General features: G+C 37.1%; 4 protein-coding genes and 1 long non-coding RNA gene across 8 annotated transcripts; 4 read left to right on the top strand and 1 right to left on the bottom strand.

Annotated features, from left to right (window-relative positions):
* The first annotated feature begins 19,167 nt into the window (after positions 1–19,167).
* Positions 19,168–31,119, top strand: LOC104231636 (GBF-interacting protein 1-like). Of its 3 annotated transcripts, none has more exons than XM_009784666.2 (11): positions 19,168–19,547; positions 20,321–20,364; positions 20,820–20,928; positions 21,442–21,547; positions 21,792–22,201; positions 22,421–22,576; positions 25,177–25,576; positions 27,048–27,336; positions 27,711–27,851; positions 28,537–29,028; positions 30,304–31,119. In XM_009784666.2, the coding sequence occupies exons 1-11, from the start codon at positions 19,352–19,354 to the stop codon at positions 30,592–30,594; spliced, it is 2,634 nt and encodes an 877-aa protein (XP_009782968.1). In that variant the 5' UTR covers positions 19,168–19,351; the 3' UTR covers positions 30,595–31,119. The 3 variants fall into 3 exon arrangements, with proteins under 3 accessions (XP_009782968.1, XP_009782966.1, XP_009782965.1); XM_009784664.2 differs by having other exon boundaries at positions 22,397–22,576; positions 25,180–25,576; XM_009784663.2 differs by having other exon boundaries at positions 22,397–22,576.
* A 4,041-nt stretch (positions 31,120–35,160) lies between these two features.
* LOC104231635 (U-box domain-containing protein 3) lies at positions 35,161–38,785 on the top strand. The gene is made up of 2 exons (XM_009784662.2): positions 35,161–35,814; positions 37,609–38,785. Exons 1-2 carry the CDS (start codon positions 35,498–35,500, stop codon positions 38,432–38,434), a joined length of 1,143 nt encoding a protein of 380 aa, XP_009782964.1. The 5' UTR covers positions 35,161–35,497; the 3' UTR covers positions 38,435–38,785.
* Positions 38,786–40,492: 1,707 nt separating this feature from the next.
* On the top strand, positions 40,493–42,896 carry LOC104231634 (uncharacterized). The gene is made up of 2 exons (XM_009784661.2): positions 40,493–40,648; positions 40,830–42,896. The coding sequence occupies exon 2, from the start codon at positions 40,892–40,894 to the stop codon at positions 42,638–42,640; it is 1,749 nt and encodes a 582-aa protein (XP_009782963.1). The 5' UTR covers positions 40,493–40,648; positions 40,830–40,891; the 3' UTR covers positions 42,641–42,896.
* Positions 42,897–44,699: 1,803 nt separating this feature from the next.
* On the top strand, positions 44,700–46,402 carry LOC138872536 (uncharacterized). The gene is made up of 2 exons (XR_011400922.1): positions 44,700–44,850; positions 46,025–46,402. It is a non-coding gene; the product is annotated as an uncharacterized lncRNA (long non-coding RNA).
* A 649-nt stretch (positions 46,403–47,051) lies between these two features.
* Positions 47,052–49,424, bottom strand: LOC104231633 (probable E3 ubiquitin-protein ligase XERICO). Of its 2 annotated transcripts, none has more exons than XM_009784659.2 (3): positions 49,106–49,424; positions 48,400–48,464; positions 47,052–47,772 (listed from the first exon to the last, which is right to left on the bottom strand). In XM_009784659.2, exon 3 carries the CDS (start codon positions 47,750–47,752, stop codon positions 47,291–47,293), a length of 462 nt encoding a protein of 153 aa, XP_009782961.1. In that variant the 5' UTR covers positions 47,753–47,772; positions 48,400–48,464; positions 49,106–49,424; the 3' UTR covers positions 47,052–47,290. The 2 variants fall into 2 exon arrangements, with proteins under 2 accessions (XP_009782961.1, XP_009782960.1); XM_009784658.2 differs by having other exon boundaries at positions 49,257–49,419.
* Between the last annotated feature and the right edge of the window lie 22,665 nt (positions 49,425–72,089).

Below are 72,089 nucleotides of genomic sequence, written 5' to 3'. Positions count from 1 at the left end.
TTTACGTACTTATGCTACACTTGTTGTACTTATTGTGCATATATATATATATATATATATATGTCTGATGGTCTTTTGGGCGCAAGGGCGTGGCTGTTGCGGGGACTTTACGGTGAACTGCATTCCATATTACGATCTGCAGCATACAGTGTCTCCATCAGACTTATTTATATTCTTTTGTCCAACTTGTAATCCAGACAAATGTTGTTTTATTATTGTACTCCTTAGTAGATGCTCATTCACTTGTGAAACTGGATTTTGGGGGTTCCTACTAGATGTTCATTATTGTTGTCCATGTAATTATTATTATTTCACCTTGTAATTTATATTTTATACGAAAGTTGGAAAATAAAATTACGGGTTTTCTATGAGTACCAGATTTTACACTACTTATTTAATAGAATTCATGAATTCGAAAATAATAAAATGAGAAACTAAATTGATTAATCACCGTTGGCTTGCCTGATGGCGGCGTTAGGTGTCATCACATCCTATAGTGGATTTTGGATTGTAACAGCTTGGTATCAGAGCGTTAGGTTTGCTTAGGTCTCACGAGTCATGAGCAAGTCTAGTAGAGTCTTGCAGATCGATACAGAGACATCTGTACTTATTTTCGAGAGGCTATAGGGCTGTTAGGACCACTTCCCTTCTTGATTCCTCATCGTATGATTTGATTCATTTGAGGCTTATGCCTTCATTTCCTTCCTACTCGACTTGTGCGATGTGGAGCTTTTGTTATCAATTAGGCATCGAGGAGTTGTAAGTGGCATTGTAGATGTGGTGCAGCATGTTTCTCCCTATGTATTCGGACAGGCTATTATCGTTACCTTACGGAAGGGTGTTCAATTATTTCAGTCCAGTATCTGTATTTCCTATGGTTTCGAGGCTATGTACAGACTATTATGATGTCCATGCGTTGTTATCACACAGTGTTGGTGTAATAGTAGGGTACTTATTTATGTGTTGAGGTAGTGAATGATTCGAAAGGAGGATTTCTCAATGCACCGTTTAGAGGTTCAGCATTTAATTCAAGCGGAGGAAAGGTAATCAGACTATGGATGTTCAGGCTTTGGTTGATGGAGAAACGCGACTTGATATTTTCGAGCGTGGTGGAATTCTCATTTGTAATGTGGTGTCGTCGTACTTGTTTGAACACATTAAGGTTAACCGGTATTATGGTCTTCTTGGATTTTCCTTCGGGGCAGGGTGTTGTGAAATGGTGCTTGTGAAACGGTTGTGTCACGAACCAAACTAAAGGGCCATGACTAGCACCCGACCACACTTTCCGAGCACCAACGTACATTTCATCTAACCTTCATTATTATCTTTTAGGGCTGACGAGATCAATATAAATGGTAGACCTAGATCATGGACAACCAGCAATAAAATATGACGGCATGAACATACATAGCAGGGGATGACCAGACAATCAAGAAACTACATATAAGGTATGAGCTACCACGCTACTATGAAAGACTATACAACAAAAACTAGCCGACAAGGCATACCAAACTATACATGAGCCGACACCTGTCTATGAGCCTCTAAAAGAACATAAGTGTTGCAACATAGCCGGAACAGGGCCCCGACATACCCATAATGTCTATAACAAAAATTGCATACCAAGACCAAGGCAAGTCCGGAGAAGGGATCTCGCCAATCACCGCTGAACTGGACAGTCTACTGTGGTGGGGGAGCTGCACCTGCCTGTCTATCAGGACCTGCAGCACGACATGCAGCGTCCACAAATAAAAGGACGTCAGTACGAATAAAGTACTGAGTATGTAAGGCAAGGAACCATAAATATGATCAGTAATGTAAGCAAGGATAGAGAATATACAACCTGTAACATCTTAGTACCTCTGAGGGCTACTTACATGAAATGCATGATACATATGTATAAATACATAAACCTTTAAAGCATTCACCTCTGTGGGCATCATCATCATCATCATATCGTACCCGGCCATAATAGGCTCGGTAGAATCGTACCCGGCCACGTGGAGCTCGGTAAAACCCAACTGATCAGTGGTTGCACAATAGGTGCCGTACCCGGCCAACTATAGCGTGGCTCGGTAGAGTAAAATAGATACATATATATAATGCATGCTCGACTCATGGAATCACATTCTAAACCTTTCGGAGTGACGTAAGGTCGGTATCCTCTGTACGCGTTATTAGGACTAACTCTTCACTATGAACCTTATAAGATTTAGGAAGTACGAACAACATTGATAACATAAGAATAAGAGAAGCAACATTAACATCAATCGTTCCATAAGAGGGAAAACAATGTAAGTACTGCTAGCTTCTAAGAGTAGAGTATCTTGGAAGCTCGTTCATTACATTATGTACAATTGGAGTCGTGCAAAAGAAGGAAAGGGATAGTCTCACATACCTTGTATATACTGCCCCAATCTCAAGCTATGCAATTGTCAAAACTCCTTAGTCTACAATAAGAGAAACGATACTATCGTTATCATTTAAGCGTCATAACTATTATGTATCGACCACAACCTATTTTACGATGAAACAGACAGCACCTACCCTATATATATGACCTCACACCATTCAAAACAATCACCAAATAGCCCAAACAACATCAATAATAAACATATTGAGCCTCCCAAAATAGTCCACACACAGCCTAATCACTCCATACATACGACGACCACCGTAGTCGTGTCAAATAACATGGAAATATTATGAATAACTATCAGCCCATAAACCTACATATATATGGTGTTTCTCCACACCCTTCCTCCTCCAAAACTCCACAATATAGTAGTAAAATACGCAGCCCAACAACAACGCAAAACAGTCCACAAAACAATAACATTACTACCAAGCCTTTCGATATATATCTCACAAGTTCTAGCTTCAATGGCTTAGCCGAAACTTGGATAATCTTAAATACATATAAAGTAAGAGGTTCCTTACCTTTATACAGAAATAACAACTCCAATTTGACCTTAAATTTCCATGAAATATCCCTCCAATGCTGCCACAACAACAACAAAGCGAAACTAGCGATCAATTAGTGTTTTTCGGCACTAGAATCGCTTTAGAAGGCTTGAAATCACCTAGGATTGATATTAAGAACATGAGGGAGTATTTACAGAACATTCACCCTTTAAAACCACCTCCCACACGAGCTGGAACGACACAAAAATAAGCAACAACAAGAAGAACAATAGACTTACTAGCGCCACAGAATTCCCGACACTTGATTTGTGTTGTTTGCCCTTTCTTTGGGTCTTGAATCTTGAGAGAACCTTGAGAGGATGTTCCTAGGGTTCTAATATCTGAAAATAGTGAAAAGAAATGACTTAAAACGGGTTGGAGTCATCCTATATAGGTCCAAATATCTTAAACCGCCTTAGTGGTCCCCATAGAGAGGTGCTTGGCGCAGTCTCGCAAAAACGTGAATATCTCTCTACTCCAAGATCGTATCGATGAACGGTTTAATGCGTTAGAAACTAGACTCATAGATCTTTAATTTAGTTGGTAGATCACCCCGTAATTCCTTGTAAATTATGAGAAAATATTAGAAACATTTGACCTAATGTTTAAGTAAAATTATGAACCTAAGTTGCGACAACTTTTGTCGACTTTTGTTTCATAACTCGTTTGACTTCAAAACTTATGATACGGATATTATATGATTAAAATACCTTAATAAATTACCTCTTGAGTGTATTAAGCACCGCTAGATTACCTGAAAATACGAGTTACAACATCCTTGATTCGTTTAACTTCTAATACTGGTTAATCACTCTTATACACTCTTGTATCACTTAAGACCAATAGGATTGACTTCTTATCATCTCAAAGATAATTCCTGTTTGGATTTATGTTAACTAATATATGGCATGAACTAACACATGTGGATATGGGTTGTAACACCCTCCCCCTTAGGAACATTCGTCCTCGAATGTAAGGGTTTATGGGGAGTTTAAATCATCATGGATTCCAATGGAAATTTCCGATCAATTTTCCCCTATAAAATGGTCACTAGCAAAACTTGCAAGTAATTAAGCCCAACATATGGCTTCACAAGGCTACACAAAGCATTATGCGTATTTACATTATCTACATATCACCATTTTGTATTAAGGAGGAGTATTCTCAAATTATTGCTTACCTCATAGAGCCGTTTCACCTTCCAATGTATCCTGTCTTCCACCAACATCCTTGTTATCTTCATTCTGGAATAAGTAAGGGTATTTAGACTTCATCTCCTCTTCTGCTTCCCATGTCATTTCTTCCATATTTTTGTTCCTCCACAATACTTTGACGGAAGCTACATCTTTTGTTCTCAGCTTGCGGACTTGCCGATCTAATATCGCCACTGGCACTTCTTCATATGATAGGTCCTCTGTAACTTGTACATCTTTGATAGGGACGACTCGAGAAGGGTCTCCAATACATTTTCTCAACATAGATACATGGAATACCGGGTGGACAAATTCCAATTCGGATGGCAATTCTAACTCATAAGCAACCTGTCCAATCCGTCGAAGAATTTTATACGGCCCGATATACCTTGGACTCAGCTTACCTTTCTTCCCAAAACGCATAATACCCTTCATTGGTGAGATCCTCAGGAAAACCCAATCACCAACCTCAAACTCTAGATCACGACGTCGGACATCAGAATAAGATTTTTGCCTGCTTTGTGCCGTCCTCAATCGCTCCTGTATCACTTTCACCTTCTCAATAGCTTGGTGAATCAAATCTGGCCCATATAATTCTGTTTCACCGACTTCGAACCATCCAACTGGTGATCTACATCTCCTCCCGTATAGTGCCTCGTATGGGGCCATTTTAATACTGGAATGGTAGCTATTGTTATAGGCGAATTCTATGAGTGGAAGATGATCATCCCAATTCCCCTTAAAATCTAGAACACATGCTCGTAGCATATCTTCCAGTGTCTGAATGGTACGTTCAGCCTGTCCGTCAGTCTGCGGATGAAATGCAGTGCTGAGATTTACTTGTGTGCCTAAACCCTTCTGGAAAGACCTCCAAAAGTTAGCCGTAAATTGAGCTCCTCGGTCTGATATAATAGATATGGGCACACCATGAAGCCTAACAATCTCCTTGATATACAACTTCGCATAATCTTCAGCCGTGTAAGTTGTCTTCACTGGCAGAAAATGGGCACATTTTGTAAGTCGATCAATTATCACCCAGATGGAGTCAAACTTATGATAAGAGCGAGGTAATCCAATAATGAAGTCCATATTAATCACCTCCCACTTCCAGGTCGGAATCTCTATATTTTGAAGCAATCCACCGGGTTTCTGATGTTCTATCTTTACTTGTTGACAATTGGGACACTGGGCCACAAATTCTGCAATAGACTTCTTCATATTATTCCCACCAATACTGCTCCTTGACATCATGATACATCTTTGTTGAGCCGGGATGGATGGAATATCGGGATTGATGAATCTCATTCATAATCTTCTCTCGCAACCCTGCCACATTAGGCACACACAATCGGCTCTGGTATCTCAGTGCCCCATCTTTTCCGATCCCAAAAGCCATACTTTTACACTGTTGAATGCTTTCTCTTAATCGTACTAAGATAGGATCTTCATATTGTCGTGCTTTTACCTCGGCTACCAAAGATGATTCTGATGTATTCTGTACAGTAACACCTCCGTCATCAGAGTCTAACAATCTGATTCTCATATTGGCTAGCTGATGAAGCTCTTTAATCAACCCCCATCTACCTGCCTCAATATGTACTAAGCTTCCCATTGATTTACGGCTGAGAGCGTCTGCCACAACATTGGCTTTACCGGGATGATACAATATCTCGACGTCGTAGTCTTTCAATAATTCAAGCCACCTACGCTGCCTCAAATTCAACTCTTTCTGCTTGAAGATGTATTGTAAACTCTTGTGATCTGTGTAGATGTCAACATGGACGCCGTATAAGTAGTGCCGCCATATCTTCAAAGCATATATTACTGCAGCCAATTCCAAATCATGGGTTGGATAATTCTTTTCATGCTTCTTCAATTGTCTTGATGCATAAGCAATCACATTCCCACGCTGCATCAATACGCACCCCAAACCTATACCTGAGGCATCACAATATACCACATAATCTTCTGTTCCTTCAGGAAGAGTGAGCACTGGTGCAGATGTCAATCGATTCTTCAGCTCCTGAAAACTACGTTCACAAGTGTCAGACCACTGGAATTTGGTAGCTTTTTGTGTTAACTTAGTCAATGGTGATGATATAGAGGAAAATCCTTCTACAAACCGCCTATAATATCCTGCTAGTCCTAGGAAGCTGCGGACTTCTGATGGTGTTGTAGGTCTCGGCCAATTCTTTACTGCATCGATCTTCTGAGTGTCGACACTAATACCCTCATCAGATATCACATGGCCAAGGAATGCTACTGAGTTCAGCCAGAATTCACATTTGGAGAGCTTAGCATATAACTTACGATCCTGAAGCGTCTGTAATACTATCCGCAAGTGGCCCGCATGTTCCGCCTCCGAACGAGAATACACTAGAATGTCATCAATGAATACAATCACGAACACATCAAGATAGGGCCTGAATATAGTATTCATGAGATCCATAAAAGCTGCTGGGGCATTTGTTAGCCCGAACGACATCACCAAGAACTCAAAGTGCCCATATCTTGTCCGGAAGGCCGTCTTTGGAATATCCTTCTCCCTAACCCTCACCTGATGATACCCTGAACGTAAATCAATCTTAGAGAAATACTTGGCACCCTGGAGTTGGTCAAACAGGTCATCAATTCTTGGAAGTGGATACTTGTTCTTTATAGTAGACTTATTCAACTGTCGATAGTCGATACACATCCGTAACGACCCGTCTTTCTTCCGCACGAATAGGACTGGTGCACCCCAAGGTGAAGTGCTAGGCCTAATAAAGCCCTTATCCAGCAAGTCCTTCAACTGCACCTTCAACTCTCGCAACTCTGCCGGGGCCATTCTGTATGGAGGAATAGAGATCGGTTGAGTGTCAGGCAACACATCAATGCTAAACTCAATCTCCCTTTCAGGAGGAAGGCCTGGGAGTTCATCTGGGAAAACATCTGGGAATTCGTTGACCACAGGGATTGATTGTAAAGTAGGCGGTTTCGCCTCCGCATCCCTAACGCGAACGAGATGATAAATGTAACCTTTTGAGATCATTTTCCTTGCCTTAAGATAGGAAATAAACCTACCTTTCGGTGTAGCAATGTTCCCTTTCCATTCAATGACGGGTTCACCCGGAAATTGGAACCTAACCATCTTCGTACGACAGTCAACATTTGCATAGCATGAGGCCAACCAGTCCATTCCCATTATCACATCAAAATCAACCATTTCTAACTCAAATAAATTTGCCGAGGTTTGACGACTACAAATCATCACAGTGCAACCTCTATATACCCTTCTAGCAATCACAGAATCTCCTATCGGAGTAGATACCGCGAGGGGTTTACTTATCAATTCAGGTTCAATGCCAAACTTATTAGCCACAAAGGGTGTAACATATGATAATGTAGATCCCGGATCAATCAACGCATATACATCATAAGAAAACACAGATATAATACCTGTAACAACATCTGGAGACGACTCGAGATCCTGTCGACCTACTAGAGCATAGGTTCGATTTTGAGCACCACTCGAACTCGGCACTGCACCTCTACCCCTACCACGACCTGTCGACTGCTGAAAACCCCGTGCTGGAGGTCGAACTGATGAGGAAGAACCAGACACAGATCCAGTCGGCTGAGCCATACCATCACCTCCTCTATTAGGACAATCCCGCATCATATGGCCAGGCTGGCCGCACGAATAGCATGCATCAGAACCTTGACGACACAGTCCAAAGTGGGCCTTGCCTCACTGATCACAATATGGTGTTGGGGGTCTCATCTGACTAGTATCCCTGTGATGTTGCGAGCCAGATGCCCGCAAACTCTGACTTGGACCAGAATAGGATCGATCATATCGAGGCCTCTGAAACTGTGGAGGAGCACTAGCTACAAGTGGCGCCGAACTCCTCGAAAACTGTGGCCTGATGCGGCCTCTGAAGTCATCAGAATACCCTGCAAATCTCGCCCTCTTATGCTGGCCTCTATCCTGCTCCCTAACTGCCCTCTACTGGCGCTTACGATCCTCTAGGGTCTGGGCATAAGCTTGAATACGGGAAATATCCATGCCCTCCACCAAGGAGGCTGTCGTACACTCATTTATTAGATGTGGTCCCAACCCATTCACGAACATATGCACCCTATCACTCATCTCGGCCACCATATGGGGAGCATACCTTGCCAAAGAATCAAACTGCATACTGTACTCTCGCACACTCATATTACCTTGTCTAAGGTTCAAGAACTTATCAGCTCTAGCTCGTCGTATCTCAACTGGCAAGTAGTGACGAAGAAAGGCCTCAGAAAATTCCTTCCACACAGCTGGAGGAGGGTTCGGACCCCTGGATCTCTCCCAACTATCATACCAGAGAACCGCTAAATCCCGTAGCCGATAAGAAGCCAACTCTACTGCCTCTGTATCACTAACATGCATAACCCGAAGTGTACGATGAACCTGGTCAATAAAAGTCTGTGGGTCCTCCTTGGGGTCTGATCCGGTAAACACTGGAGGGTCTAAATTAATAAAATCACGAACTCTTGTACTAACTGGTTTCTCAGCAGCACCTGTATTCTGCCTCTGAGCCTGAGCAGCTACCAAGCTAGTCAATAACTGCAAAGCACTCCGCATATCCTGGTCTGGAGTGCCAGACGGAGGAACTGGAGGCGCTGGGTGCCTTCTAATATCCTCTGGAGGAGATGGAGTAGATGAGGTATGAGAGGGCATCTCACTTTGAGCCTCACTTTGTCCTGCTCTGACTTGGGGCACCTGACTGGTACCCTCTCCCGCTGTTGTATCAAGCCGTCTACTAATCGTTTGCTTCCTAGTCGAAGGCATCACTGAAAAAAACAAGGTGAATATTAGAGACGAACACTTACGACTCAACTCTACGCACGATCTAGATTCAGGAAGAAGGTAACAACCCTAGATGTCATGTAGCCTCCTGATTATAAATGTGGCGCGCTACACATCCATAATCAAGACTCTACTAGACACGGCTCATAGACAACCCCTAGGATAGACTTGCTCTGATACCAAGTTTGTCACGACCCAAACTGAAGGGCCATGACTAGCACCCGACCACACTTGCCGAGCACCAACGTACATTTCATCTAACCTTCATTATTATCTTTTAGGGCTGACGAGATCAATATAAATGGTAGACCTAGATCATGGACAACCAGCAATAAAATATGACGGCATGAACATACATAGCAGGGGATGACCAGACAATCAAGAAACTACATATAAGGTATGAGCTACCACGCTACTATGAAAGACTATACAACAAAAACTAGCCGACAAGGCATACCAAACTATACATGAGCCGACACCTGTCTATGAGCCTCTAAAAGAACATAAGTGTTGCAACATAGCCGGAACAGGGCCCCGACATACCCATAATGTCTATAACAAAAATTGCATACCAAGACCAAGGCAAGTCCGGAGAAGGGATCTCGCCAATCACCGCTGAACTGGACAGTCTACTGTGGTGGGGGAGCTGCACCTGCCTGTCTATCAGGACCTGCAGCACGACATGCAGCGTCCACAAATAAAAGGACGTCAGTACGAATAAAGTACTGAGTATGTAAGGCAAGGAACCATAAATACGATCAGTAATGTAAGTAAGGATAGAGAATATACAACCTGTAACATCTTAGTACCTCTGAGGGCTACTTACATGAAATGCATGATACATATGTATAAATACATAAACCTTTAAAGCATTCGCCTCTGTGGGCATCATCATCATCATATCGTACCCGGCCATAATAGGCTCGGTAGAATCGTACCCGGCCACGTGGAGCTCGGTAAAACCCAACTGATCAGTGGTTGCACAATAGGTGTCGTACCCGGCCAACTATAGCGTGGCTCGGTAGAGTAAAATAGATACATATATATAATGCATGCTCGACTCATGGAATCACATTCTAAACCTTTCGGAGTGACGTAAGGTCGGTATCCTCTGTACACGTTATTAGGACTAACTCTTCACTATGAACCTTATAAGAATCAGGAAGTACCAATAACATTGATAACATAAGAATAAGAGAAGCAACATTAACATCAATCGTTCCATAAGAGGGAAAACAATGTAAGTACTGCTAGCTTCTAAGAGTAGAGTATCTTTGGAAGCTCGTTCATTACATTATGTACAATTGGAGTCGTGCAAAAGAAGGAAAGGGATAGTCTCACATACCTTGTATATACTGCCCCAATCTCAAGCTATGCAATTGTCAAAACTCCTTAGTCTACAATAAGAGAAACGATACTATCGTTATCATTTAAGCGTCATAACTATTATGTATCGACCACAACCTATTTTACGATGAAACGGACAGCACCTCCCCTATATATATGACCTCACACCATTCAAAACAATCACCAAACAGCCCAAACAACATCAATAATAAACATATTGAGCCTCCCAAAATAGTCCACACACAGCCTAATCACTCCATACATACGACGACCATCGTAGTCGTGTCAAACAACCTGGAAATATTACGAATAACTATCAGCCCATAAACCTACATATATATGGTGTTTCTCCACACCCTTCCTCCTCCAAAACTCCACAAGATAGTAGTAAAATACGCAGCCCAACAACAACGCAAAACAGTCCACAAAACAATAACATTACTACCAAGCCTTTCGATATATATCTCACAAGTTCTAGCTTCAATGGCTTAGCCGCAACTTGGATAATCTTAAATACATATAGAGTAAGAGGTTCCTTACCTTTATACAGAAAGAACAACTCCAATTTGACCTTAAATTTCCATGAAATATCCCTCCAATGCTGCCACAACAACAAAAAAGCGAAACTAGCGATCAATTAGTGTTTTTCGGCACTAGAATCACTTTAGAAGGCTTGAAATCACCTAGGATTGATATTAAGAACATGAGGGAGTATTTACAGAACATAAACCCTTTAAAACAACCTCCCACACGAGCTGGAACGACACAAAAATGAGCAACAACAAGAAGAACAAGAGACTTACTAGCGCCACGGAATTCCCGACACTTGATTTGTGTTGTTTGCCCTTTTTTTGGGTCTTGAATCTTGAGAGAACCTTGAGAGGATGTTCCTAGGGTTCTAAGGTCTGAAAATAGTGAAAAGAAATGACTTAAAACGGGTTGGAGTCATCCTATATAGGTCCAAATATCTTAAACCGACTTAGTGGGCCCCATAGAGAGGTGTTTGGCGCAGTCTCGCGAAAACGTGAATATCTCTCTACTCCGAGATCGTATCGATGAACGGTTTAATGCGTTGGAAACTAGACTCATAGATATTTAATTTGGTTGGTAGATCACCCCGTAATTCCTTGTAAATTATGAGAAAAGATTAGAAACATTTGACCTAATGTTTAAGTAAAATTATGAACCTAAGTTGCGACAACTTTTGTCGACTTTTGTTTCATAACTCGTTTGACTTCAAAACTTATGATACGGATATTATATGATTAAAATACCTTAATAAATTACCTCTTGAGTGTATTAAGCACCGCTAGATTACCTGAAAATACGAGTTACAACATCCTTGATTCGTTTAACTTCTAATACTGGTTAATCACCCTTATACACTCTTGTATCACTTAAGACCAATAGGATTGACTTCTTATCATCTCAAAGATAATTCCTTTTTGGATTTATGTTAACTAATATATGGCATGAACTAACACATGTGGATATGGGTTGTAACAGGTTGTCATAGATAGCGATGTGTAGCAGTTTCAGAATCGAATCAGTGTTTCTAATACTGATGGCTCAAGAAAGATGAACTTCGAGGAGGCTTAGAGTTGTTATCAATTTATGAGTTCAGGTGCTACAAAGATGGGTTTTGATTTAAGGCAGCATTTGGGCAACAAAAGATGAGGAAGGACACAGTGTCCGGTGTCTCGCGGTGGTTGAATGGCTAGCAGGTCAAGTATGAAAAGCAGAGGTCGAGAAGTTTCTTAAAGGAGATGGTTTAACTGAAGTGGGAGTGGCAGAGTAGCATATGGATTCTGTGGTAGGATCGCCACATGCCTTGAGAAAAGTTTAGAGCGATTTGGGGATCATGGTGGATAGTGATTAGGTCTACATATTTTATTTGGAATGGTGACTATTGTGCTGAAGAAGGGTGAATATGACGGAAAGAAGTTGGCTTGGGGTGTTTAGGGGTGTAAGAGCTTGATTATCGTTATGGGATACGACGTGACTTTGAGTTTGGAATGTATTGTCGAACTTTCAGTTGATGTCAATGGGGAATGAACAGACTTGTACAGCTGGTGGATGAGCATGGGCTCAGGAGGGTCTACTGATTTCATAGTAGTGGTAACCAGTGCACCATCATTGGAATATGTCGGCATGGAATTCCATAGGTGGGTTATCTCTTTTGAGCAGGTTAGTGGTTGCATAATTTTGATGAAGTTTCTACGAAGAGTTCTACTTACTACCTAGCAAAAGGTCGAATATGCGATTGTGGCTGATAATTCGGAATGTTCATGAAAAGTTTAACAAGAGATTACGAGAAATGTGGCAGGTTAACGGTGTGAGATAATGGTAATTGAGAAGGAGGAATCTTTGTGGGTTTTGCATTTATATGATTGTAGCTTAAAGCTAAGTGGGGGAGCCCACCGTCTACAATTGAGTCACGTGGTTGTCTGCTTGTGCACGTTTTGGGAAGACTTAGAGTTTGTGCTTCTTGTGGATGTGATGTGCAAACCAATAAAAAAAATACTATGATACTTATAATAAATCAACATATAATAATTTCCAACTCCGCTCGAAAAGTCAATAAAGTCAACCTTCAGGCTCACGTACCTGGATTCAGAAAATTATTGAAAATAAATATTATCCATAACTCATATGGTCTATATCCATAAAATCATCCAATTTCGTCCATGAATCGACCTTCAAATCAAGGATTTACTATTTCTCAACTTTGGGCTCAAAATCACAATTTTTACAATCCAAACACGGACAAAAATAATAACCAATAGAAATAATCATGGAGAAACATCAAAATAAAGGTCAGATATTTACCCCTTGTTGAGACGAGGACAACGCTGCAAAAATCACCTCAAAAGGAGCTCTAGAATTCAAGATATGCCCAAAATACTAAAATTCTCGGTTTAAAACACTATCCAGATGATTTTTCTTCATCGCCTTCGCGGGAGACCTTCGCGTTCGTGAAGAGCAGCCGGTCAGGCCAGAAATCCTTCTTCGCATTCCCGGAACATCTCTCGCGTTCGCGAAGAACAAAGCTTCGCACTAGAAACCTGCAATTTTGTCTGACATGGAAATAGGCATAACTCTCTCATACAATATCCGAATTCGACGATTTTTATCCGTAATTACGATACAGACCTGATGTTTTAATCCAATCACAAATCAAAGGTCGTTTGCTCAATATAGTATCTTTTATACCCAAGAAAACAACATCGAAACCTCAAATAAGAGCGCGACACAACCCAAATACATCTGAAACACAACTGAGGCCCCCGAGACCCCGTTCAATTATACAAACCCGTTACAAAACATAACATGAACCTATTCGAGGCCTCAAATCACACCAAAAAACATCAAAACTACGAATCAACGGTCGAAACCTTTCTTTAAACTTCCAAACTTTAACGAACATGTCTGATTCATACTTAAACATTTCGGAATGACGCCAAACTTTACGCACGAGTCATAAATCACGTTACGAACCTATTCCAAGGCTCGAAACCTCAAACAGACATCGATAACACCAAAGTCCACTTCAAATCAAACTTAAGAAATTCTAAAACCTTCAAAATACAAACTTTCCATATTAAGCACCGAAATGCCCCCGAATCACCCGATTCTCAACCGGAACATACATCCAAGTCCGAAATTATCGTACTAATCTATTAGAATCTTCAAATCCCGATTCTGAGGTCGTTTATTCAAAAGTCAAACCCTGGTCAACTCTTCCAACTTAAAGCTTCTGAATTTTGAATTTTCTTTCTAAATCAACTCCGAACTTCTCGAAATTCAATTCTGACCTGTACAAGTTATAAAACATGAAGTGGAGATACCCAAGGCCTCAAATTGTTGAACGACACGCTATAGCTCACAACGACCGGTCAGGTCGTTACAGGATCATTTACAATAACTTGTACGCAATATACTAATGATAGTAAGAAAGGAACACAGTAAAATTAAAGCAGTCAACTTCTGAAAATAAACTCAACTCCTCGAAATCAGTAAAATCAGAAATATCTGTCCTCAGAATCTCGTATGAACTAATACAATGCAATAATGAATACAAAACACATAACCCGTTGCGGGGCGCAACCCGATCCCCCCGTACAAACTCAATATCCTCCCTTATTTCATCGTTTCAATATAAGAATAACAAGTAAAATCTGTTGTGGTGCGCAATCCGATCCCACCATATAATCAGAATCAATATCATAATCCTCCCTTATTTCACCATATCAAAATCATATATAAAAATCCGTTGCGACGTGCAACCCGATCCCACCATATCAATATCAACCCTCCCTTATTCCACCCATTGCAGCGCAACCTGATCCATAAACAATGTCAATAAATGAAATTAACTCAACAACTCAATTCACAAGAATCGTTACAATTAAAAAATATGAAAGCAGAGTGAGAAAGGATCCTCGTAACAAATCAAGGAATATTACAAGTAATACAAGCAACAAGACAAGCCAAATATATGATAGTTAAAGTGTACAAGTAAGACAAATAATGCAAGTAGCAAATAATCATGAAATTATGGAAGAAACGAGCATTTTAGTACCAGAGTAATAAGTGACAAGTAACAAGTTAAGGCATAGGAAACAATGAAGGCATGTAACAGTCAAGACATGGAATAAAATAGTTATTGAAATACGAAAATCATGATAACAACTATTTCAACGGCATATATACACTCGTCACCACGCATATACGCCGCTACACATGTAATCTACATAGCATATAGCTCAAGGGTTCCTAGCTCCCTCAAATCAAGGTTAGACCCAACACTTACTTCGCTCTACAAGCAAATCAAAACTCAATCGGGGTCTTTTCTCTAAAATTCGCTTCCAAACCAATCAAATCTAACCAAAATTGACTTAATATTAACAAAAAATGCGAGAAAAATCAATTACAATACATAAAGTTAAGATCTTTACATTTTTCCTAAAAGTCAACAAAAGTCAAGCCCAGAGCCCGATTGGTTAAAACTCGAGATTCGGACCAAAAATCGATTACCCATTCACCCCGAGCCTAATTATGTGATTAATTTCGAAATTCGTCCTCAATTTGAAATCTAAATCTTAATTTTACAATCCCTTAATTCTTCCCAAATCCCTAATTTTCTACCATGAAAGAGCATAGATTAAGGTTAGAAATCAATGGGTGTTGATGGAGATAGAAGAAAATGAAATAAAGTATACTAACCTATGAATTAGTGATAAATTTTCTCTTCAAAATCGCCTCTAGACCGAGCTCTAATGAAAAGATGGTGAAAATGGGTGAAATCCCGTATTTGGGACATTTTAAATCATTGGCGTCTGGTCTTCTTTGCATTCGCGAAGGGCGTGGCGTGTTCGCGATGCACATCGACCCAAATGGCCTACGCGTTCACGATGTTCACGCGTTCGCGAAGGCTTCTCCCCCAAGCCTTCGCATTCGTGTAGAGTAACAACATGCCCCTTCCCAGGTCCCCTCCGCCCTACTCGTCCGCAAGAGGCTGCCCGTGTTCCCGAAGGGCAAAACCCCAAAGCTTCACGTTCACGATCCTGCCACCGCGTTTGCAATGAAGGAATTTCACCCTATCCCAATTCCCTTTCGCGATTGCGAAGAATAAAGTATCAGGTGACAACAACAATGAAAAATCAGCAATGGCCTAAGTCCAAAAATCACACCTAGCCTATCCGGAACTCACCCGAGCCTATTAAACTCCAAACTAAATATGTACACAAGTGTAATAATATCATATGAACTTGCTCGTGCGATCAACACATCAAAATAACACCTAGAACCACGAATCGAACACCAAAACAAATGAATTTTTCAAAGAAACTTAATAACTTTTAATTTTACAACCGGATGTCTGAATCACGTCAAATCAACTATGTTTTGCACCAAATTTTTGCAAACAAGTGATAAATACTGAAATAAACCTATATCAAGCTCCGAAATCAAAATTCGAATCCGATAGCAACAAAGTCAATCTACGGTCAAACTTAAGAATTATTTAAACCTTTAAATTGCTAGTTTTCAACAAATTACATTAGATCAAGTTAGGAACTTTCGAATTTGATTAGGCATACATCCAAGTCCCAAATCACGATACGGACCTAGCGGGACCGTTAAAATACTGATCCGGGTCCGTTTATACAAAACGTTATCCGTAGTCAATTCAAATGAATTTTAAGGTAAAATTTCACATTTTCTTTAGTTTTTCACATAAAAAGATTCCGAAAAAAGTATGAATTGTGCATGCAAACCGAAGAAGTCTAAATAAAGCTATTCGAGGTTTCAAAACACATACATGAAGGCAAAATCTGAAAATGACCTATCAGATCATCATAATATTGAACAAAAGAAAACATGTAAGTTCAGGAAAGGCCAAACGCTATAATAACTTAAATCTAAGTTTTGGATTCGCTACTCAGAAATTGATAGAAACTAAATGTAAAAAATACAAAATAGGAAAAATATTAAAATAAATGAGTGAAATGGAAAATAAAACATTAATAAAAAACACATTGTAATAATCTTATGTGAATATTTAAAAACTTGTACAAAATTATTGGACAGGACACACGTGCAAATCACGTGCTTTATGAACGAATAAAATTATAAACACATTTAAAAAGATTATAATAGTTCATTTGTATATAGAAAAAATATTTAAGTTCCAAAAAAAATCAAAGAGTATGACGACCTAAATTTGAGTTCTTGATTCACTCAGAACTCAAAAGTTGATCGAAATTAAATTTTAACAAATTTAAAATAAAAATATTTAAATGAACCAATAAAAGAAAAGAACTATTTAATAAGAACGTATTGTAATAATCGTATGTGAATATATAAAATCTTCTACTAAATGATTGAGCAAGATACACGTGCAAATAACGTATTTTAAAAACTAAAAAATAACATAAAAAATTATAACAAATCATTAAGAAATATTTAAGTTCAGAAAAAGCCAAGCATTATAATGATATAAATCTGAGTTCTGAATTTTCTACTCAGAAGTTGAATAAAAGATATATTTATGTTCAGAAAAAGCCAAACGCTAAAATGACCTAAATTTAAGTTTAGATTTGCAACTCATAAATTGATCAAATTTTAATATAAAAAATATAAAATATTAAAATAAATCAGCGAAAAGAAAAATAAAACGTTAATAAAAAATAGATTGTAATAATTTTATGTGAATATTTAAAATCTTGTGCTAAATGATTGGACATGATACACGTGCAAATCACGTGCTTTAGAAACTAGTAAAACTATAAACATATGTAAAAAGATTATAATAGATCATTCGTATACAAAAAACTATATTTAAGTTTCGGAAAAGGCAAACACTATAATAACTTAAATCTATGTTTTGGATTCGCTACTCAGAAATTGATCGAAATTAAATATAAAAAATGCAAAATAGGAAAAATATTAAAATAAATGAGTCAAATGAAAACATAACATATAAAAAACGTATTTTAATAATCTTACATGAATAGTTAAAATCTTATACTATATTACTGTACAGGACACACGTGCAAATCACGTGCTTTAGAAACTAATAAAACTATAAATACATTTAAAAAGATTATAATAGATTATTTGTATAGAAAAAATATTCAAGTTCCAAAAAATCCAAAAATATAACGACCTAAATATGAGCTATGGATTCACTCAGAACTCAAAAATTGACCGAAATTAATTTAAATAAATAAAAAATATTAAAATAAATCAGTAAAAGAAAAATTAAATATTTAATAAAAACTTATTGTAAAAAAAATATAAAATAGAAACAATATTAAAATAAATCAGTGAAAAAAAAATAAAACATTAATAAAATATATTGTAATAATCTTACGTGAATATTTGAAATCCTGTGCTAAATGATTGGACATGATACACGTGCAAATCACCTGCTTTAGAAACTAGTAAAATTAATAAGCACATGTAAACAAATTATGACAAATCTTTTGTATACAAAAAAAATATTTAAGCTCAATAAAGCTATACGGTCTAATGATCTAAATCTAGTTGTGGATTTGCATCTCATAAGTTGAACAATTTTTTTATATTTAAGCTCAGAAATAGACAAACGCTATAATAACCTAAATTTAAGTTTTGAATTCGCTACTCAAAGTTGACTAAAATTTATAAAATACAAAATAGAAAAAATATTAAGATTAGGTAGTGAAAGAAAAAAATAGATGATTAATAAAAAAGTATTGTAATAATCTTGCATGAATATTCAAAATCTCGTACTGAATAATTAGACAAGATGCACGTGCAAATCACGTGCTTTAGAAGCTAATAAAATTATAAACACATGCAAAAGACTATAATAGATCATTCGTATCTAAAAAATATTTACGTTCAAAAAAGCCAAATCGTATAATGACCTAAATCTGGGTATTGAATTCGCTGCTAAAAAATTGATCGAAATCAAATGTAAAAAGAATGCAAAATAGGAAAAATAAAAATTTATTCAAATACCAAATATGCCCTATGACCAAAAGCAAAAAAAGGAAAAAGTTATTCAAGAATTAATTATTCCGGGATTGTTATCTCATCCTCCTATAGAGATAAAAATAATACTATAATTTCGAAATAACTAATCCCAAAATTAATTATACCATAATTTTATCGCAACAAAAAGTTGGATAAATATCTCAAATTTATTTCGAAATTAATTATGCTTTATAACTCGTACCCAAAAATATAAAATAGTAATAGAAAATAGAAAACAATATTACATATACAAAATACTACTTGAAGAACCCTTCTGCCCCTGTCTTTATATATTTCACCAAAATAAAATCAATCACTCTCTTTTCTCCCTCTCTTCCTCTCTCTCTCTCTCTTTCTCTTCCCCGACATCAGTGAGTGACATATATATAGAGAGAGATATAGCTAGGTATATACAGGAATCTATATTTTTAATATATACATATAGTACTAGAGGAAGAATATTTGTGGGGTTCTAAGGGGGGTGGTGAAGATGAGCAGCAACAGCAAGAGTGGTAACAGTGGTGTTGTTGGAGTAGGAGCTAGGGTTTCAATCCCAAGCAGTGTGAGGAAAACGATCCAGAATATAAAAGAGATCACTGGAAATCACAGTGAAGATGAGATATATGCAATGCTCAAAGAATGCTCTATGGATCCCAACGAAACTGCTCAAAAACTCCTTTTTCAAGGTCCATTCTTTCCCTCCCTTTATATACATATATGTCAATGTGTATATGTGTGTGTGTAGCTCTATGTGTTGTTTTGTGTATGTAGTTAAAAGCGTTCTGTGTGTGAATGTTTGCTTTGTTTTGTGATCTGTTTCTAGCTTCTGATTACTTGATAGAATGAGTTTTTATGAGTGACTTTTTCTTTTGAATTTTACTTTTTCTCCTTTTGGTCTTTTGCATGTGTGTGCCTCCTACTCAATTGAGTCGGTTCTTTTTTTTCTTTTTCTCATGTCCCTTTGGCCTTTGTTTTTCATCTTTTCTTCTTCTTACTCTTTTTTGGTTTTTACTTTCCTTTTCTGGTGTTTTCAATTTGTTTGGTATTCCTGAAGGATGCACTTAAAAGCAGTTTTGGGCATATGTGTAAAAAGGCTGCCTTTAATTTGTTATGGTATTTGAAAAAAGAAGACTTCTGATAGATGCAATCACCCTCCCCCCTCCCCGTAAGAAGGGAAGAGGGGGGGGGGGAGAGCAGGCAAAGATCAGATTTTGCAGCAGATTACATTTGATTTGGGGTTAAAAATTACATCTTGTAGCTATGATTTATTGTAGAATAGGCTGTTGGTTGGTCTAATGCTTTTAAGAGAAATGTGTAATTCACAGGTTTTTTGTTAAGGGAAATGTGGCATTCACATTATAGGGAGCATGAATGGCCTCTTGTGCTCTCTTTCTGGGTATCCTTGCGTTGGTGACATAAATAAGTTTCTTTACTAACCTCTTTTACGGTTTGTTTGCAGATACATTCCATGAAGTTAAAAGGAAGCGTGATCGAAAAAAGGAGGTATAATTAGAAACTGAGTTGCAAACATGTGATCGCTCTCTATAACATTGAAATAATAGTGAATTGCCATATCCATAAACCTGTTGCAATCATGTAGCTGTTCAGCATTTGCAAATGCCATCTTCTGTTCAGCTGCTGTAATCATCGTTGCAGCTTACCTTGTTGTTCTGCTGAAGAAAATCACATAGTAGTCCTGATTAAAGCCATTGTTTATAAAAAAAAAATCCTGATTTAAAACCATTATGCTTTAGCATCTTAGCAGAATTCATTCACCCTTTGGTTCTTAAGACCTAATGAATGTCAAATGGGTTTATTTTTTCAGAGGACTTATGGATTAATCCAATTTGGTATAAGCACCTTGCTTAAATTGCTTTGTTTTCTCATAAACACTTAATTACTGCGGAAGTGTTTTGGGTTGCCATAGACCTTTTCACCTGCTCTTTCTGCATTAATAGCTTCAGAATTCAATCAAGGAATCTGCTGAATCAAAGTGGAAAGGCGGCACGCAGGGCAGGGGGAACAAAGGGAGTCGTGGAAATTTGACTTCTCGTCATGTTTCACATGGTAAACATAAATTTTTGTTAATATTCCTGCATTTGTTGTAGTCTCTCAGGATGCTGCAGAGCCCTGGACCCCTGGTTCCACATCTGTGTTCTTCTGAATCTTAATTTAGTAGTCCATCTTTTCTAATATACTCAACCTACTTCCTTTTACATCTATTCTGATGTCCCTTCTTGCTGAATGACAAAAGACTCTGGTTTCTAAGATTTGAAATATCTAATCTACAATCTGTCACTCTGTTTACACATTTAACCTGTTATTTCAGATACATTTTAACTGATTTTAAGCTCTTATTCAGGCTTTCCGAGTGCTATCAGGTTTTGAAAGAATTGATTTCACTCTTAAGTCTTGATGCCTTTCCATTTAGCTCATCGAAAGAACCTTTGTATTTCTTTTTGATTGATATTATGTTCCTCTTTTTCATTACCGACTCATACATACATGTGTATGTTTTGTCTGATGTACGTGCTGGAAAGAATGGGAAACACTCATACTTACGTGTGTATGTTTTGTCAGATGTAGGTGCTGGAAAGAATGGGAAAGAAAATGTGACCAATCAAATTCTTGACAAGAGTGTCGGCTTATCTTCCGTGCCTAATGTTGAGGCAAAAAATATTTCAAGGTAGTATTGATCTTTATGGATTTTTCCCTGCATAGGCATTGTTTCATATGCATGTTACCTTGGAATCTTGGATTGCCAAGGTAAAACCTTTCACATGTTACAAAAGATGCCCTCTTAGGTTTTGGTTGCCTAGATTATGTGGTCTTATTTTGTTAACAAGTGCTTATGAGCTGGTTTGACCAGCTTATAAGCTTATCCAAACACCCATAATTTTGAAGCCCTAATTCTCTTTACGTTTTTTCAGCTCATCAAGCGCCGCTACTAATGGGCCTAGTGGGCTAGCTTCCGGGAGCGACATCATTGTACAAAATGCTCATGCATCTGCAAGAAGAGGAATTAAACAATTTGAAGCAAATGCAGGTGCTGGCTCTGGTGTGCAGACAACTCCTGCTGATGCAAGCAAAATCCCAAAAGTGGCTACGGGAAACAGGGATGTTCATGGGCAGAGGAGGCCAAACTCTGTCAATTCTTCAAGAACTCTATCTTCACCACCTCCATCAGGAGCTCATCTCTCAGCTTCAGATCCTGTGCTCTTGCCATCTCAAGATTCACGACCCGCTGGTGTAGTAGGCACAGTTAGAAGGGAAGTTGGGAGCCAGCATTCTCCAGTTGAACGTGCTTCTTCAAACTCCAATGGGAGTAAAAAGACTACTGGTAAATGCTTTGAAGACTTAATAGTCTGAAACTGTCCCTTCTCAGAAAAATTATAATATGAAACTGTTATTATTTGATAGAATAGTTGTTATCATTAGTATAATCATATTTTATTTTTTCTTTTATTTTTTTATATTGACGGACTTGTTATGTGCGTTGACGCTTATATATTTCCTTCCCCTCACATCTGAGTAGCAAAGTCTGATACTGGAAGCGCAGATGTACAAGTGAAGATGCCAAGCAAATTTCAGGGGCCTGGAAAGAATCAACTTCAAGAGTTCTCGCAAACTGCTTCTTCAATCCATGGTGGTTCTTCTGTTAGTAGGCCTTCATCTAATTACAACAATCGATCACAAACGATTTGTCCACAAAAAGGTATAGTAATTCAGTGTGATCTGTGTTAGAATATTGCTTTTAATGCCCCAGCTTCTCAAAAGATTTACCAAACTGATTTTGTTAGTGTTATGTTACTATTGCTGCTTAATTTGATAATTGAAGTTCTTGGTTTTTGCCTCATAATTACCTGCATAATGTTCTTCTACCTTTGTACTTGGGTAAGGGAAGTTTGAATTATAATTCAAGTAACTTTTAGACGAAGAGCCTAATCAAGAAAACGAAGAGGAACCAGTTCTTTTGTTGATCCATCTACCCAGAACAAATTCTGCTATTTCACCTAGGTTTCAGCTTTAGGATTAACTGTAAATTATGTGAAATTTGTAGCGATCAAATGGTATGGTGTATTAGAATAGAGTAGAATGCTAAAAATCTTCTTTCTTAAAAAAAATACTAGAAATCTTCTTTCATATAACAAAAAACTAGAAATCTTCAAGACCTATATCTATTCACATGCACCATATCTCCTGGTATTGGTAAAAGCCGTAAAGCAGACTGCCCAACCCAAAAATAAAAATTTGTCGGTTAGTTATAGCCCACGGTGTGGCATAATACTGGGTATGTTGTTGTTGTTGGTTAGTTATCTGTGTCATAACTATGAAGTTTCAAAATTTAAATGTTTGGGTTCGAGCATATTATGAAATTTTCTTTTAAATCAATAAAGTGAAATAGACATTTAAATGTTCAGGGGAGTACTACCTTGCTGTTGCAGAAACAAATGAATTAATCTGCAAAGTCCTAGTATGGTGGCGAGAATTAATATTTTTTCATCAATAGATGAGAGATTAAAGATGTTATCCACTAATGCTTGTGTTAGGATAGGTTGTCTACATCATACTCCTGGGTGCGGTCCTTTCCTGGACTCTGCCTGAACTGAGATGCTTTGTGCACCAGGCTGCCTTATTTATTAATACCGTAATGCAATTTATCAAGAAACATAGCAACCATTTCCCACAAGAACATTTGCTTGTGGGTAAGATCGTACATTGTTAAAACAACATATATTACGAAGAACTTTGAAGAAAAATGAGTGGAGCAGCATCCAAGGGTGTGACCTATTGGTCATTAAAGTGGGTTGAGAACAATGAGGTCTCAGGTTTAAATCCCAATAGAGACAAAAAAATATTAGGTAATGTCTTCCCAATTATCCAAGCCTTAGTAGATAAATTCACCGGGTATCTGTGTTGGTGAGAAGTAGCAGATACTCTGTGAAATTAATCGAGCTGCACGATTATCCAAAGAAAAAAAGAAGAATGTGGCATTCTGGCTTGGACGCTTTTGTGAAATGAAAAGAAACTTTTACATGCCACAACAGGGAATAGAGAGTACATGCTTCTGGAATATTAATGAAGATATATCTTCAATTTTCTTGTCATAAGAAACATAAAAAATATGCTTTTCATGCAACAACAAGAATTAAAAGAAGCTTTTACATAGATTAACCAAATAAATTCTCATTGATTTGGTCATATGAGCCGAAATTGAGATCAACATAAATTAAACAAGTTGCTAGTGGAAAATTGAGTTTTGTTTGCTTATGTTTGTTAAAAATATATTATTATGTGTATCATAAAATGTAATGTTTTCATGAAGGTTTTCTGCTTTATGTATACTTCATATTATTATGTGTATCATAAAATATAGTGTGTTGATATAAGACATCCAACTATATGCATCTTTCTGGATACTTTCAAATACATTGTGACTTCATAATAAAAGCACTAATTTTTTCCAGTTGTCGTTTTAACTTTATATTTCTATATTACCCGATTTATATTCTTAATATACATATACGTATATAGATGGGCTCAATGGGTGGTCAATAAGGCCCGTCCTAGGTTGGTGACCTCCATTGCACATTGGAGAGAGGGGGGCAGCCCTAGTTGCCGAGTCTATATCATAATGTACATTCTTAATCCCCCCCCCCCCCAAAAAAAATGTACATTAACTATTTTTAGAACAGTTCACAAATAAAAAAGATAGTTTGAGCTGGAACTTAGCTCAAGGCCTCAAGCTTGACTTTCCAAAAATCAAAATGTTTTGATTCACCAGAAATCTTTAAGTGCAACAGAAATGTTCACGTTTTCGAAATAGAATGTTGGCTCGTTGCTAGTTATCTGGTCCCTGGCATTAGTAAATTTTACTGGATACCGCCTTGTAAAGGTCAGTGGTGCACTTAAAGCACGCATAAGCTCTGAAGCGAGGCGCTAAACATGTTGAGTGCTTCGCTTAGCAGGCACTTCACTGTCACATCATCGTTATTTTTCTTTCAATTTCTTTGCCCATATATTTGTTATTCATGCTTATAATTATTAGTCTTGATTCCACATACATATTTGTATTTTTTTTTTTCCATTTGCGGCTTTCTTCATTAAAGCCCACACTTTATTTCCGCTTTGCGCTTAAAGCCCCAATGGTACTTAGAGCTTTTTTGTGCTTTTCGCATTTAATAACACTGGTAAAGGTATTGATCTCTGTGTAGATAATTGCCCTTTTGCTTGGATCAGTATAGTTTTTGTTTCTTTTGTGTGTTTGTTCCAATTTTGAACCTTAGTGTTGTCATTCTCTATGTTTTTCTACAGCAGGTCCTTGTAAGGAATGGAAGCCAAAGCCTGTAAGCAATAATCTAGCTCAGGGGTCTGCTCTTGCAGCTGCTTCTGCTGCTTCGTCTGCTGTTTCTACGGTCTCTGTTGAAGTCAATACACTATTGCAGCCTCCTGCTGTTGTTCCCGAAACAAAAGAAGATACTGCAGATCTGCAGAAGAAGTTAGTGGAATCACACATTTCAGATGTTGAGCATGTAATTATTCCTAACCACCTTCACGTCCATGAGGTTGAAAAACTTGGATTCTGTTTTGGAAGTTTCGACACTAGCTTTAGTTTGGTTACAAGCACAAACAATGCTCCTGAGCATGACGGAAGTCCACCAATTCCTGAAGATTCTGAGTGCGTTGAAGAAGCTGCAAGTGAACAACCTCCAAGGTTTCTGTCTCTCTCTGCTCCCCTCTCTTGTCCTATTACTTAGGAAGCTTTTAGTTATCATTAGCTTAATCATCTTTAAGCGGGAAATATAATGCAGATGATTAGAATTAGGGATCTCCTGCTTGCTGGCTTCTCATCATATCCCTTTCCTTTGTTCTTGACATATGGTCTCACTGGCTGACAGATAGGGAAGTGTACATCCTCTTGGCGGATATATGTAGTGTTCTCTTTATATTGTTCATTTATGGAGTGAATAAGGGAAATGTGTTCTTTGTTTGGTTGGTGCATTTATAAATGGAAGGGACACCATAAATCATAAGCTAGAATTATATATGATCACCTCATGGGACAAGTTCTTTTGCAGTAGTTACTAGTATATCTATACTTATCAACCAAGAAAACGTAACTATTATTGAATCTGTAGGAAGGCTGTTGGTTTCACAGTTCCAGTTTCAACAGTAATCTTAAAGGATTAACTTAAAATGTGCTATCGATAGATGATTCAGATTCCTCCTCTACTCCCCTTGTCCCACTCCAGTGTGATAGTTTAACTATTTCCTACTTTGACTTGTGCCAGGTTGTCCCTACTTTGGGTCCACTTAAAAAGAATTAAGGTATTGCTGGACCCTATTTTTCCCTAAATAAAGTTAGTAAAATTCTTCATAAGTTTATTCTTTTCTCCATTTTGGACCTTTTTATACACACACACACGCGCCCACGCACACACGCGCATACACACATATCCGAAAGGCTGTAGCGCAAGTTCGAAAGTTGGTGGATATGGGCTCACCCCTCTACCCTTCTCCTCGTAAGTACAAGGCTTTTCTCTGTTGGCGGGTTTTGTACCCGTGACGTGCCTGCGCTCTTACCATTGGGCCAAAGCTCCGACCACAGCCTACTTATATATATATATATATATTTCCCCTCCTTTTTCAGCCTACTTATATTTAAATGCAAAAGTTTCAAGCCTCAACTTAGAACAGTGTATAGTCAAACTAGGACACTTTAATTAGATAAAGGGAGTAATTTAGACTTAACTTGATTACCTAAAATTCAGTGCCCTAAAGTGTTAAGTGACATGAGCTTTAGTCTTTTCGTTTAAGTGCTCAATCTTCAACCTTATAATCCACCTGCTTAGTTAATTATTTTTTTTGCACTTAAGTTGTTTTCTTCTTTTCTGGCTCTATTCTCCTAGAAATGATCGTTGTGGACATAGAAATCTAAATATTTGTGTGAAATATTTTTTTCGGGGGTGGGGTGGGGGGGAGCGGGTCTTGTTGTAGCTATGAAAGTTCCCCCCGTTTTTTCAGTTTTTTGGTGTGTGAGCATGTTTGCCTCTTAGTTCTTTAATTCTGGACTTGGTGGAATCTTTTCTTTCCAAATCAAAATTGAATGCTTATGATGATTATAATTGCACCTCCATTTCTAGCTTTTCACACCTAACATTTTTCTTTTGTATGAGCGTATGCAGTAATCAAAATGCATCAACAGCTGTAGAGGACACTGATTATTCTGATCAGCCTCCACCTTCACATGGACAGGAGAGTTTCTCTGCCAAAGGAGATGATATCTCATCCTCTGCTCCGGAGTGCAGTGAATCAAAGCCAGAGACTCTGCAGGCGGGCCAACAATATTCAGTTGTTCATACATCGCCCAACTATAATTTTGGCTTTGTGCCTCCAATGTTAGGCAATCAGCTCGCTCCCTTTGAAAGCTCTGAATCTCAACCTCGAGATGTTTCTCGTCTTCCAAATTTCCTTGTAGGTTTTCGTTCTCTGGATTTTTGTATACCTATTTTGTCATTAAAATACTTTCTGAAGCTTCAAATTGTTATTAGTATAATAAATTTTCAAACGGGTGCTTTAAACATCGCAGCAGTTTGATTGAATACCGAATCTCAATGTCTACTGACTTTACCTCAACTTTGAGTAGCAGGGACCTAGGATATTCACGTGCTATTTGGTTGTGTCTGTTTCTTATTGATGGCTGTAGAACTATTTAACAACAATTACTTCTCCGAAAAATATTTAAAACATCTCAATGATAATCGATATACTTTTAAGCATTTGTGTGGTTAAGCTAGGAAAATTTACTTATTATACTCCAGAACTGTTACAGCTATCCATTTGTTCAGGTTCAGCAACCCATTGACCCAACAAACTACTATGCTCAATTCTACCGTTCGAGTGCTGACACTGATGGCCGCATTTCACCCTTTCATTACAATGGCGGTGTTGCTGTTGTGCCTCCACAAACTTCTCAATCTTCTCAAGAGGTTGGCATCCATCTTAACTGATTTAAGGCTTATATTTTTGTCTCTAATTTTGTGGGGAAAAAGATAAGCAGAAGGAGAAGGGAAGAAAAGTGTGTGCTAAGGGTTAGGGTACTGGTGCTTGGCTAAAGATCTAGAAAAGCTCTCTTTTCCCTGTATACTCGAGTCACAATTAGTGTCTGGTTGATTTTTAGCTTTATTAAATGAACACAGAAGTCAATTCTCTACAATCTGAAATGTAGCAACGGAAGTGAATCATATTCAGGCAAATTCTTTCTGGATAAACCAGAGAAGAGATTAGAGATATTAATAAATCACATGTCAGTGCTGTTTAAATTGTCAGCTAACCAAAATTTCCTTTCACTAGAACATGCTTCCCTTAATATTGTATGAGTTCTCCTAGCTCATTGAGCCGCTGAGTAAAGAGTAAATATATTCAACTACTTCTCAATATACACTAAAGTCATTTGCTTGGATGCCTTTCTGTCCTTTGCGATAGATAAATCTCGATTTAACGTCTTATGGTGATATTCAAGTAGTTCTATTGGAAAGTATACCGCTTATGCTTTATAAATAATTTGCAGGCAACAAGTGTTTAGTTTTGGGATATCACGTTGCTATGATGCTTTAATTTAGTTGACCCACAACTAAGATTGTGCGTCTATATATTTATTTGATTGTACTGCAGGGCGGGAACACTCTTGCTTTATCTACTGCCGCTCCGACGCCACTTGTGACTCAAGCTGCTGGGCTTATGCAGAGTTCGATAGCTGTACCACAGCAACCTGTCCCTGTATTTCGGCAGGCTGCAGGGATGCATCTGCCCCATTATCATCCGAATTATATTCCATATGGTCACTACTTTTCGCCGCTTTATGTTCCACCAACAGCCATCCATCAATTATTAAGCAATGGTGCCTTTTCCCAGCAACCTCAGGCTGGCGGTGTATATCCACCTCCACCATCAGCTGCTGCCAGATACTCGCTTTCGCAATATAGACCAGGAGCTAATGTGGGAAATTCAGCTCACATTGGAGTGCCTGGCACATATGCGCCATATGGATCCTCTCCTGTCAACTATAACCCTAGTTCAGCTACAACAACTGGAAATCCTGCTCCCAATGAGGATCTTTCTGCGTCTCAGTTCCAGGATAGTAACGTCTATGTTCGTGGACAACAGGTTGGTCTATATATTGTTCTTAGCAATTTTGGCCTTTATGCCCATTGAATCATTTCCTGAGAATATGTGCATCTTTATTGCTGAAAATAGTGAAAACTGTGCATATTTAGTGTCTGAAATGCTTTGAGCTGTAGTGATAAGGGCTGGTAAGAGTTGAAGCCAAAAACTTATGAAGTCTAATTCTAATTGGAGTACATTAATTTGTCAAATTGAATTTGATCTTAGTTTCATCTGTAACTGTAATATATCCATGATACTATATTATAATTTAAGTGTTATCAGTTGGACTCCTAGCAAAGTGTATGCTAATTGAGGGATTAGATGTTGGCTTGTGGAAGTTGGCGGCATGTGTACGCGGTTTTTCCAATAACTTAAATAGGCAATCTATTTTTTAAAAGTCACTTTACAAGATTACAAAATAAACCCGCTGTTGCCCTGCGACAATCTGCTAATCTGAGGAGCCATATGGGCAGTTGCAGTACTTCATGAATTTTTGCATCTTTCGCAGGGAAAGCTGCACTATAGATTTTAAATTGGTTCCTGACCATTTCTTTTTCCAGTAGTGTGTGTGCTTTACTGTGATTTTAGTGGAGAGCTAACTGCTGAACAGCGATGATTTGTCATGAACTGATTGCTTGTTTGTACTTTGGTTTCAAAATTTGACATATTAGCTACATTATCAAGGATTTGGTTTTAAAAATTGGATGAACATTTTTTAAAGAAAAACAGAAATTCATTACGTCACTCCGTTTGAGGTACTTACAAATTCCTTGTGTTTGTTATAGAGACTAATTTCGCGTAGGGCAATATTGTAGTAGTGATGTTTGTAAGCTGTTTAATTGAACACTGGTATTTCTCTGCAATCTGGTTGAGGGAAGAAATCCACATTTCTGAAACAGATTTAACAGTTTCAATATCTAAATGTAATTTTTTTGAGGAGCATTCCTCATTGACGTCTCTAAATGTAATTTATTGTTGAGCTTTTCTTCTTTTGCCTTATTAACTTGGTTGGCTCCAGAAATAACTTGGTGTAGTGGTTGGTAAGAGTCATGCTTAAGTTTCCTTATCTGTGATTAAATATCTTGTACCATGACACGATGTCCTCTTCCCCTGAAGGTATCTAAGTTTGTGAAATAGCATTGTACAGGGGGACCCTGACCCTGACCTGGGCCAATTGATTTCCTTCCTTTCATCTCTTTATAGAAAAAATGTTTATCATCTCTGTCTATATGTTTGAAGGAATGTGATTTAGATGCAACATCACTTTTTTTGCAGAGTGAAAGCTCAGGTGTGTGGATTAATGCGCACAATCGAGATTTATCTAGCTTGCAAGCAAGTTCCTTTTATAATCATCCTCAGGGTCAAGTGGCTCTAACACCCAATCAACCTGGACACGGAAACTTTGCTGGTGTTTATCACCCAGCACAACCAGTTACAGCATCAACTGTTCACCCACTTATGCAGCAGTCTCAAACTATGGCCGGTCCAGTTGATATGGTAGGACCAACAGCCAATGTCTATCAGCGGCCTCAGCATTCACAGATTAACTGGCCAAGTAGCTACTGATGAGTTGTTCCTTTCTTTTGCAAACCATAAAAACAAGGAATGAAAATGTCATTGGAGTTTTTAGAGATGCAACATGTTTTGGAAGAATGGTTCCACCAAATGTTGGAAAGAAGTGTGCAGGCTGACTGTAAATTTTTAGAAGGGTGCCAACCAAAGAACTTCACCAAGGTATCTCTTCTTGCTTGGAACTGAGGATTTAAATGGTGAATCCTCCTGTAACTGATAGCAACAGATTTTTGGTTGAGGCAGATATATGCGAAATGGGATCTGTTAAAACTTGATAGCCTTCAATAGTTTTTCAGCATTATTAGCTTAACCGTGAGAGTTAAAACTTTTTCTTCCCTATATATTTCTTCTTTTTGTAGGATTTTAGGACTGTTGAAAGCAATGAGGTTTCTAGGGTTTTTTCTTTTTCATACATCTTGCTTTCGCGCTTATCTTTGTACCTGTAAAGTTGATTTTAACTTTATGGGACTGTTGTAATTGGTGGTTGGTGCAAAGCGAATTGCGGCATTATTGGTGGTATATTGTGGGGGCAAATTGATACAACTTGAAAATCTCTTGTTGTTGTGTTGAAATTTTGAGAATATTGGTGGTCATGCTTGCAATTCACAGCAAGAATTCTCTAATCTTGAAATTTCTCATCTCGTTCCATTTCTTGGGACTCTGGGGATGCACTAGATATTGCAGTGCTAAATTTTCCAGAAGGGATTGGAGAAAAATCTGATGTGCTTCCTCTTTGCTGTGTTTTTTTTTTTTTTTGTGTTGGTTTTATTTTTAGTTAAAGCCTTAAAGGTTTGATTATCATGTGAGCTGCAATAAGTTATTGAAAATGATGAAAGATTGGATTTGTAGAAGAGATGCCAGATTAAATGACATCCACAAAGCATGAGCTTGTCCTAATTCTGGTCAGGGAAAAATTGAACTGTTTCATGTCTGTTTGGTTGGGAAACAAGTTATTCCATGATTAATTATCCCGGGATTAGTTATCCACGCTTTCATAGGGACAAAAAAAAATTACAATTCCGGGATTAGTTATACCATGATTTTATCCCATCCAAATATGGGATAAACTCATCTTAAATTTAATCTCGGGATTAATTATCCTTTATCTCTTATACCAAGAGTCCTTCGGGTGCAAAGTATTTGCAATGTAAGTTGACATACTTAGACATCTAGGACTAATGTTAAGAATATCAGTACACTCCAAATTGCAGGACTCCTTTTAAGAATAGTACATTCATAATTACATTCAGCTACATTTTGTAGGAAAATCTCAAAATACAAACATATCTTCCAAACTAGTTGTATCCATCTGACATAGGAAATTCAAAAGTATAAGCACCAATCTATTAACTAAACTAGTGTTTGCACCAAATCAAAAACCAAATTACGCTATTTACTATGGTTAATTTTTGACTAGCGCGCCAACACACACACCCAAAAAAAAGAAAAAGAAAAATAAGTGCAAATTTCTGTAAAGTCAAAAGTTTTTTTTTTCCTCTCGTGGGAGAGAGAAGGGGTTTTATCAAGTTAAAAAACTGGTTATGAATTCTTTGAGATTGACCAAATTAATATATAAACTGGGTGTGATTGGTAGGTAACCAAACCATTTACCAATATATGTAGTTGTGCAAAGTCATAGATTTGTACCAAATATCACAATTCCCTTTATTCTAATGGATCCTGCAACTTCCAATGAAACTTTAGGCTAGAAAGGAAAGCCTTAATTAATTGTCGGGTATTATCACTTTTAGCCCGCGTAAGAAAGTATTTATATTCGGTTGCCGAAAAAGTATATAAATTTTTTATAATTTTTGTATATAACATACATAATGTAATATACAAAAATATATATTTTTTCGACTATTATTTTAACAACGGCTATACAATATTATTTTCCTTTAATTATCTAGCAAAGGTTAAAGGAGATTTGAATTATGGAAAATTTTCATAAAGCACTATCTTTTAGTGATAATTAGCTATTTATAGATACCATTTGCTATATTACGGATTGTAGATACGTTTTCTGTTTCTATAAAATGTATTAGATGTATTTAAGCTACTGTATTCATGAATACAATAGCAAAAATAGGCGTGAATCAGGGAAGTCCATCTAATCAGTTGTTGTATTCGAGTGTATTCGACTGCAGTCATGGCGTGAAACATGGGATTACAGCTGGACAGATTATTGTATTCGGCTGTATTCACGGCGTGAAACATGGGATTACACTATTTTTAAACGGAAAGTGAATCATTTAACATAATAGACTCCTAATATAACTCAACAAACTCAATTATAATACACAAATTTTGTATTTCCTTGTATAAAAAAGATTCTCAATCGAAAAATACCCCAAAAACATAGCAATCTTCAGAGAAATTATATAATACATCTGAATACATAAATTATATTAATTAAAAAAATATATGAATACATTCATGGCATATAGCGAAACAGTGAATACAATGAAATACATAGAGTACAGCGGGATACATTGAAATGCAACGAAAAAAAAGACAGTGAATACAATGAAATACATGGAATACAACGAGATACATTGAATTACAATGAAAAAAAGACAATGAATCCAATGAAATACATGAAAATACTACGTGATACGTTAAAAATACGTTGAAATATATTAACAGAAAATCAAGTTGCTCAACCTCAAATTCCGTCGTTTTTGTTCAAGAACAAACCCTAATTTTCGGCGAGTCCGCCGTCGAGCATAAACCCTGAATCTTATTGTTCCACGCATCCTGTACAGTAAAAAAACTGATAGTTTCGCTTGCCTCGAAAGTGGTGAACAACAATCCAACTGTCGTGGTCAGCCCTTAGCTTCCCCGCAACCATGTTTGGATTCACCAAATTATTGCCATAATAAAACTCCGATTCTTTAAGCTTCCTGCGGCAGCAAACACCTAAATTATTCTAGGCATGGGTCTTCCTAAAGTGGTCGATGTTGCCCGCAATTATGCCATCATGGTCAGAATTCAGAGGTGATGTTGTATTTTGTAGAATCAGAGAAGTCTTCGGTATAGGTATACCAAATAATTTTTCAGGGAATGGGGAAAGAGAATGACATGTATCAAAGTAGAGAGAGAAAGAAAATAGCGTAACTGAATAGCGTATTTAGTGGCTTAAGGGTAGGAGGTAATCAAAATTAGATATTTTGCTATAAACATTAAAAGGTATCTATAGAATATAATTTTTTTAAATGGTATTTATTTAAAATAAATAAAGTATTAACCTTTATTATAAGAGGTAAAAATTCCTTGAATTATCCCTGTTAAATTGCCAATTTAATATCTAATTTTATCATCACACTTCCAAACTCCAAAGGGATTAATCTTTAGTATGGTCATTGAACTTTATTCGCTATAATCGCAATGAATTCTACAGCTTTAATTAATTTAATATAGTTATGTGGCTGAAATTATTCTTCGAAAATTTGACTCATAAAAGTGACGGTTAAGACTGAAATATTAATATAAGGAGTATACAATAAAATCCAACCACATACTTGTTAGGACTTTGGTTTGCAGACTACTTTTCTTGGCATTTTAAGTACCCTCCATAGTAATTTCAACCTAATCAAGTAATTGAAAAAGACATTTTCTCGTTCTATTGACTCAATCAAGAATACATCACAAAGGAAGTAAATTAAAAATAATTTATTTCCTAATAATGATCGACACATTAATGTGTTCCATTTGGCCTCCTTGTTTGTATACTTGGAGCAACTTTCCTTTAATTTCTTTCGTCCAAATGTTCCAAATGTATTAACTTCATTTTACACGTCTCCCTATCAGTCAATCAATAATTCATACTAATCAATCACACCACACGCCCCTAAATTAGACTCTTTTAAAAAAAAAAATTATAATAGTTGATTGATGTTTTTGAATTTGCTAGGTGGAAATTAGGATAGTTATTTAATTCAGAGTAGGGCCACTACAAGGAGATAGACGTGAGCTATATCACACAAAAATCTGGGAATAATACGGAATTTCATGACCCTATAACGCCAAAAAATGAGGAACGATCATAGCGAAGTGATGATTATTGTTCCCTATGTCGTTTTGTTGAGCCGGCAAAATTATAGGCGATTCGGAGTCGGTCGTCCGAATTCATACAGATGGGCGGCTTGAGTTTTCATCATTGAATTTAACATATAAGTATTCACTATTAATGTAGTGACATATTTGTAATATCAGTATATTTTAATGAGTTATAGAATAACATTAATCTTAATTTTTAGGTTATTAATTCCATACTTCCACTTATTATGTATAATTAACCTATAATTATATTTAAATAATTATTTTTTATACCGCCAAAGTTAAACTTTTTATATACTTATTATTTTTTCATAGATGAATCATTTTCATGTCTAAGAAGATATTGTATATTAATATAAGCATTATTGAGCTAAATTTGACGACAATATCGTGGTTATTTGAAATTAGACTACGTGAATTACATGATCTCAATCTTTACAACCCCTATAAATAATGCATATGACGCTAAGATTATCCTAAATCTAAAAACATTTTATTTATTTAAACTTGCCTGCTATCAAGTAAAATTTGGGTTAGATAGGGCGTTACTTCCTAAGTAAAAGGTAGTGTTATATATTTGTTTAAACTTTAGGGGGGTGCATGTAAATTACCATAGAATACGCAAGACTCTATGCAAACTCCAAATGGGCAAAGTATGAAAATGACAATGCAGAGAACCTTTTTCCCCTGGAGTCACGGCACGTACAACCTCCAAAAGCAAAAGTACAACAGTTGAATCCTGAAAGATCTTCACCTGTAAGAAAATCAACAAAATCACATCATCTGTTTGTAAAATTCTGAACATACCCTTTAAACGAGCTCAAAAGGGTGTCTGAAAATGGTAAGAGAGGAGCCATTAATGGAAGAAAAATGCAATGAAGAGGAGATAAAAAGGAACAAAAAAAACAAGAATATAATAGAAGAAATTGCAGAGAGATTGAGGGGTGAAGTGGAAGAAAAGGAAAAGATTGAGGCAGCTAAGGAAATTAGGAAACTAGTGAGGAGGTCATCGTCTTCCGGCAAGACTCGTTCCCGGTTTGCTGCCGCCGGCGTTATTCCGCCATTGGTTGATATGCTTCAGCTTTCTTCTTCTTCTCTTCTAGCTCGTGAAGCTGCTTTATTAGCCCTCCTCAATCTTGCCTCCCGTAATGAACGGTTCGTATTGTTGAACTCTTCCTCTTTTACTTTTTTAACCTCTGTTGGGAAATAATTACATGTGTGTGGATATTTGTTATGTGAATTGAAGTTTGTTCAAGATTTTATGAGTTAGTTCGAGAACAGTAATTTCTTGTGATGATTTAGATAGGGAAGATTGTACTTTCCCCGGTAAAATTGAAAATTTTGGATGTTGAGTCTGGAAACATTTGTTACTGTAGAAATGAGAAGAAGCTAAAGGATGAAGGTGGTGGCTTTAGTGTAAAGACATACAAACCCCACCGCTTTGGTCTAATGGCAAGAGCGCAACCTTTGATGTGTGGGTTAGGCGCACATTATTGGTTCGAACTTTGTTGCAGACAAAAAGCCTTATATTTAAACGGAGAAGGGTAGAGGGGCGGACCCCCGCCCCTTATCCACTGAGTTTCGTATCATGCTCCATTGGCCTCGAGGATTCGTTTATTAAAAAAAGAAAGTAAAGTCATATAATCTCCACTTTGACAAACTAACATTGTAATTGTAGGAAGCATGATTAAACATTTGGTGTGATGTGTTGGAAATTTTATACAAGAAGCCGAACAAGTATAGTGACCAGCCATGGAGGTACCCGGTGCATGTACTGGTGGGAGGTAGCAGGTACTCGGTGGATTTAGTCGAGGCGCCCGCACCGGGTACCACTGTTATTAAAAAAATAAATAGCAACCAGCCATAGAGGTCGCCAGTAGATATCAGCCCTAAAAAGAAAGAGCTACTCGAAACCATGAACGTTGCTATATTAATTGTCAGAGAACCACCGAGTTTTTTGCTGAAAATTTATGTTATGTATGACTATTTCTTTGTTATGAGTTATTGTTACCTAGATGTCATGATAACATCATCAATTTAGACTCCTTGCAAAATAGGGAAAAAGAGTTGGCGTAGACTGAGATGGAGGCGTGGAGTTCTTTTGTATATGAACTGGGCTGCCATGCCGACTATAATACTCATATGAAGAAAGATGATATGGGAAAGACTACGGACTTTTAAGCCAAAAAGGATGTTCCATTTCTCTCAAAATGAGATACACATACACCATTGGCTAATTGAGGTTTTATCTTTAGAAGCATTTTAGTGTTGCATCTTCTCATGTTTTAAAAGGTGTAATTGGAGTGTGGCCCAAATGAATCTTTGCTTTTGTCTCCAATTTCTGCTGGACGGCCACCAGCAGCGTAAAACCTATCTAATGATTGAATAGTCTTTTATCTTTCTTTTTCTGGGTGAAGCAGCAGAGAGGATTTTGGAGTAGGAGAGCATTTAAAGCTAAACTTGTGCTCATCAATGCCGTTTTTGCAGTCAAAAGAAAAAGTTTTCCATTTAATGTGCAATGACTACAATTTCATGGGATTCATAAACTGTGTTCTGGTTAAAATTTTGAAAGGTAGAATACGGTCAGGATCTTTTAGCTGCTTGCTACGGTAGTAAGCTTCTGCAACTTTTTGTATCTCACTGAAAACTGTCATCCTGTTTTTGTAGAATACATCTTCTTCCCCCCTTTTTGTGGTTTTATGGAAAGAATAAAAATGAATGTGTTTCATGATTCTAATGTCAACGACACCCTCCTTAGGTAAAGAATATGAAGAGAATGTCCAACTTCTCTCTGCCTCTCCTAACCTTTCTGTAGGTTTGTTTAACAGCTCCCTCGTTATCCTTGGATATATATCATCATTGTTCGTTGTGCTTTTCCCCTGTTTGTATTACTCACTTGATTCAAGGATAATCAACTTATCTCCTTATATTCCTTTCCAAATTTACCAGAAACAAAATTCGGATAGTTACATGTGGTGCCATCCCGCCTCTTGTGGAGCTCCTCAAGTTCCAAAATGGCAATTTGAAAGAGCTAGCAACTGCTGCTATTTTGACACTATCAGCTGCTGCAACCAACAAACCGACAATAGCTGCATCTGGAGTTGGACCTCTTCTTGTGCAGATCCTGAGTTCAGGAACTGTTCAAGGAAGAGTTGACGCCGTAACAGCCCTCCACAATCTCTCCACAACCAAAGAAGATCCCAAGTTGGTTCTTGATGCTAGAGCAGTTTTTCCGCTAATGAATCTCCTCAAAGATTGCAAGAAGTATTCCAAGTTTGCCGAGAAAACCACAGCCCTATTGGAAATCCTCTCTAATTCTGAGGAAGGAAGAGATGCAATCACAAATGCACATAATGGAATACTGACTCTAGTTGAGACTGTTGAAGATGGGTCACTCGTCAGCACAGAACATGCAGTTGGGGCTTTGCTGTCATTATGTCAAAGCAGCCGAGACAAATACAGGGAGCTGATCCTCAAAGAAGGCGCTATTCCAGGCCTTTTACGGCTAACTGCAGAGGGCACACCTCAAGCTCAGGAAAGAGCGAGAACACTTTTGGACTTGCTTCGGGACTCTCCTCCTGAAAACAAGTTCTCATCCTCCATGTTGGAGAGAATCGTATACGACTTTGCAGCACAAGTTAATGGAAATGATAAAGCCGCTGAAACAGCCAAGAGATTGTTACAAGACATGGTTCATAGAAGTATGGAGCTGAGCATGAGTCGTTTACAGTTAAGAGCTTCATCTTGTACCCCTTCAAAGGTGCAGTCTGTATGACGACAACAACAACAAACCCAGTGTAATACCACAGGTGGGGTCTGGGGAGGGTAGTGTGTACGCAGATCTTACCCCTACCTTGTGAAGGTAGAGAGGCTGTTTCCAATAGACCCTCAACGGTGCAGTCTGTATGAATACTTAGATTGTTTCAAGCTTACCATAAACCTGTATAGAGATTAGGAAAAGCAGTTATGTAAATGGACTATAATTAGCTATTCTTCCTCTGCCTGTTTTTATGTGCAAAGATGTGGAGTTGCATAGACCATATGGCTAGCTAGTAGATAGTACATGCTGTTGGTGACACTCATTTTATTAACCTTAATGAGCATTGTACATCTCTAACTTAATCACTCATTTGTAAAGTTTGCACCTAGTTGTACGTTGCTGCTCTTCATTTTTTTTTATTTTTTTATTTTGCCACCGATGTTTGCGTTAGGGTAGGCTGTCTACATGACACACCTTTGGGGTGCGATCTTTTCTCGGATCCTACATGAACGCGAATTGCTTCAAGCACCGAATTGTTTTTTTATTTTTTAATGGCATGAGAAAAAGTACTTTTCGATAAATAATTTTTAAAGATAAATAATTGTCTGAAAATATTTTAAAGACAAATAGGAATAAACAAAAATGAAAAGAAGCCAAGCAAAAGAATACATATATATAGTCGACATATGCAAAAGACACACTTCTGTGAGAAAGTACAAGAAGATTACACTAAAATGTTTCTTCCCTTCTCAAGAACAATTTATAACCAATCATCACGTGAAGAGCTTTGTGTACTTTGGTGCCGTCCTTTTTCGAACCATGCATGAATGCAGAATATTTTATGTATCGAACTGTTTTTTTCTTTTTTGCCCTTCACGTAAAGAGCATTGTCTTTTTTGCAACAGTATTAAAAAGGTGGAACAAATCCTCTTTTAATTTCTCTTAGTTCCTCATCTCGCAACGAATATATAGGTTTGATATTAAGTCACACCATCATCTTTGTTTCATTGTCACGTCAATTGCATTTAAACTTCACACATTGACTTATAAAAATAGTTAGTGGAATTGATCAATAAACATATTTTTGAAAACATAAAAGTATTCAATAAATTGGAGCATAAGTTGTCAAAATGAAATATGGTGCGTAAATTTGAAAGGTCACCGATGTATTTGACCTTAAAAGAAAGAAAGAACAGATGCAACCCCGTGAATAATGTAAAAGAGTATTTTGCTTATGATTTTAAATCTCGAAAATATTATAATAAAGTTTCTATTTATAATGATTATTTCAATTTTGTTGCTAAAGTTGCACATGCCTACAAACCAATATAAAAGTTGAACAAAAAAAAAACCAATATAAAAGTTGAACAAAAAAAAAAAACCAATATAATTAAAATTATTCGAGAAATACATAACTATTCGAACACAACAAATTTTGGAACACGCATTACACTAATTTGTGCCATGATTTAGGGCCCTCATTCTATTCGCTAATCACATCTCGACCATCCATGTTTTTGTCTGGAACAAATGGCAAAAATGGCCCCTTATGTTTGAGGTAGGTTCAAAGTAATACTTTAAATATTTTTTGAGCAATTTTGATCCTTTAAATTTATCAAAAATAAAAAAATTTGGTTTATTGAAAATAGATAAAATAATAATAATAAAGATTGTAATTAAAAGAATTGTACCAGACACAAAATATACGAAAAAACATTAAGTACACCATTAGATGTGAGTTTTCATTTAAATATATTAGTTTCCCATAATTCCCATTAAATCTAACATGTAAAGTTTGTTAAATATTTGAAAGCGACCAGAAATGCTCATTTTTGACAAAGTTTAAGGACCATAACTACTTGAAAGATATTTAAGTGACTACTTTAAACTTATCCTAAGTATAAGGGACCAGTTTTATCATTTTCTCTTTTTGTCGGTGTACACAATTTTTATCCCCATTAAAATATTTATATTTATTTATTTAATGAAGCGGCCAAATTCCCGGGGCGCATTTTACATCATAATAACTTAATAACCCTATAATATCCCAACCGTCCACGTCATAAATGGACCAACACATTTTAAAAATCTAAGATCTTGACTCTAAAATTAAGAAAAATAAAGCAGCTTTACTCCATTGATTACTCTTCAGAAAGAGAGAATAAAACAGAAGTTCTGAAATCTATGTTGAGCTTCAAGTGATCAGTGACAATCTCCAAGCTGTATGAGGTAAACCAATGATAGTATTTTTTTTCTTCATAATTTTAGTTTTAACAGAGTCAATTCTTGCTTATACTTGCTCAGATCTATGAATTCTTGGTTTTACTTTGTCAAATTTCATGTTTTTCAGATACCCTTTAGTCATTTGTTTAACTGGTAGTTTAATATATTGCCCCATTGTGATTTACAGATTTCGTTCTTGTTGTGTTTGAGGCTTTAAGTGTTATAGTGAGCTTATAAAAGAGTGAAAAAATGATGGGTCGGTCGTCAAATTTGCTGTCAAGGAGTGGAAGTTTCAGGCCAGAAAATTTGGGGCAAAATGCAATGGCAATGATAGGGAACTTGTGTTTCACTATATTTGTAGTTGGGGTTTTGATTTTCACTATAATTGCTGCAACTTATGAGCCTGAAGACCCTTTATTCCACCCTTCAACAAAGATGACTAATTTCCTTACTTCCAAATCCAATGCTACATTTAAGGCTGATGATACTGTTGTGAGAACTGGTGAGGACTTTCTTGGTCCTAATCAGACCGTGTTTTCGACTTTTATAAACCTCACTGATGTTGATGTTCCGATGGCTATTGGCACTGAAAGTGTAACTGAGGATAACTTGGATTGTCGTGGCAAGACGGATGATCCCATTGATTGTACTGACCCGGATGTGTTTCATTTGTTGATGAGGGCTGCCATTGAGAAGTTTAAGGACATACATTTTTTCCGGTTTGGGAAGCCAGTTCGAGGGTCGAATGATAGTTCCTGCCACATGGCGTGGCGGTTTAGGCCTAAGGAAGGGAAGACTGCTTCCCTTTATAAGGATTACCGGTCTTTTGTGGTTTCTAGATCGGAGAACTGCACGCTTGATGTGGTCAGTATAGGTGATTATCATTCCGGTGGAAATGCTCGTAAGAGGAAGAGAAAGAACAAGGGAGGGTCGGACAGAACTACTGCTAAGCTAGATGAAGGGTTTGAGAAGGCACCTCAGAAGATAGAGGGACAAGATATCGCTTTGCCTGTAGTTGGGGAAGCTGTAAATGACTCACTTCCTGTGGTGGAGTCGGAGAGTTCATTCGGTAGTGGTAAGTATTTGATTTATTCTGGAGGTGGAGATAGGTGCAAGAGCATGAACCATTATCTTTGGAGTTTCATGTGTGCGTTGGGTGAGGCTCAATATTTGAACAGGACGTTGATAATGGACTTAACTATTTGTTTAAACAAGATTTACACTTCATCTGGTGTGGATGAGGAAGGAAAGGATTTCAGGTTTTACTTTGATTTTGAGCACTTAAAGGATTCAGCGTCCGTCCTTGATCAGGTTCAGTTTTGGTCAGATTGGAATAAATGGCATAAAAATGATAGATTAGGTCTCCATCTTGTGGAGGATTTTAGGATTACGCCGATGAAGTTATCTGAAGTGAAGGATACTTTAATTATGAGGAAATTTGGTTCCGTAGAGCCAGATAATTACTGGTACAGGGTATGTGAGGGTGAAACAGAATCTATCGTTCAACGACCATGGCATCTGGTATGGAAATCAAGACGGTTGATGGACATTGTTTCAGCTGTTGCGTCGAGGTTGAATTGGGATTATGACTCAGTTCATGTTGTAAGGGGGGAGAAGGCAAGGAATCGTGAAATGTGGCCACATTTGGCAGAAGATACTTCTCCCGAGTCTTTACTATCTACCTTGCAGGACAAGATCGATGATGGAAGGAACCTGTATATCGCAACGGATGAACCAGATACATCCTTTTTTGACCCCTTAAAAGACAAGTACTCAACGCATTTCCTTGATGAATATAAAGATCTTTGGGATGAAAACAGCGAGTGGTATGCAGAGACAGCAAAACTTAATAACGGGAATCCAGTTGAATTTGATGGGTACATGAGGGTTTCAGTTGATACCGAAGTTTTCTTCAGAGGTAAAAAGCAGATTGAGACATTTAATGATCTCACCAAAGACTGCAAGGATGGAATTAATACGTGCACTTCGTCCAGCTAATTTCTGGCTAGCGTTTGAAGCTTTACTCCTGCAGTGTTTGGGTAAATCTATATCCCGTTTTGTTGTTTTAGGTAAATTTTGGTCTTAATTTGTAGAATGCATTCGTACGTATCTATTCTGAAAAGCAATAATAGATTATTTCTTTAGTTGGTACAACTTTTGTTAGTGTAGTTGCATTGTACTCAGTGTCTGCTTCAAGCTTGTATCCCTTCATTTGGTAAGTTAATAAGAATGTTATTCGTCTTCCTGACTTAAATTGCAGTTACTTTAATCCTCACATTGTTGTTTGATCTCATTTGTGCTTATGCTAATCAAATGCTTCTCTCAGCAATGCTGAACCATTGCAATCTTAGTGTGCATTCTAGCATTTTTTTCAATACCCCACAAGTAGAACTAAAATGCTCGACGTATGTGGAATACCTCGATGCATCCTTTATTCAATGCTGTAACTAGTTGACTTGTTGAAGATAGTTGATGGAATTCATGCTTTTCTAGTATTATCGAAAATAGGTAGAATGACGACTCAATCGTTTATTCTCATTTGCTTAGGTATTAGAATGTATTATAAACTAGTAGCCATCTGTCTTTGGTTAGTTATCCTGTCTATTTCCTGCCATTTATGTTGCTTAAAGGTATGATCGGAGCAGGGGCGGATGTATATCTTAAATCATGAGACACGTGAACCTATGGTCTCTCCGTCAAATTAAATATTTTATGTACATATTATCTAGAATTGATGTAATATCATCTATTGGCATTCGTGCTCCAAAAAGATTGGACGGTGCACTTAGTTGAATGATGAGTTATTTACCGAGAGAAATAGGGATCAATTCTCACTTAGTACTTTTTTAAAACTTAGTGGTGCACCCATGTTCAAGAAATTTTGGATCCGCCTCTAGATCGGAGGTCCAATCATACTAACGTGCTACGACTGTTTTGATGGTGTGTATATATAGTGAAGTTATAATGCTGAACATGGTTACCAAATAGGGGTTACTTTTCTTATTGGAATAAAGAAAATACTGGTTATCTTTGCAGATTTTAGCAATCTCCAACTGAATAGGTACAAACTTGTAATATATTTCATTCTTTATTTATTCAAGTTTGGACTTGGTTATTTCCATTTTATGTAAAATGTCTAGCTTCCCAAGTAGCTAAACTTGAACATTCTGAAATTCTTATGCCCAATAAAGATTTGAGTCCTTTTGAGACTGGCTAAAAATGATGAAGAATAGAAGGTTTGAACTAACTGCTACTACTACTATTTAATTTTCTTCTACATTTATATATGAGGATTTAGATAGCCGACTTCAACTTTGTAGTGCCAGCATTTCTTAAATTCGATGTCCCAATTTACAGCTTATTTTCTACTACTATTTCTAAGAGCTTTGGAGGTGCACTCATTGTACTATTAAAATTATCGGTTCAAATCTAATTTTTGTTGAAATTTTACTAGGTTTTTACATATAAATTCATATTCCATATCGAAAATTATGAGTTTAGTTGAACTCGTTGCCGAAAGGCTATATGGAGAGCTTAAGCGTATTTATATAACCCCTCAACACCACCCACTCCGGGTAATCATCTTAACAACTATTATGCATCAATCCCAAATAAAGTTGGGGTCCGCAATATTAATCCTCACTTCTTTATTTAAGTTCATCTTACATTATCATGCCAAAATAAAATAATAGTAGTGAAATAAGTCCTGTTAATTATCTTCTCCTTCAAAAATTTAAAAAAGAAAAATAGATGAAAGGGAAAACATGTAACGACTTTTTCTTTTTTCAAAAGTTGTTGTTATCCCAAGTATCCTTGAATCTTTTGGCATCAGTATCTAGACAATTTGCAAAAATGAAAAGATTATTACATTAAATGCCAATACGTGTAAACACGAGAATATTAAATTTAAGATACCAATATCATATTTTCATACAATAATAGGAAGAAAAAAAAGGAAAAAAAAATAGTGGTGTTCAGAGCAAAAATGAGGACAACCTCAGGAAGAGGCAAGCATAAAACATCAGAACAGAAACTAAGAATCATTCATTCCTGGAGAGGAATTTATTTTAGTCTGGGAAGGAATTCTCTTAAATGAGAATTCTTCTCCTTTCTCTCCTTCTTCTCCTACTTTCTTTCTGCTGTAATTTTTCTTAATTCATTGGAAATCTTTTCGTTTTTTAAAAATTCTCCAATCTTGCATTTTCCAGGTATTTATTGCTATTTCCTTAGGTTTCCCTTTTTGTGCTTCTTTTTATTATTTTAATTTACATTTGCTGCTTCTTTAATTTCTTCTTTCTATTTTCTCCTTTATGACTATTTTTTTTTGGTCTTGACATTGTTCATGAATCTTTATTAGGGGGAGATTAAATACTAATTTATTCCCTTCTTTGCTTTATTTTTTTGGATTGATTTGAAAGTACTCCTGAAAAAATTATAATCCACAACTCAGTTTTCCATTCCAAAAGGACAAGAACCAAAGATAACACAACTTAATAAAATGGATAGAGAAAAAAGGGAAATTAAAAAGAAAAGAAATGAGGAGTCTTTTCTTTTATAAAATGATGAGTTTGAAGAAAGAAAATAAACAGGCAGATGGTGCAGAGCCATAAAGTTATTATGAAGAAAAAAAAGGTGTTACTACTATCTAGTTCCTTTGGGGAATAATATCATTATATGCATGCATCAAATTTCGTCCTAAATGATTAGACATAGTCTATATCAAGAATCAAGATCGTCATATGAAATATAAGTTAACTTATGACAAATAAAGTCAACCCCAACCTTTTTGGAGTGGCGAAGCTACAATTTGCACTAAGGGTCGTTTGATATAATGGATAAACAAGAATAATCCCGTGATAAAATTTAGTACCGCCTGATCGCTTGTTTGATTGTTAATCTTGGGATAATCGGGATAATTTATACCTGCCAGAGGGTAGAATAGTAATTGTAGAATAGGTTATCCCAGGATAAAACAGTAAAATTGATAATCTCAAGATTAATACAACATACCCAACTAAGAAATAATATCATGATAACTAATTCCAACATAACTAATCGAAGTATGACTTGTCATCAAACCAAACAACCCTTAAGGAGATTAAATATATAAAGAATTAGACATACAAAGAAGCTAGATTCAACATCTCCCCGTATACATATAAAATAATTTTGACCATATATACAATATAATTTTCTGGTGAAAGAGGTTCGGATAAACTTATTTGCGCCCCCTAGCTCAGTCAATGCGGCCTTGCCCCTCTCCCCTCGTCGTCAACAGGTCACCGACTTCCTTGATTCATACATGATCTTACGACTTTGCAAATCATATACACACAGACTCCATCAAAAGTTTCTTGTTTAAGAGATGGCTTTCTTTTGCAGAGTCCACTCAAAAATGGCTGAACAATCAAGTGTGAGTCAACATTCAATAGAGATTGAGCAACCTAAGAAGAAGTTGATTGTGCCAAGCATATTAGTAGGTATGAAGAACCAGCCATCTTCGCCTTCAGGCCAACCAAAAAGCGCGAAGTACAACTGCTTATGCTCACCAACTACACATGCTGGTTCTTTCAGGTGCAGATATCACAGGACCTCTAGCCTCACTCGAAATAGCATGTCTGTTGGCTCAAAACTCTCTGAGTTGGCTGCTGGAAAATGACTCAAAAATTTCATCACTTTAATCTAGCATTTCATCTGTAATTAAGCATGTAATAAGGACTCAATTTACTCTGGATTGCTTTTCTCCTTTCCACTTGATCATTAATTTTGTTTACTTGCTTATGAATAACTTCCTGATCTGATTCCTAAAGTTGTAAAGTCATGAAAAATGCTTGGTTGTCCATTTGTTTATTTATTGGTTGATTCTGAGTTCCGTTGAGTCCCACATCGACAATGAAGGGATTGGCGATCTACTTATATAGACTTGGGCAATCCTCACCTCATGAGCTAGCTTTTAGGTCCAGTTGTTTAACATGGTATCGGAGCATGACCCATTCCAATTTTTCGATGTTGTGGCCCCAAATTATCCATGCTCCAGATGTCTAGTCCGGGACGTGAGAGGGGTATCCTACATCGACAATGAATGAAGGGGATGTGTGGTCTCCTTGTATGGACTTGGCAATGAGCAAGCACATGTTTTGCCTAACCTCCTCCACCCAAGCAGCAGTCCTTTTACTTTCTTTTTTTCGATAATCATGGAGCTTTATGCATCTTGATTAATTTCACATGATATCTGCTACCTTCCATCAAAACAGTAACTCTATCTATCAAAGCTTGAACATATGAGGAAAATTACATACCCAGCGTTTTGCCTCCACTTGGACTCCTTTTACTTTGACCTAGCAACTTCCCTGACTTTGAAATAACCTCACGAAACACCGGATTAAGCAAGCAAGAAGATGGAAAAACATCACAACAAGAAGCTCTTTCATATAATATGTACAAGAATGTATGAAAATTTTTGGTCACAGCAAAGAGACCCGTCACTCCGAGAGGACGCCAAGCATTACAAATATGAAAACCTATAGAACTATCCAATGTCAAAGATCAACCGTGCATGTTGTACTCGGCCTGTACACACTACTAAGCTGTACACACCACAGCATCCTGAGATCTATATAGTGTTATAAGCCTAATAAAACTTGTGGCTCACATAGGACAAGTATCTTCTTCGCCTTCTTGAGGCATCATGTAATTCCTGCAAAGCGGACAAGTTACGTTCCAATACTTGAGCCATTTCTCTAGACATTGCTTGTGGAAAACATGGCCACATGAGAGATGGTTTATTTCTGCATCAGGCTCAAAATCCGTTAGGCAGACCGAGCACTCTTTCTCAGCATGGTTAGAGATACAGATTGAGTCATAACGAATTGCAGGGGTATGACTTCTGAATTCCTCCATATATGATTCTGATGGGGTTCCACGACATTCAAACGGATCCAAGGGTCCTCCTTCGATAGAATAGTCGTCCCATGCTGCAATGCGGATGCCAATCACGTGAAGGATTGATCGGACTATCTCCTTGAGAACGGAGATGGATATGGCTGTGTTCATTAGAATCACACAGAGCACTCCTGCATCTGCTGGAGTTGGATACTGTGAAAGGCCCATAGTGGATTGGAATCTAGTCACTGAAAGAACACAGCAACCGTTAGAAAAAGAAAAATTAGCCAATGAAAAAGGGCAAGTTACACATTTGACTGGTCAGCCAAAAACAATTACATCAGCTAGCCAAATATTCAAAAATATGTATGTTATGCATTAATATACAAAAATATACATTTTGCCAATTACTATTTTTGGGAGCGGCTATACTATGCAGTTTTTCCAATAGAAAGAATAGTACCATAGTTATTTTGAAAAAACCACCACCAACAAAACTAGTTTCATATCTTTTAGCAAAAGAGTTATTCAAAATTCATCTTCCAAACAACAACAACAAAAAACCCAATGTAATCCCAAAGGTGGAGTGCGAAGGTGGAGAGGCTATTTCCGATGGACCCTCAGCTCCACCACAACAAAAAATCCATCTTCCAGCTAAGTAAAATAAATCCATATTCTATCTAGATATGCCAAGTAGGCTGTACTAGACTAATAGTTGCTTCAAGTTATGCAATACTAAGGTTAACATTTTCTTTTCTTGGCCCTTTTTCCTCACAAATCTTGCTAGTCTAGAAGACAATATTACTCCAAAAAGAAAGAGTTCATCCACAACAACAATCATAGGAAAGACCAGAACTTATGAAATAAGATTTTACCTAAGCAGAAATCAAGTATTTTTCTTCAAGCAAAAAGACTTCTGGAATAGCTCAGTACACTGGATCTGCAAAGAAACAAGCAGCAACATATATCAATCAGTCACTTTTGAGAAAAAGTTAAAGGAGGCCACAGCAGTAAGCCAAATATAAATGGAATATATTCCTTCTAGAGAAGCAGATGATAGTTAGCAGCCTAAATATAAATAACTAGAGGTGATTGAACCATATTGATTGAGTAGGTGAAAAAATATGGAAAGCAGAAACACAATAGGGATTCAAAATTGGAGCTTTATACACATCTAAACAAGATGAGGAAACCCCATTAATTGGAAAGTCTTTATCTTATTGAATCAGTTCAATTTTGTACCATTTGAAAAACAAAACCAGATTTTTATGAGCATGGATCCAAGAACTAAAGAAACTTCTAATAAAAATTGGATCTTTTTTGCTTTCCTTGATACCAAATGTTAATAGACAAATAAAAAGCAAAACCAAAAAGCAGAATTTTTTTATATTGAATAAAATATGAAGATCCAAGGAAAAATTAGCTCTTTCAAGTGGCAAATTATCTATCATCAAGAAACATTAAAAATTAAATAAAAAAATGAAAAATCAAATCAAATAAAAACATAATCAGCTTAAAATACAGAAGCAGGAAATACAATTTAATTCCTCAAATTTGAGATCTAATAGCAGATCAACTCACATATTATGTGAACCCCATCAAGAACGGCATAAAACCCCCATATTTTCCAAAGACTATATAAATAGTAAAGATGCTTATGAACCAAATAAAAAGGATAAAAATTTACACAATTGGAAAGAGATAAAGATAATAGATAAAGGGTACTACTTACTTTATAGGTATAGTAGGAGCTAGAAAAACTTGAAGATTTTTCTTTAAAGTTTAAAATTGGAAAAATTTTGGGAGAGAAATTGTTGTTAGGGAATAAGGGTAAGGTTGTAGATTCATAGGATGCCAAGAGAAACAATGTTGATAATGGTTGATAAGATAGCCTCCTCCTATTAACTCCCATAGACCCCTTCCTATTTATAACACAAGCAAACTTCCTTGGGTCCCATTTTAAATTGTCTCTTTGTTTTCACTCCATGTTCTTATTTTACTATATTTAATCAGAGTCTTGGACCATAGAGCCATTGGGGTATTTCTCCAATTAGTCTATCGCTCAACTATAGTTATCTTCATCCTATGTCCGAAAGATTACCGTGCAGCGGATGAGATTACTTTTTTCTTTGTGAGAGGTCTTGGATTTGGCTTTGCGTATAAAAAAATCTTGGCAGGGAACGTTTCCTTTTGAAATGGGTCCTACGTGACGCGAATCTAAATATAGTCGGGCTTCAATACGGACGGGTGGGAAACTAAAAAAAAGTATTCATCCTTTTGTACTTTTGCATGGATTGTTGTAAATTATTGTAACTCGTTCGTTTTTATTCTAGTTGTAAGAAAATAATAAACAAAAATGGCTTTGAGGCGTGAAACTCGAATTTCCTTAAAGAGTTATCGTCTGTATACTAATTTAGGGAAATACAAAACGATTCTCTTCAGGATACAACAAAGCCTGCAATAATACTTGTGATTTTCTATATCACTTCGTTGGAAATTCTTGTGTATTTGTAGGCAACAATGTAACGACCTGACCGGTCATTTTGAGCTCTAACGCGTCGTTCGACGGTTTGAGGCCATGAGCAGCTTCACTTCGGGTATTATGACTTGTACGCGTGGTCGGAATTGGAATTTCGGAAGTTCAGAGTTGATTTGGAAAGAAAATTCTCATTTCGGAAGCCTTAAGTTGAAAGAATTAACTAAGGTTGGATTTTTAGGTAAACGACCTCAGAATCGGGATTTGAAAGTTCCAGCAGGTTCGTATGATGATTTTAGACTTGGGCATATGTCCAGATCGGGTTTTGGATGACCTGGGAGCGTTTCAGCGCCTATTGTGGAAGTTAACATTTTGGAAGAATTTCATGAATTTGGGCTGAAGTGCATTTCAATGTTATCGATGTCCGTTTGGGATTCCGAGTCTAAGAGTAGCTCCGTATGGTGATTCTGGTATTGGGAGCGCGCCCGGAAGTGGATTCGGATGTCCTTAGGTCATTTTGGGGTCATTTGGCGAAAGTTAGAAAATTGAAGGTTTCTGATAAATTTGAACGGAAGTAGACTTTTTTGATATCAGGGTCGGATTCTGATTCAGAAAATTGGAGTAAGTCCGTAATTGCAAATGCTGGGTGCAAAATTTAAGGCCAATCGGACGTGATTTGATAGGTTTCATCATCGAATGAAGAAGTTTGAAGTTCTAAAGTTCATAAAGCTTGAAGTCAAGTGCGATTCATGGTTTTAGCGTTGCTCGATGTGATTTGAGGCCTTAAGCAGGTCCGCATTATGTTTTGGGACTGGTTGGTGTGATTGGACGGGGTCCCGAGGGCCTCGAGTGGATTTCAGGCGGTTAACGGATCGAAATTGGGAGTTGAGGAAGAGCTGAAACAGCTGGGCATCTGGTGTAACCGCACCTGCATGAGGAGGGCTGCAGGTGCGGGAGATGGCTCGCAAAAGCGGAAGGTGCCAGGATGCTGAGAACCGTAGAAGCGGAAATATTTGCGCACCTGCGATGGCGCAGGTGCGATGCTAGTCGCCGCAGAAGCGGAAAGATCGAAAGAGCCGCAGATGTGGAAGAGGAAGCCGCAGAAGCGGAAGCACGGATGCGTCCAAGGAGCCGCAAGTGCGAAAAGTCGCTGGGGCAGAGAGGTTTCTTTAAAACAGGATTTGGCCCATTTTTCTCCCATTTTTCATTTGGTTTGGGCGATTTTGGAGAGTTTCAATAGGAGATTTTCATCAAGCAACTCAAGGTAAGTGATCCCTACTTATTATAAGTCAAATACATAGTTTATATAACGATAAACATGGAGATTAGTATAAATTGTGGGTTTTTGGTAGAAGACCTAGAATTTGGTATTTTAGGTTTTGACCACGAATTTGGGTATGAAATTGGAAAAAAATTATATATTTGAGTTCGTGGGTTTATGAGTAAAGTTTATTTTTGCAAATATTCGGAATCCGGGCACGTGGACTCGAGGGTGATTTTATCGACTTTCCGAGCAGAGTTGGAAATTGTTGTAAATTGAATTTTTATGAGTATTAGAGTATATTTTCATTGGTTTGCGCATTGTTTGGCTAGTTTTAGAGCGTTGGGCATCGGATTGAGTGTTAGAGTGACATTGGAGCTGGTTATGGAACTTCGGAGCGATGTAAGCCTACTTTCTAACCTTGTAAGAGGGAATTAACCTCATAGGTGAACTAAATTATTATGTGCTTCTATTTGTGAGGACTACGTACGCATGAGGTGACGAGAGTCCGTACGTAGCTACTAGTTATGCCTATGTCTGAGTAGTTTTAGGCTTACATCATGCCTTGTTGATATTGTTATTGATTTATGTTTGTTGTTTGCCTTGAGAGGGAGCGAGATTGAGTTAGCTTATTAAATTTTTTTAAAGGAGTTGAAATTGAGGAAAAGTTGGGATCTTAAAAGTTTTTATTTGAACTTCGTATTTTGAAAAGAATGGAAGAATGCTATAATAACTTAAGAAATCTATGTGTGACCACGCCACATGTATGATCCGCAAGCGGGGTAATAGATGCATCTATGGTTCGTGCTATTCGACCCTCAACAGTGCACAATTTATATTTATGTTGGATCGGGCCGAATGTCCTCGGTGGAATTCGTGTGTGATAATAGAACTGAAAGTCCCTTTTATAATTGGTATAAATTCACTGTTTGTGTGATCACATGTTTTAACGAAAGAAAGTGATTTAGGTTTTTAAATATGGTGAAGACTTGTTCAGTTATTTCTTGTTCTGAGTCTTATTGTTGTATATCATGGTTTATTAGAATTTTATATTATTATATTATTGGACCACTAGTAAGTGTTGGAGTTGACCTCTCGTCACTACTTCTTCGAGGTTAGATCAGATATTTACTGGGTACACGTTATTTTCGTACTCATACTACACTTCCTGTAAATTTTATTGCACATGCACATGTGTGTTCAGTGGCCTTACGGGCGCAACTGCACGGTTGATACGGGGACTTAGGTGAGTTGCATCTTATGAGACGATCCGCAGCCAGCAGAGTCTCCTTTAGAGTACTTGTATTTTCTTACCTGTTCAAATTAGTATTCTAGACAGTTATTGTATTTTATTTTAATTACTAGTCAATGCCCATGCACTTGTAACACCAGGAACTGGGATGATTATGGGATATTCAGTACTGAAATTGGAAAACATTATTATATTTTTGTAAAGTTCATCTTTTAGTAGTAAATTAAAAGACATTTATGATTTCAAAAATATCAAAAATGAGAATTAAATTAATTATTTGGTGTTGGCTTGCCTGACAGTGGTGTCCGACGGCATCACGACCTTTAACGGATTTTGGGTCATGACACAACAGACCCTTTCAGAAAAGATGTCTTGTTTCACAAACAAACATATCTTGAAAGACCCTTTCATAACAGACATAACTGTTTATTCGAATTTTGAATTTAAAATTCAAATAAATTAATTTTTCTGTCACATAATAAAATAATTTAACTTTAGGATTATATAATATAAAAATATATAGTGTACTTAATTGCACACACTTAAAAGTATGTGTCCTAAATTAAAGACATGAAAGAGACAAGTGCTTAAAAGACTCCAAAAAAAAACCCTCTCTTCCGATGTGGGAACAATCCCACTTGTCAACTCTAAAATAACAAACTATCTTACACTAATGGGGGTTGAAAATTTATCATATGCTAGTAATAACAACAATAATATACCTAGTGTGTTCTCATAAGTTGAGTTTGGACAGGATACTGTATACGTAGATATTACCCCTACTTTATGAAGGTAAATAGACTATTTTCGATAGATCTGACTCAAGAAAAGCATTTCTAAGCAACAACAACAAATCTAGTGTAAGCTTACAGGTCGAATTTGGAAAGCATAATTGTATGTGGACCTTACTCCTATTTTATGAAGGTAGAGCGACAAGAAAGCATTTCTAGACAAGATTGAAAAAGAAGCTGTGTTGAAAAACAATAATGAAGAAGCCATATTGAAAACAATAAAGTCAAGAACAACAACAACAAAATAACAAAGCAGTAAAATAATCAAAGCAAAGGAAACACATATAGTAATAAAAACCAAAAAATAAGATAATACAAAATTTGTCATATGTTAGTAAATTTACTTTAGATTCAGCTTTTACGAGGAATGTTTCTATGTATAAGCGAGTAGGAAAGATAATAACTTTTAATGTCAGAGAAAAAAAAAATACTTTTTCTAATATTAGGCTTGGACAAGATAAATGAAATAATATGGACATGATGATTAATCTAACTTTCTTGAAATTGAGATGTAATAATAGTTGTTATTGTCATATTAAAAGAATGCATAATTTGCATTTTACAATTGGTTCTTAAAAAGCAATGTATGACTTGTAAAGTTTTAATATTCAACCACTTGAAAAAGAGCTAAATGGCCAATAGCAACACATATGAGCCGTATTCTTTTTTCTCGTTAATAATGGAAAAATAGATTAATGTAACTACTGATTCTAAAAAGTAAAACCAATATAAATATTTCAAATTTGATTAGGAAATAACTTAGTGACCAATGTCTTCCTCTGTTCCTTTATAATTATAATATAATATAAAAGTAAAAACAAAAAGTATAATAATGCATAATTCTTGTTCTCATCAAATCATTTTTCTTTATTTTAATTTTGAGTTGTTGCTTGTTATGTGAGTTGACCACATGATCCATCACATGTACGCTTAATAATTAATGTTAATCATTGTACTTATGACTGACTTAAAGGTTTGGTGACCAATGGGAAGAAGCAATTTTATATTTAATAGTATTCCCGATATTTTGGGAAAACCAAAATACTCAATAAAGGTAAAAATTGCACGACTTTTTAACCTGCAGCCGCTTTGTCTTTCTGTTAGCACCCGTACCCATTTTTTTGTTAAAAGCCTTTTAAAAATACTATTTTGCCCTTCTTCATTAAAAGACTACTTTCTCTCCAAGTATACGGTAGTCCTTTATTGTCTTTGTCTCTGTCTCCCGTTATTCGCGTTTTTTGATTTGATCTTTTCAGAAATCAAAGGGTTTTCGTCGTTGTTTTGATTTTTCAACTGCTAATCGTCGTTGTTCCCACATTACGATTTAATCACAAGTACATTGCATTAATTTTCTGGGTTTTATTTTACGATTTTCTGTATTTTTTTCTGGTTTTAGTTTTGATAGTCATGCATTTATGATTAAATAGTTTCTTAGTGTTTAGTTTGATAAGTGCATTAGTTTTACTTTTACGATTGTGTTTTTAGGTTTTTGAACGAGTTTTTATGTTGTTGATGAAAATTCTATAAATTCTTCAGTGATTAGACGTCCAAATTTTAAAAAAATTTGAGAGTTAAATAGATGATACTATTAAAGTGATGATACCTTAGATAGGAGCTGAAGTTTTTTTTTCTTCATGTTTTGGCATTATTTTTGAATTTGAATTTGTGTTTTGTTTTTTGTAAAAACTACAGCATGGGGTTGAATGTTTTGTGTTTTGTAACTGGTGAGCTGAAGTTTTTGTGTTTTGTTACTGGTGAACTTCAGCTCTAGAGCTGAAGGTTTTGTTTTTGTAACTGTCGAACTTCAGCTCTAGAGTTGAAGCTTTTGTTTTTGTAACTGTCGAACTTCAGCTTTAAAGCTGAAGTTTTATTTTGTAACTGTCGAACTTCAGCCTTCTTAGAGATTGAAGTTTTAACTGATCATTTTGATAATGTCCTGATGTTATTTTTTGTATGTTTCACTTTTTTTGAACAGATGACAGCTAAAGCACCTAAAGGTCCTAATGCAGCTAAAGTACGCAAAGCAGCTAATGCACCTAAAGCACCTAGACTACCTGTAATACCCTCAGGTCCTTATATCCCTGCTCCTCCATCTACAAGACCAGGTCAAAGATATTTTGAGTTTCGAGATTGGTTTAACTCTAAGGGTTACTGGAAGGGGAACCACGATTTGAAGAAATTAATTGCAACTTTCTTGACTCCTACACAACGGGATAAGCTTCATAATGGTACATTTCGATACATTATGGCTATGGAGAATTTCAAATGCAGCATGAAGTTGGTTCATTGTCTGTGTCTTTCTCGAATATTCACGAATGATCGAGACTCGATTAGTTTCAAGATTTTTGGCCATGATGTTTCCTTCACCCTTGAAGACTTTCACATTATGTGTGGTTTGCGGATCACAACACATAATGTTGAAAAACCAGTTAATCGAGAGAGCAATATTCTGAAGTGCTATTTTGGTAAGTCCAAGGGGGTGACTTTGAAGGATATTCGAGATTTTATGACTCGGAATGAAATTCCAAAGAATCTGTGAATCACATACACGTATGCGAGAGCGATGATGATGCTTTGAAGCTTATGAAAATTCTTGTTGTAGTGTCTATTTTGTTTGGGAAAAAGACCGAGTCATTTGTGATGGGGGAGTATGCATCTATTGTTGAAGATGATAAGGTTTGTGCTGAATATCCTTGGGGTAATGTGGCTTATGAGAAGCTCATTTACTCACTGAAACATGCATTGGACAAGCAGAACAAATTCGATGCAACTGAGTATAAACTTGGTGGATTTCCTTATCCGTTATGTGCTTGGTTCTATGAGCGCTTCCCAGATATTCGGGAGAAGTATATAAGAGAGGATGAGTACCTTGATACCCCTCAGGTTCCCAGGATGTTATGTTATGTATGTGTGGGAGAGCCTAAATTTCCCGAACTTTTTGAGATGTTCAGTAGTCATGAAGTAAGTTACTTTTTTTTGTCTTTGTGTTAATATCTTGACGTATTAGTTTTTTTCTTCTCATAATATATTTTTTTGTATTAAACAGAAATATCGCAGCTTTAGGGTATTGGATATAATTCCTACAGAAGAGGAATTGAATTCAATGCCTTTAATTGGCCAATTACCATGCAACCGGATTCGTTCAAAGGTACTTAACGCGGGTCCTTCAACTGGTGAATTACCACGTACTCTGAGTCGATCAAAAGAATCGAATCAAACTCCTATTATTGGTGAATCACCACGTAGTCGGAGTTGATCAAAAGAAGAGAATCGAACTCCTTTTATTGGCGAATCATCTCGTACCCAAAGTCGTTCTTACCGTTCTACAAGTGACTTTGATGACAATGAATTACTCGACACAATATGTTCTGTAAGTTTTGATCTGAAGTTTTTTGGTATTGTATTTTGTAAAAGTACAACATGTTTTTGAGCTGAAGTTTTGTTCTATATCTGAATTTTTGTTGTGTGTCTATTCTAGAGATTAACGATGGAGGTTCAAAGGCATGCAGAAAAAGAAAGAAGCACAATCGTGAAAGAAGTTTTTGATAAGTTTAAAAAGGAGGAGCGATCTGCTTTTGTGGATGCGGTTTTTGTAAAAGTGAAGGTAAGCTAATTTATAAAGAAGTCTTTTTATTTCTGCTGATGTTATTCAACTTAATCATTGTTAGTAATTTATTTTCTAGGAATAATTCGATGAGAAGTTTGAACAGTTGTTTAAGATTGTCAACAAATCAAATAGAAGGGATGATGGCAATTTTGATTTGAGTAACCATCGAGAATATGATAGGGGGAACGACTGTTATGAACATCCATCAGATATTAATATTGTTGATGATGCATTAGATAAAGTCGTAGATGTAAATGCTACACGTGAGGAAACGGCTTTTGTAGGCGATCAACATGTTCAAAAACAATTTGAAGAGGAACGTCCCAGTGCTGATAGATTGAGCAGAGATGGAAACGATGAAACGTAGTTATCAACTGAGAATATTGGAAGCAAGCAAGGTGCAGATAATCAGGTTGTTGAGACTGAAGAACATAATGCTCATGATGCATTGTGTAAAGTCGCAGATGATAATGCTACACATAAGGAAGCGGCTGTTGAAGTCGATGAACATGTTCAACAACAAGGTGTAGAGGAACAATCCGGTGTTTGTAGACAGAGTAAAGATGGAAATGATGAAGAGTTAACAACTGAGAAAGGTTCAGATGATCAAGTTGTTGGCACTGAAAAACATGCATCGAGTTGTCTTTTGGAAAGTGATATTGGAAAAGGCAATTTGTTTGGCGATGGAGATCAAGCACCTGTTTGTACTTTTGAACTGAAAGCGAGTGATGTGTCTAGCACTATTGGGAAAGATGAACGGTATGCAGGATTACTAGCTATTTGCAAAGAACTTCTAGGTGGTTATACACAGGAAATTGTTACTACAGGTACAAAGTGTGAAGTTTATAATAATTCAATGATACCTTAGATTGGAGCTGAAGTTTTGTTTCATGTGTTTGTGTTTTTTGTAAAAACTACAACATGTTTTTTTGCTGAATGTTTTGTTTTGTAACTGATGAACTTCAGCTCTAGATCTGAAGTTTTTGTTTTTGTAACTGTCGAACTTCAGTTCTAGAGTTGAATTTTTTTTTGTAACTGTCGAAGTTTTTGTTTGTGACTGCCTAACTTTAGCCTTCTTATTGTTGAAGTGTTAACTGTTTTTTTTATAATATCCTGTAGTGAAATTTTCACTACAGGTATAAATTTTTTCTATGTTATATATATAGAAAAACTAGTTGATCTATTCACCCTCTTTATGAATATGCAGTGGAAGTTGAAACTAGTTGTGCTTCAATTAACACAACTCAAAAACTCTCTGATGATGCTGAATTGAATGAAGGTAGAGTTGAGAAAAACCTTCCAGAGAATACTCCAATGCTCCTCGACGTTGGTTCACAAATGAATGAAGCTGTAAATGCTGATATAGACAAAGGAATTGACAAAGGCATACATCCTGGGGAAACCACAGCGGAAGACAAACGTCAAGGTATTCTATAGATCATGAATTTATTATATTTGATTGAAGTATATTTTTTACAGTTTGAAATTTTACATACTTTATTTTCTTTTTTATGTTTTTGAATGATTTTTCAGAAAGACTCGAGGCAGCTCAAAAAGAATTTGGTGAGCTTATGCAGCTATATGAAAAAGGAGAAATACATATATTCACACCTGTTGCCTCACAGACAGGTGTGAAGTGTGTTGGTATTATTTTATAAAATTTAGTCAGTATTATTTAGTTTTTTTTTGCATAAAGATACAAGATCTGTTGGAATGCAAACATCATCTGTGTTGCAACACTTAGACCAAGTAGTTATTTTTTGCAATTCAATTACAAGCTATTTTTTTTGCCTAATGTGTGTTTTCTATCAGTTTTGTTTATGTTTATATTTTCCTTGCTTTTGCAGATCTCATCTGATGCATCAGAACTTCTTCCAAAACCTAAGAAAAGGAAGATTTCCAGTTCTCCTATGTGTGACACCAGTGATATCTCTAACTTCAATTTATGTTCATTTTCTCTCGGTAGTACACAAGGGACTGATTCAGAAGGTAATTCTGCTGTTGTTGTTGTTCGTGAAGAGACACAAGAACGTCGTGAACAGCAAAAAGTTGGTCAAGCATCTGCCACAATGGCTGTAGTTTTTCCCCTGCTGCTGAACAACAGTAGTTAGTTGTGACGGAACAACAGGAAGAGCAAGCAAAAGAAAAACCAGATAAAAAAGGGAAAATGATTTGTATGGAGAGTATTTGGTTGAGATCTATTTATGTAGTTTATTAAAAAAAAAGCAAAGGGGCAAGATTGGAAAGTAGGAAAGAATACAAGAAGATGTCCCTTTCATTATGTTAATCAAGACAGTGGATTGATCGAAAGATTTACAGAGTGGTTGGAGATGGATGCCAGTGAATATGATTCCAATCGATTCAGATTAGCTGGATTTGATATTACAAAATCATTCTTTACCGAGCTTATGGATCCTGACTCTGATCTTGCGGATGAAGTAAGTTATTAAGTTTGTTTTTTGAATTGGTTTTCAACTGTATTTCCCAAAACTTCAGCTTATTTTTTATAGTAAAGTTTTTGCACTGTAATTTGGAAAACTTCAGCTTTATTCATAGTAAAGTGCTGAAGTTTTTTAGCTTATTTGCTAAAACTTCAGCCTAACACTTCAAACTGAATATGCTTAAGTTTTTGTCATGCTGTTTGTAGTTTTGTAATGCGTTTATTCTAAACTTCATAGTAGTATTTTCACATGTTATCATTTGTTGTTGTTCATTTGCAGCATATTGATGTGGGCATATATTACTTGCGCAAAAAATATTGCTATCACTTTCCACGTTATCCAAAATCAAGATGTGCAGTAATAGATTTACTTTTCGATCAGTATATGACTAAGCTGGATGATATTCATCCTTCAAAAGAAAAGATGAAGATAATTAACAAAAGGAAGCAAAAGAGAATGCAGGATAAAAAAAAGAGCCAATCAAAGAGAAAGAGGATATCCAAACAACAGGCTGAAGAAGAAGAAGAAGCGATTATTCAGCCACTTACGGACTTTAGTTGGTTTGAGGAAGAATCAACGAATGAAAAGGTGACCAACTACGTAAAAGGCCTCGACCTTTCATGTGGTATCTCATGGGCATCTGCTAGAAAAGTTTCTTTCCATTTCGACTTAAGCCAAGGACGGGCCAGACATCTATGTACTACTTAATTGAATTTTGGACTTTAAATATAAAATTATATATGTGTATGATTCCATGGGCAGTGTAACATACGATCGTGCGCTTGAACATGTCAGAATTTATACCCGGTTGATCCCACACTGTCTCAAATGCTTGGATTTTGGGGTACACAATAAATTTTATGGGGAAATTCCTGTGGAAAAATTTCAAATTATGTGGATGAAGACACCACAACAGACTAACAAGTACGTGTTTCGCATATGTTTTACCATGCATCTTATGTTTATTATTTTTTGTCATTATGTTAACAATTCTTCAATTTTTTTCATGTGTTTTTGTAGTATTGATTGTGGTATATTTGCTCTTAAGTTTATTGATATGCGGTTGAAGAAATAAGATGTCTTCAATCAAAGACAGTCATTGACATTCAAGAGAGAATTGGCTGTCAATCTTTGGGCTCATGAAAAATGAAAAAAAAGATAGTGGTTATGAAACTCCAGAAGAACAAGAAAGACATGATTATGGAGATTTTGAAGAGACTCTGTATGAATTTTTTGATTAGAGGATTGGTTTAACATAATTTGGATTTTGTGAATATATATTAATTATTTTTTTAGTTTACTTTTGTGTCATACAAATATGCTTGTGCCTTTTATCATGAATTTTAAGTACATTTTTGTTTCAAAAAACTTAAGCATGAAGTAAATGACTTCTTCTTTTTAAGCTGAAGTTTTGGTTAAAAGTCACAACAAAACTATTGAATCCAACACAAAAACTTCCGCTTATCAGGTGCTGAAGTCTTTAGAAATATACTTAAAAACTTCAGGACATTGGGCCGAAGTTTTTTGAAAAAGCTTTATGACAAAAACTATTGAATACAATACAAAAACTTCAGCTTATCGGGTGCTGAAGTCTTTAGAAATATACTAAAAAACTTCAGCACATTGGGCCGAAGTTTTTTGAAAAAGCTTTACGACAAAAACTATTGAATCCAACACAAAAACTTCAGCTTATCGGGTGCTGAAGTCTTTAGAAATATACTAAAAAACATTAGCACATTGGGCCGAAGTTTTTTGAATAAGCTTTACGACAAAAACTATTGAATCCAACACAAAAGCTTCAGCTTATCAGGTGCTGAAGTCTTTAGAAATATACTAAAAAACATCAGCACATTGGGCCGAAGTTTTTTGAAAAAGCTTTACGACAAAAACTATTGAATCCAACACAAAAACTTCAGCTTATCAGGTGTTGAAGTCTTTAGAAGTATACTAAAAAACTTCAGGACATTTGGCCGAAGTTTTACTATTTTTTGTGGCCTTATTTTTTACTACTTTTTTATTGCATTTACCAACTACTAGCATTTAGCACTTATTTGTTTTGCCAACTACTTATCTTGTTACATTCAATTTCTGTGAACAAAAAACAGTTAACAATCTCTTCAGCATTTATATATATTAAATTGGCTATATTAACAATCTCTTCACTTGAAAATTTCATAGTCATCCATAGACTTCTATCATATTTCTTTAAATTTGTATTCAAAGAAAAACAAGAAAATGTTGGCTAAGACATGCTTATTGGGTGTAGCGGAGAGTTCGTGGGGAGCAAAGATAGTGAAGGAGAAGTCGAAATACTTGATATGTGAAGGAGAGTGGCCAGATCAAAAACTCGAGCTCCATGACAATTTTCTCTTTTTACTAGTTGATAAATTTAACTTTTAGGAAAAAGAACAAATTTCCTATGGCTCGAGTTTTTGATGTGGCCATTCTCCGTCACATATGAAGTATTTTGGACTTCTCCTTCACTATCTTTGCTTCCCACGAATTCCCAGATGCACACCAGTAAGCATGTCTTTGGCCAATATTTTCTTATTTTTTTCTTATGAAAGAAGACGGTAGTTGCTAAAAAAATCATAGTACTAAACTTCGTCAACCTGTGTCAGGTGCTCATATTGCTGCTTCTATGAATCAGTTGAAGACATAGTGAAAGTTCATGGAATGTGGTTAACAAAACCAAGAAGAGCAACTAGGACATGACTATGGAGAATATGAAGACACTCTGTGAATTTTTTGAATAGAGAATAACTTGTAAACAAAAAACTAATTTTTTCTTTTTTTTTCCGAGGATGTAAGTGAAAAAAAAATTGGATTTTGTGAATATACATTATTTTGTGTGAATTATGTGACTTGGATTGACTCAAATATGTTTGTGTGTTTTTCCATGAATTTCAAGTATATTTTTGTTGAAATTCAGCATGCTAAACTTGAGCATGAAGTAAATAACTTTTGCTTTTTAAGCTGAAGTTTTGGTTAAAAGTCTTAACAAAAGTGTCAAATGTAAAAACTTCAGCTCATCACTAAATACACTAAAGCAGTTTCTGCGTAAGTTATTTGAAAAAGCTTTACGACAAAAATTATCGAGTCCAGGACAATAACTTTAGCTTACCAGGTGCTGAAGTTTTTATAAATGCACTAAATAACTTCAGCATATTGGGCTGAAGTTATTGAAAAAGCTTTACGACAATACTATTGAAACCACGATGAAAAGCTTCAGCTTATGATGTGCTGAAGTTTTAGAAATGAACTAAATAACTTCAGCACATTGGGCTGAAGATTTTTGGAAAAGCTTATGACAAAAACTTCGGCATGTTTTGGTATTTTTTTAAGTTGATACTTATCTTTTTTGCATTTACTATCTACTTTTTGTCTTTTGTCATCTATTTCATCTTTCATTTACATTTGTTTGACTATATAGTAAATGATCCGAAAAGATATTTTTCAGGCTGAAGTTATTTTTTACTATAGAAAAACTGTGTACTTTATTACGACTGAAGTTACATTTCTTTTTGCATTTACTACATACTTGTTTTTACCACCTACTTATCTTGTTTCATTCAATTTCTCTGAACGTAAAGCAGTAAAAACAGCTGAAAAATTACTTTTACATTTATAGATATTAAATTGATTAGGTGAACTCTTTGTCTATATTAACAATCTATTCACTTGAAAATTTAATAGTCATTCATAGACTTCCATCATATTTCTTTAAATTTATATTCATCCTTAGTCTTTTAACTTTTGTTAAAGAAAAAATGCCTGGTGCAAGTGGAAGTAGGAAGCCTAATATGGATGAAATTATGCAGAAGTGGGAAAGTTTGAAGTGTGAGTGGTACAATAACAAAGCGATGGCTAATCTTATGCTTTTGTGGGATCAAATAAAGGCTGATTGGGAGAGAATCAGACCAAAGCGAATGAATCTTTGCGAATGAATCATTCCAAAACAGGCTTAACCTGGAATGTAGTTGTGGAGGTTATTCAACCTCGTTCGACAAGGTTGTGCAGCAGTTTGATAGTTTTCAGTTTCCCTGCTGGAACGACTATTCCAAGCTGCAAAACAACCTGAAGACTCTTCTTACTCTTATGGACAGAGTAATCGTCGAACAAAGTCAGCTGCGTGATGAATTCAACAAGTTGAAGATTGATCTTCTTGGATTCAGTGGTCTTTTGCCCGACTACCCTATAGTTATCTCCGATACTGATGATGATGAGATATATAGAGAAATTGAGGAGTACTGTGATGATGATGATGATAATGATGATGATGGTGATGATTGTTAGTGTTTGTAATCCTTTTTTTTTATGTTTTAATGCTATGCTTTTTTGTTTACTTCAGCCCATAGAGCTGAAGTTTTTAAGTTCATTTTGTATAACTGTGACGACCCGACTAGTCGTCTCATGAGTTACCGCTTCATTTTCCCCTATTTTAGCTTCTTTGTACTTCGTTATCCATGTTTTATGTGATCGGGTTGATTAGTTCGAGTTCGGAGAGGATTTGGAAAGAGATGAGACACTTAGTCTCTTTTAAGAAGGCTTAAGTTGGAAAAATCAACCGGATATTGACTTATGTATTAGAAGGCTCGGAAGTGAATTTCGATGGTTCGGTTAGCTTCGGGAGGTGATTTGTGACTTAGGAGCGCGATCGGAATGGGTTTGGAGTTGTGAGAAGATTTAGGCTTAAATTGGCAAAGATGATATTTTGGCGGTTCCGGTTGATAGGTGAGATTTTGATATAGGGGCCGGAATGGAACTCCGAGAGTGATAATAGCTTCGTTGTGTTATTTGGGATGTGTGTGCAAAAATTTAGGTCATTCGGATGAGATTTGATAGGCTTTTTGATCGAAAGCATAATTTAAGAGTTCTTAGGCTTGAATCCTATGTTAAATTGATGATTGATGTTGTTATGAGCGTTCCGATGTTTTGAACAAAGTTGAACGATATCATGGGATGTGTTGGTACAATTGGTTTGAAGTTCTGAGAGTTCCGGGATGTTTTAGGCCAAAAATCATAGCTGTAGCAGGTCCAGGCCTCGAAACTCACCCGTGCGATCTGCACAAAAAGAAGTGCGGCCGCGGTATGTGCTGTGCGGACCGCACAAAATGAAGTGCGGCCGCGGTAGGTGTTGTGTGGACCGCACAAAATGGTGTGCGGCCGCGGTGAAGAATATTCCGCTTGTCCTACTTTGGAAGCTCATATCTTTTGATCTACAAGGAATTTTGAGATGATTAAAAAACAAAAGTTATAGCCCTTTGTATCTAGTTTCCAGAAAGGTAAAGATATTGCAATTAGGACATCTGTAGCGAAAGTTATGGACAAACTACTAAAGCCTATCACTGCAAAGGAAAGCTTGTGCGGCCGCGGTCGTTTTTGTGCGGACCGCACTGGTTTTGTGCAGATTGCGGTCGATTTTGTGCGGATTGAGGTCGATTTTGTGCGGCTCCGGAGGTTGAAATCTGTAGGGTACTCTATGAATATGAGGTTTTGGGTTTTATTTGATATTTTGACCTAGAGAGCTCGGATTTTGGCAATTTTTCGAAGGTTTTTCAAGAAATTCATCGGGGTAAGTGATTCTAACTCAGATTTGGCTAGAGTTCATGAATCTATCATTGAATTCATCATTTAATTCGTGATTTGGGATGGAATTTGGGAAGAAAATTGTGAAATCTTTCAAAATATAAAATGATGATTTGAAGGACCAAATGATATCGGAATTGGATAATTTTCGTATGGATATATTGGTGAGAGTATAAGGATTCTAGTTTTTTGAATTTTGTCAAATTCCGAGATGTGGGCTTGGGGGTCGGGTTTGACCAATTTCTAGAATTTTGTGGTAATTCGATTGTTTTCGCTTGGGCTTTGTTCCCTTAGCATATTGTGACGTATTCGTTCTGATTTTGTGGTAATTACAAAAAAATATAATTCTATTTATGTTTTGTAGTCATTATAATTTTGAAAAAATACAAAAAATATTACTTTATATTATATCTTTATATAAAAACAAAAAATTACAAAAAAAATAGTTTTATTAATATTTTGTAGCTATTTTAATCTTGAAAAAATTAAAAAAAAAAGATATAGTTTTGTTTTAAATATTAGTCTTATTTTTGATAGTTATTTTGCTTACATAAATAGTTAAGCAACGTCGTGTTCTTATTCTCGGATCCGGGCAAAAGAATAATATTCGGGTTCAAACTACTCGGTTTTAGGCCTAATTTTCGGACCTAGCCCATAATAATCCGAGTCCAACACGATTGGGGAACACGGACGGAACACGACACACGGGGAACCCCACCACGCGTGGGGGACACAAGTCTTGAACCCCACCACGCGTGGGGCTCATTTTTCTTGGCAGAAGGTTACAAATGCACGGGAAAAACATTTGGAAAAGAGGACCTTTTTTTGAAAAAATTTGGAAAGTGCATTGTTGATGTTCTTCTTCCTAAAGAAGAAGAACAAAAAACCCTAGCAAAAACCTTCAGCCCCCTCACCTTCCCCGACGCCGGAAACCGACCCCAAATCACCTTCCCCATCACCCTCCCATCGTGAAACCACCATCAACACCCCAAAACCACCATCAACACCCCAACCACTCATCAAGCAGCAGCTCTTGCTGCTGCATCGTCCAAACACCACCACCCAAACACCTATCCAAACTACCAGCCCAGCTCCATCACACCCGTCGCAACCCAAAAACCAGTCGCGACGCCACCCCCTCACGTCCGAACGACCATCGCTTTCTTCCTCCATTAAATCCGACGAGCACTGCTGCTTCGCCTTCGTCGTCACTGCCCCCAGCTTCACTCCCTCATCGTCAAACAACCTACCCCCCAGCCAATAAGCTCTACTGCCCGTCGACCCTACTGCTGTCACCATTGTTGCGTCGTTCGAGCAGCAGCCATTGCTGCTGTTGTTCGTGTTCATCACACCCGTCGACCACTCTCCGAACAACCACCCCTTCTCCTCCAATCTCCATCGCAACCAGGCGATTATCCAGTCGTCATTCGCGTGCCCAGTGACCGCTGTTTCTTCGCTATCGTCACGCAGTCCGTCTGAGGTCGTCCAAGGAAAAATGACAACTGACGTCGAAGCTGTTACAAGTGCTCAAGAGACTCAGGGTCGGAAGGTTCAACAAGAGTCTACTATGGTTGAGGAAAATAGAATATTGAAACAACAAATGACCGAAATGTGTCAAGCATGGGCTAGTGGTCAAGGACAGCCTCGTCATGAGTCACAATTCGCGACACAACAAGAGTAGTACCACTCTCCTGAGTACCACTCGTACTCGTTTGATCTTCCAAAGATTGAGAAGCCTGCCCGAAAGATGGTACAAGAAGAAATGACCCAAAGAGTGAAAAACTTAGAACAATGGTTGAAAAACATGCAAGGGTTGGCAGGTCAAAAAAGTGTTGCCTTCAAAGATCTATGTATGTTCCCCGATGTCCACTTGCTGCCTGGTTTCAAAACTCCCAAATTTGAAAAGTACGATGGACATGGAGATCCCATAGCCCACCTGAAAAGGTATTGCAATCAACTGAGAGGTGCGGGAAGAAATGAAGAATTGTTGATGGCTTATTTTGTGGAAAGCCTTACGGGAGTAGCCTCCGAATGGTTTATGGATCAAGACACGTCTCGCTGGTATGTCTGGGATGACATGGCACAGGCCTTTGTCAGACAGTTCCAATACAACATCGACATTCCCCCAGACCGCATTTCCCTTTCAAACCTGAAGAAGAAACCAAGTGAAAGTTTCAGGGAATATGCCATAAAATGGAGAGAGCAAGCAGCTCGAGTTAAGCCACCCATGGATGACCACGAGCTAATTACTGTCTTCCTTCAAGCGCAAGAGCCAGATTACTTTCAAAACATGGTGTCCGCAGTTGGCAAAACCTTCTCGGAAGCAATCAAAATTGGAGAAATGGTAGAGAATGGTCTTAAGACAGGCAAAATTATAAGTCAAGCAGTTCTTAAAGCCGCAACTCAGGCTGTCCGGGCTGAGTCTGATAATTTTAGCGACACGAATGAGAAAATTGAAGAAATCATGATGACATCAGGGTCTAGAAGAGGGCCCAGGAGAACATCTCGAAGGTATGAGCAGCCTCCTCAGGTTTTCTATGGCTCCCCTGAGCAGTATTATCCACCCCAGGACCCTCAATACTCTGTCGCTCCACCTCAGTATGTTGTCCAACCACCAAAACACCCCAGGAGGCGAGCACGAGCATCACAAAATATCAAGAAGTCTCCACAAAATTTTCAGGTGCCCTATAACCCACATCCAAGCCATTGGTATAAAAGGGAACAAAGGTTGAAAGATAATTTTACACCAATAGGAGAGTCCTATGAAAGCTTATTTGAGAAGTTAAAGAATCATGACATGATTGCACCTATTCCTCCAAATCGTGTGGACCCACGTGCAAGAAGCTTTGACCCTTCTAAAAGGTGCGAATACCATTCCAATGCCCAGGGGCACAATGTGGAAAGCTGTCGGGATTTGAAAAGAGAAATAGAAAGAATGATCCAAGAAGGGCGGATTGTGATCAATAACAGTGACATGGAGCACTCGAACCCTATCGAGAACTTGTTGACAGAAGTTGATGATGTTGAAGCTGGTAATGGTCTTGGCAGTATTAATGCAAAGCTCAGTGGCTAAGATGCCAGTTTTTGATGAAGTGGGAGGCCGCTCCATTCCTTGGTTAGCAAGAGAGACGTTGTTGGTGGCTTATTTTGTTGTCATTTCTACTGTCCGGATTATTCTTAGGGTTGTAATCCGAATACTGTCTTGTGTCAAACCTTCTTATCTTTCCATTTCATCATAGCGGTTTGTTTAGGTTTTGTCCCGTTCGTTTTTTGGGTTTTGTTCTGGTTTGTTTTGTTTTAACCATTTCACCGGTAATCTAATGCAAAATCCGGTCTTTTATTTCCAGTCATCTTTTTGTTTAGTCCTTTTATCGTTTTTATTCAACGCCGATTCTAGTGACATGACATGCGCACACAGTTTGGGCCTAGTCTTTAAAGTTAATCATAAAACCCCGGAAAGGCGATCAGACCGTTTAAAGAAAATAAGGACGGTTTGAGATTATTCAGAGCTCGAGTCATGTGGAACTGGGGCAAGTTAAACACAAAGAAAACCGTTAAAAGCAAGATTCGCCAAATTGGCATGAGGGTCGGTCATGATAATGAGAGTGTCGCCCAACGGTGCTTTAGAAATGACAAAGGAAAAGCAAATGTTTAACATAATTGTCAAGTCCAGCACCATCGGAAGAGACTATAAATCTATTGTTTAATTATGTTGTTTGCACCTGGCATGTCTTGAAGACTGGAATGACGAAGGCATTTTGTTCTGCTACCCAAACACTTTATCCTTCGTTACCCCTTTTGAGCTTTATTTATTTTTCTTTCATACCCCTCGTTCGGAATCAGTAGCAACGACTAGAAGATGCGAATATGGAAGATAAAAAAAAAAAAAGAGAATAGCAAAACAAAAAAAAACAAGAAAAAAGCAAGAAAGAAAGCAAAAGAAAAGAAAAGAAAAATGATAACAAAAACAAAAAGAAAGTCACAAGAAAAAAGAGGAATTGGGAACTACGTTTGACCTGATTCCTCAAAGAGGATACGTAGGCGCTTTACGGCTCGGTCATAGTTTTGAAAAATGAAAAAAAATCATCAGTCAATTAAAATATCCCCAAGCAAGAAACTGGGGCAGATGTTGCGTTTGTTGTAAATAAATCTAATTCCGAAGGTTGTAATTAATAACCCAAAATTAATGAATTTTTTGAGCCTTTAATACTCTTTCTTTCTAGCCCTATTCAAGCCCACATTACGGTCCAAAGAAAGACCTTCTGACCAGTCTTCAAAAGATGCCAAGTCAGACAAATGAGAGTCTTACCGGCGAACATAACATTCTGTTCCACAGCAGAAAGGAATCTAATCTCCAGCAGAGAGAGTCATACCGGCAACACTACAAATCCCCAGCCGGAAAGTGATGCAAATGAGAGAGTCTTATCGGTGAAAACCTTCACAGGCACCATAAGACGATGAAAGTTGAGAGAAGAACCAAAAATGAGAGAGACTTGATAGTGAAAACCCTTCGGGCACTACAAGTCGAATAAGATGGAGAATCAGATGGGGAATTGCCAATTGAAGATCTTGAAAGATGATTGACAGTGGAGGATAGGCCACATGTGCATGTCATGACCATTAGAGTCGGTATCTGCGTTTGATAGGTTTTGTTTATAGTTTCTTTTGTTAAAGAGTCATCTTTTTCCTGTGTCTTTTTATTCTGTTCCCTTTTATCTTTTTCCTTTCTTAGAAAAAAATTCTCCAATAGAGTCTGTTCGGTCAGAACAAGTGAGAATTGACTTCAAAATATGCCATCAGCTTTCCAAAATGAGATCTGACTAGTACATCCAAATGGTATAGTCAGCAAGGAACAAGCACGAGGCCAGTGTCAAGAAAGATATCCCCAGCAAAAGGGAACTAACAAAAGGATTGACGAGTGTCAAGAGGGATATCCTTGCCAAAACCAAGGTTATAAACCTCAAGGCCAAGGCCCATGAACAAAGCAAGGAAAGCAATGAGCATGATTTGGGGAAATTCATGCGAGACTAAAAGGTCGGAAAAATGCCAGCTTCCGAGCTATGCCACAAAAGAAGAGGGATATCCCCAGCAGGAAGAGATTATCCCCAACAAATAACACCATCCCCCAACAAGTTTTGGAACGCAGAGCAAGGAAGGAGAAAGGGAAAGCCATCCCAGTAGGAGTATCACAACCAACCACCGCGTTTTAAACTAACAAATTTTGTTTGATTTGAAACAGGTAAAGGGAGATGACATTGATGATAGAAAGGCATGCCATAAGGGAGACTGTCAAACTGGGGCAGAAAATTTTCCTTCCATTTAGAAAATTTTCTGGAAGTCAGCTACCCATTCGGGGAAGAATAAAAATAACACCAGTCTCGAGGGAAGTGGTCTTAGAACCAGTGCTGCCCCCAATATAATAAGTTTCAATGGAGGAAGTTGTTCCCCAGCAAAGGGATGAAACTTGTGCTCAGAAAAAGTGAAAGGCCGGTATCATTCCCGACAGCCTTCCAAAAAGTGGAGCACTAGTTCTGAAGGAATCAAAATCCCCCAGCAGTGTTGTCCTCGACAACGTTATCCCCAGCTGATAACATTTTATCCCCCAACAGGTAAATAAATAATCCCCCAGCAGTTTTGAGGAGTCCAACACAAGTTTGGTGAAAATCGGTATCCTCAGCGGTTCCTTTCAGGTTAAGGCAAAACGAGTCTTAAGGGAGGTAGTCTTCGAAAAATAAAATAAAATAAAAAAAATAAAACAAAAAAGAAATAAAAAAATAAAAAGGGTAAGTAGTTTGCAGGGGAATGAAACATCCTACTCAAAAGGAAGTAGTTACTCAGCAGAGTTATCTTCAGCAGAGTTATCCCCAGCGGATCATCGAGATGTAGAAGCATCTTCGACGGATTTTTCGACCAAATTTCAAGAGGGTCGGACAACCCATAATGGGGAAGGTAGAAAGGGAAAATTCATCCCAAGCAAAATAATCCCCAGCAAGTATTCGAGGTAAGACATTTTCAAGTCTTAAGGATATTTTGGGTTCATCCGCCCTCGAATAGGATATTTTGGGTTCATCCGCCCTCGAATAGGATATTTTGGGTTCATCCGCCCTCGAATAGGATATTTTGGGTTCATCCGCCCTCGAATAGGATAATTTTGGGGTTCATCCGCCCTCGAATAGGATATTTTGGGTTCATCCGCCCTCGAATAGGATATTTTGGGTTCATCCGCCCTCGAATAGGATATTTTGGGTTCATCCGCCCTCGAATAGGATATTTTGGGTTCATCCGCCCTCGAATAGGATATTTTGGGTTCATCCGCCCTCGAATAGGATATTTTGGGTTCATCCGCCCCCGAATAGGATATTTTGGGTTCATCCGCCCTCAAATAGGATATTTTGGGTTCATCCGCCCTCAAATAGGATTTTATTTTCAAAGTTGTGGTTGAAGACAGGCGCCCACCTGAATAACGAGAGGAATACTTTTTTGTCTGTTCATTTCATATGTCAGGCACCCACATGTATAACAAGGGAATACATTTCATGTCTCTACCATCAGGCGCCCACCTGTATAACAAGGGAATACATTCCACGTCTTTTCCAATAGGAGACGCACTTCCTAAGTCTAGTTTTGCCAATAGGAGACGCACTTCCTAAGTCTAGTTTTGCCCATAGGAGACGCACTTCCTAAGTTAGTTTCACCCATAGGAGACGCATTTCCTCCTAAAGTTTGGTTTCACCCATAGGAGACGCATTTCCTACTAAAGTTTATTTACCCATAGGAGAGGCATTTCCTCCTAAGTTTGTTTTAGTTTTACCCATAGGAGATGATTTCCTCCTAAGTTGTTGTTGAAATCAGGAGCCCGCCTGAAGAGAGGAAAGGCGTTTTATTTTAAAAATTGCTGAAATCTCGCCAACCTAAAGAAAGGAATGACATTTTATTTTAAAAGTTGTTTATTTAAAGTCAGGCGCCCACCTGTAATAACGAGTGGAATACTTTTTTCAGTCTTTAAATTTCATGTCAGGCGCCCACCTGTATTAACGAGTGGAATACTTTTTCAGTCTTTAAATTTCATGTCAGGCGCCCACCTGTAATAACTAGTGGAATACATTTCAGTCTTTAAATTTCATGTCAGGCGCCCACCTGTAATAACG

This window comes from Nicotiana sylvestris, chromosome 7 (assembly GCF_000393655.2).
Source record: "Nicotiana sylvestris chromosome 7, ASM39365v2, whole genome shotgun sequence".
Classification (NCBI taxonomy): domain Eukaryota; kingdom Viridiplantae; phylum Streptophyta; class Magnoliopsida; order Solanales; family Solanaceae; genus Nicotiana; species Nicotiana sylvestris.
The sequence above is the reverse complement of the archived record's forward strand: the minus strand, read 5'-3'. Positions and strand labels throughout refer to the sequence as shown.

Bases quoted from the DNA above. Each gene is read 5' to 3' on its own strand.
- LOC104231635 (XM_009784662.2), top strand. From the start codon at position 35,498: ATGGTAAGAGAGGAGCCATTAATGGAAGAAAAATGCAATGAAGAGGAG. The intron at 35,815-37,608 runs GTTCGTATTGTT...CAAATTTACCAG, and splicing joins CTTGCCTCCCGTAATGAACG to AAACAAAATTCGGATAGTTA.
- LOC104231636 (XM_009784663.2), top strand. From the start codon at position 19,352: ATGAGCAGCAACAGCAAGAGTGGTAACAGTGGTGTTGTTGGAGTAGGA. The intron at 22,202-22,396 runs GTAAATGCTTTG...ACATCTGAGTAG, and splicing joins TGGGAGTAAAAAGACTACTG to CAAAGTCTGATACTGGAAGC. The intron at 27,852-28,536 runs GTTGGCATCCAT...ATTGTACTGCAG, and splicing joins CTTCTCAATCTTCTCAAGAG to GGCGGGAACACTCTTGCTTT.
- LOC104231634 (XM_009784661.2), top strand. From the start codon at position 40,892: ATGATGGGTCGGTCGTCAAATTTGCTGTCAAGGAGTGGAAGTTTCAGG.
- LOC104231633 (XM_009784659.2), bottom strand. From the start codon at position 47,752: ATGGGCCTTTCACAGTATCCAACTCCAGCAGATGCAGGAGTGCTCTGT.